Source organism: Euphorbia lathyris, chromosome 7, assembly GCF_963576675.1.
Source record: "Euphorbia lathyris chromosome 7, ddEupLath1.1, whole genome shotgun sequence".
Lineage (NCBI taxonomy): Eukaryota > Viridiplantae > Streptophyta > Magnoliopsida > Malpighiales > Euphorbiaceae > Euphorbia > Euphorbia lathyris.
Genome location: NC_088916.1, coordinates 76399484 through 76471572, shown reverse-complemented (window position 1 = coordinate 76471572; position 72089 = coordinate 76399484). Strand labels below are relative to the sequence as shown.

Sequence of the window (72089 nt, the reverse complement as noted above, 5' to 3'; positions counted from 1 at the left end):
AAGCATTGGGTCTGTTCTTTTTCTTGTTTTCCATACAAATAGCTTCTTCTTCTAAATTGGATTTCATCTTCTGAAGTTTGAAGGTAAATAGTAAAGGGTAATTTAGTCATTTCCGAAGTCATAAACGATAAAAAATCTAACAAACAGATGGAAGGACTAAACAGTTCACTGAGAAAAAGGTTAGGAATCTTACCATGTGTTTTTGAAAATATAGGGACTAAACAGTGTGTTTTATTAAAATATAGGGACTAATAAATTAATTAGTCTAACATTAATAGTGTTATAATTCAGAAGTGTCATGATTGTAATATTACATTGAAAGACTTCATCAATAACATGAGGGTTAGTCAAAGAGCAGGCAGACGTACGGTCCAGATCTTTCGGATTAAAAAATTAAGACGGAAACAAAATTATGAAAAATTTCACACAATAAATTTCCCTCTCGCCAATTTTTTCTACTCCCACTTCGAGCAATTTAGAGACAACTCAAAAAAAGGAAAGACTCCATTCTTCCCGTTCCGTTTTCCCACTCTTTCAGCGGCACAATGGCAGAGGAGGTTCTAGATAGAGAGACGGTGAAAAGAGAAACCTCCGTTGATTCGTCGGACATCGAGTCGCAGATTAAGAAAGCTATGCGCTCCCGCGTCAATCACTTCAAAGAACAAGCCGAGTTCGCTCTCTCTCCCTCTCTCCGTATTTGATTTTGTTTCGATTATTGCTTGTAATTTTAGTTAATGACCGGAATTTTCTTCGTTTTGAGTAGGATTTGGTATCTTTTTGATTTCTCATATTTTTAGAGACTGTAATCAGTGAGGTAGTGAAGGGATAATGAGTGGTTACTGAATTATGGTAGTTTTGGTTAATTTCGAATTTGCAGTTCTTTGACCTTTGAGGGGGTCAGGAGGTTGTTGGAGAAGGATTTGGGGTTGCAGAAATATGCTTTGGATGTACAGAAGAGATTTGTAAAGCAATGCCTGGTCGAGGTAAATTAACGACTCTTGGCATTTACTTGTCTTTCCTTTTTAAGTTTTATGCTTAGTGGTTAGTAGTAATAATAACATGGATTTTGTTTGTTTGTTTGTTTGTTTTCCTTGTTCTTTAGAACAGTGGTTTATTTAAATTTTAAACTGAAGCATGCATTTATTCCCCCTTAATGCCTATTTTGGGTTTAAAGCTCCCCATAACTTCAGAGCTGTTCCAATTCAAGTTATAATTGGATATTTGACATACCAAGTTTATTTATTAAAGGTTAAAGTTGAACTCAGTACTATTGAACTGATTGTATCTTTGTAAGCCTGGAAAATGCTGGTGTCCTACTGTAGGGTGCCCTTCTAACAAGTTTGGGCGAATGAACTGGTTAAGAAGTAAACAATTTGCAGTGGGGCTATCTAGCAAAAAAAATGAGGAACTTTCTAACTATGCAGAATATTTGCTATATCTGTTTGGTTGAGAGGACAAAGAAGCACTATTGCTAAAGTTGTAATCAGCGGTCATGTTGAATTAATTATGATGTCTTTTTGGTGTTTTTTGTTCATACAACATTGTATTTGTTTGTGTCGAAATTTGAATAATATTGTGAGAAGTTTGCTTAAAATTAGTTCAATTAAAATATTTCATCGTTAACCACTCAATATTAGTTGAATTGCCTTCTTCTCCTCACTTTTTGGACTACTATGCCTGAACTTTAGACACTAAACACAATTGCCAAACTTCAAAAGGTTGATCCGTATTTCTGACATTTATGTTTTGTTTGGTCACTTTCTTAATGTTAGTCCTTAGAAAGTGCCGTTGATGACAACACATCTAAGGATTCAGGAGAAATTGGTGAAAAGCATACCCGTTTAACCAAACAAGAAGCAGAGGAATTACCTGAAGAAGATGAATCAAAAGCTAACACAAAAGAACTTGGATCCGAGGATGAGGAGAAAATGGAAGACTCTCCTGTCATGGGCCTTTTGACAGGAAAAAGAAAAACAAAACCAGAAACTGAGGAAACTCCAGTCAGTAAGAAGAAAGAAGCTCCAAGTGAGAGTAGCATTAGAAAGGCCCTGTTGAAGAGAGCTTCGTATATTAAAGCCAATTCTGAGTATGTCGCTATCTTCTTTGTGATCATCTATCATCTTGTTCGCATTATCTTGGGTTTAGTTCGTCTTACCTGGTTATTGTTGATCTTCATATGATTTAAAGCAACTTCTTATTACTCATTACATTTCAGGGAAGTTACAATGGCCGGTCTTCGTCGACTTTTAGAGGGAGATATTGGACTTGATAAATTTGCACTTGATCCCTACAAGAAATATATAAGCAAGCAGATAGATGAGGTGAATAATACTTGCTTGGTCTTTGGCTGCTGGAAGTATCTTATGGAATCTTAACAGTTGTAAATACTGACTATTTATTAGGTATTACTATCTGCTGAAGTTTCCAAACCTAAAAAAGAAATTATCAAGAAAAAACCTCAAGGAAAAGCATCTAAAAAATCGAGGGCTGATGAGAGTTCAGAGTCTTCAGACAGAGAGAGCGATGAGGAGGACGAAGATGAAGTAAAACCAAAGAAGAAAATTAGTGCAAAGCAAAAGATGCAAAATTCTGAAGTATCTAAAAAGAGGAAGAGGCTTGAAAAGGAAGTCAAAGCATCAGGCAAGAAGCAAAGCAAGCCTGTGGAAGAAGCAGCGGAGGACAACAGCGATGCAGAAGGCACCGGGAATGCCTCTGATGATAGCCATTCTCAATCATCTGCTGAAAAACCTGTCAAGGTCTTAATCTTCTTTCCAAACATGTGGATGCACACAGGCACATATAGGATAATTCCTGTAACCCAAAAAGTTGGTTAGGTGAAATATTTTAATATTATCTTCTTGCAGAAAAAGGAAGTTTCAACACCAGCATATGGTAGAGACGTCGAGCATCTAAAATCTGTAATCAAATCATGCGGGATGAGGTTTTTCTCCTACTCACTATTGCAATCTGTTCATCTTCCCAGAGCATGACATAATAACATTTCTTAATTCTTATATCTCTTGCAGTGTGCCTCCGGTAATTTACAAGAAAGTCAAGCAGGTGCCTGAGAACAAACGTGAGGCCGAGCTAATCAAGGAACTGAAGGAGATACTTTCCAAAGAAGGATTGTCGTCAAACCCATCTGAAAAAGGTGATTAATACCTTTCTAGATCTGATTGTTAGTTGGAATCAACTATGGTGTTTCTTTATGGGACTGATTTTTGTTTCCTGATGATACTTTGTTACTTCTTTAAGTGCCAATTAATTAAATATTTTTTTTCTTTTATCCTGGCAATAATTTCAAGTTTCTGTGTGACCAAAGGTCACGGGTTCGAGCCTTAGGAGCTGCCTCTTGCCAAATAAATTGGCAAGGGAAGGCTTGCCCCCAGTACATCTTTGTGGTGGGACACCTCCCCGGACCCTCGCTCAGCGGGGACGCGTAGTGCACCGGGCCTCCCCCTTTATCCTGGCAATAATTTCAAGTTTCTGTTGCTAATTTCATTTTCCTGAAGCTAAATAATGTTTTTTCTAGTGGAGCATTCTTCCCTTTTCTATTCCTGGTGGGTAAAAAATGTCCTCTTATATGAGCAGAAACAGAAACAAGTAATGGGGTTATTAACTTTAAAATTGAGTAGATCGGTAACAATATTAAATTTGGAATAGAGTGAGAATAGGAAGGGTCCGAAGGGAGATTGGCTGCTCCCATTTTGCGTAGTTTGAGAATGGCAGGCCTCCTAATAAAATATCCCTATTTTAGAAACGAAACTGTTGATTGCTGGTAAAATTATCATACCTTTTGTGAAGCGCTTGTGGAGCATAGCCATGCATTTAATAATTGCTTTCAGGGGGGGAATTGAACTGTTATTTCTTTGTAGACTTCCATAAATTTTGAGGACTTGTGGTCTATGTACATTTCTATAAGAACAAAAGTTTAAACTATTGATAAATAGATGAATAATGAATGCACTTTTGTTTCTTCGAAAACTGTAACATTCTCTAGCGTTTTGCTTGTTCTGTAAGCATTGCCTATTGGAGTGCATGTGTTCTTTGAAAACTATAACCTTCTTTTGCACTTCTCCTTGTTTGGCTTGAGGATATCTAGGATTAGAAGTGTTGCAATAGGTCACATATGATTCATCTATCTGTATAAACTAGGTTCATTATTTATTGTTTTAATGAACTTTTCTGCCTTCAGAAATCAAGGAAGTTAAAAAGAGAAAGGAAAGAGCGAAAGAACTTGAGGGCATTGACATGAGTAATATTGTGTCAAGTTCACGTAGAAGGTCCACTACGAGTTATGTGCCTCCTCCAAAGCCCAAACTACCAGTTGACAGTGATGATAGTGATGCTGATGGTACCGACGAGGATGATGAGCAAGACGACGATGATGACGAGGAAGAAGAAAATGATGGAGATATTAATGCGGATGATGGCAGCCAGAGTGAAGAGGTCAATGACGGTAAGTGATACTGATTATTGCCTATCAGCTCCTTTGTTTCAAACTGGGTAATCAGCACAAGCCTCAGTATAATTGGTTGTGCTTGATCTGAGTAGTTTGTTTTGCTTTGGGTGTTCTCCTAGCACCTCAATTGCATTATAGAAATATTAGATAGGAAATGCTTATGTGCTAGCCCTCTCACAAAATGTCAGGTCTCACCACTTTATTAAGGGGAAATTGCACCATCAATAAGTTTGGGGTCTGCTTCACAAAGGTCACTTAACTTCACATTTGATTTCAATAAAGTCAATCCAGATCTATTTGTGTATAAAAGCTCAACAGAATGTTGGCATGACATAAAAGACAGTTAAGTATATGCCAACTAAGCATCACATTGGACAAAAATGGGACTTTTTAGAACTTCTTTGCGGCTTAGGATTTGCCACATGGCACATACATGTCTGCCACGTTTTTGCATGCCAGCCATAAAAGTTAGTCATATCCAGGATGACGTTTAGTTGGCATATTGTCTATTGTTTTTTTGTGCCACACCAATGTTCCAGTGAGTTTTTGTACACAAATTGGCTGGAATTACTTTATTGAAATAAAATGGGAAGTTTCGTTATTTTATTGAAAGAAAATGAAGTTCAACGACTTTTGTGAAACCGACCCTAAACTTCAATTACATTCAGTGCATTTTACCCCTTTTATTAGACCATATGAAATAGATAGCTTTACCATATATTTTACTGCAAAGCATCAACGAATATATATCAATCTTTTGCTAAGAATTTTGTTGCTAGTGTTGCTGTTTCCTCCGCGGTATTTAATCAGTTCATTAGAAAGTCATTCAACATAGTTTATAGCTGAATGATGTTGTGCCCTATGAGAAAACTATTTTTACATTATTCGATAAGTTTGCCCCGAATAAGGGGGTAAAATGGAGTTTGTTTTGCAAAAGTCATTGATCTTCATTTTCTTTCAAGAAAATCACGCAACTTCACATTTGATATCAATAAAATTTTGCGGCCAATATGTGTACAAAAACTCGCCAGAATATTGACGTGGCACGAAAAATAGTTGACTACATGCCAACTAAGCGCCATGCCAAACATGTCCAACTTTTATGAATGATGTTGCAGACAGCCGCTAGGCACATCCTAAGCCGCAGTTTTTTTTCTTCTTTTTTTTTTGAAAAAAAAAAACTTTGTCCGATGTGGCGCTTGGTTGGCATATAGTTAAATATCTTTTGTGCCACGTCAACATTTCAGTGAGTTTTTTGTATTCAAATTGCGCAAAATAGCTTTACGGAAAAAACATGTGAACACATGTTTAGTGATTTTATTGAAAGAAAATAAAAATGAGCAACCTTTGTGAATAGACCTTATACTTCCGTTGGTGTAATTTACCCCAAATAAGTTGGCATGTGGACCACATCCTCCAAGTATGTGGATTCCTTCAAGAATAAGTTTTACATTAACAATTGGCAGCACAAATGAGAGCCTGTCTTCTACTTGAAGCAAATAGACTATACTAGAGAATGGGTGGTAAAAATGCAATGTTATCTTGAAATTAATCATTAGTCAAACTAGCTGTGTGAATTTTGTTCTAGATGTTTTTAGGGGTGTCAAAATGGTTTATCGTGCCATAATTGTTATTTGATCAATATATTATATGATATATAAATGTAAGAAAAACAATCATTGTGTTAAACGGGTCTTGTTAAGCGGATTATCTCTGTAAATCATGTTCTTGCTAAGAAATTGACAGTCCTAGATATTGTGGTCTCTGTGCCATGTCATGATATTCTCTGTTTCGTATGCAGATGAAGGCGAAGACAGCGAGTGAACAGGGAAAACAATCAACGGTAAGTAGCTTGAGGTCGTGTTAAGCAGGTTATCTTTGTAAATCGTGTTCTTGCTAAGAAATTGACAGTTTTAGATATTTTGGTCTCTGTGCCATATCATGATATTCTCTGTTTCATATGCAGATGTAGGCAAAGACAGCGAGTGAACGGCGATAAGTAGCTTGAGGTTTGAAGTATATGGATGTATCATCTTATTCTAATTCATTGTTTTAGTATTTATTGCGTGTAGGAACATATAGCTTTAATGGAGAATTTGTTTGCAGAACTTGGTAGAACAACATCTGTTTTGGTGACTGAAAAAATGGGGTATCTATCTTACCCTGTTAAAGTTTAACTTAAAGTGTAAACCATAAAATTTCTTATCAAGATAAGCCCACTGTCACTATCATCAGTGACAGGTCGAGGATTCACCGACAGTGTGCATGTGGTGGTCTTTCGTGATTTTTGGGTGCTAAATTGATATTTTTAGGGGATTTATAAAAAATTAAAGCCCCATATTCTTTCATGGAATTTTTAACGTTTCCCGGTGACTGAGTAATTTTAGGGTACTCCTAGAGTAATACTCCCGACCAATCAATTCATGACATGTGTATATATATTTTTTGTTTCCACCAATCATGTCTATGTAGTGATATTCAAAACGATTTTGATTGACTGGGAGTATTACTCCCGGAGTATTGTAAAATTTCTCTCCGGTGACCATGTGTGAATTTGTAGGTGCAATGCATTAAGCCTTCTGAACTCGTCCAAAATGGATTAGCCTTTTGAATTTCAGAAGGCATAACACCCATTTATCCCCTCAACTTTACAGCCAAAATCAATTGGATCCCCATTCTTCTCAAATCAGCAAATAAGTCCTTAAACTTTACCAAACCCACCAATTAGTCACAAGTTAACAAAAGTACCAGAAACATAAAAAAATTAACGCTAAACAGGCAGAAAGTTTGGAAGAGAAACAACAGACTATACAATAGAAAACACATGGTGGTCAAGAAGCATGAAACAAAGGGATAATGTGTTTTCTCCTAGCAATCATAATCCACACCTCATTAACAAAGGAGCAATAGAAAAACAGAGATGATCCAATAATTACAATCAAAAGATACAGTAAGAAATAAAATGACCCAGTAATTACAAAAATCAGGAAGCAAATAAGTTAAGAAATATATTAGTAGTTAATTCAAATAGAAAACTTATTTTTATTTCCCTAGAATTGCTCATCAATGAAACAAAAATATGCTACTCATGCTTTTCGATTAATCCCTTAATTTCTCTAAAATTTTCAAATCTTTTCCGGAAAAAAGGCATCAACGGAAATTTGTCGCTCACGACTCCTTTTTTGAATTTTCGCTCTTTGAATTGTGCGATCCACATTAACTCCAGACTTCCGTTTTTCTTTTCCGAGTTTCTTTGTTCTACCTATCCGAAATTTCTATAAATCGTTGGATCTCCTGAAAGAAAATTGATATGGATTGTTAATCTTGCACCATTATGTCCATCTAAACATAAAGATGACATTGAGGAAGGAATTTTTAACTTTGCAATTAGAGATTTCACCGGTGTTGGGCGGAGCGGAGAAGAAAGAAGCAAATCGAATTATTATGTTTGAGGAAAGAAGGAAGATATCATTGAAGCTGAGAAATATTTACATGAAAACTCAAGAATCGATTTCAACTCTGCGCAGCATAACGTCGAGCATAAAATGGAAAAGATGAGAATTCAATCTACTGGAAGATTAGAAGAAATCTCAACGGCAATACCATTTCTATCCGTTGAAAGGTCTGACTGACACCCATAACGTTAATATCTGATGTTTCTTGACATATGCTCAAGCTCAACTCGTTTATAAATCAAGCCGAATACAATCAAACTTTTATCGAGAGGCTCAACGGGAGAACCTGTTTGATTATTATTATTTTATTTATTTTTAATGCAAAAGCAACCATATTAACCCCGACATTAATTTGTGATAATTAGTTTCTGTCAGAGATCAATATAAAATATATGATTGAACCTTAACTATCAGCTCGAATTTTTAGTTCAAACGGTTTCATGACATGGTATCAAAGCCTCTTGTACCAAACGGCGTATAAGATCTATGATAGACTTTAACTATAAACTTTAGCGGTTGGTTAAAACAGTTCCATGACAGTTTTGATTGGCAAAAAAAAAAAAAAAAAAAGCAATATCTTTTTCCAAATTAGAAAAAAGAAAGTCAATTTCAAGAATGGTAGAATGGTGCATGCTCTTTGCATCAAGATATCAGCTTTGTTTGCTCCTCGTCTGAAAGAATACGCCTCACTTCATTAGCCAGATCAATCACATGCCTGTCCTTGCATCCTATAGGGAAAAAACCCAATCAATAAAGAGCGTTACTCATTTCATCTTTCTTACCTTTTATAATTTAAAATAAAGTTTTGTACAATTTCTCTATAACCACGTTATAGGTGTAAAAAATTATTTTCGAACTATTAAAATGCAAATTTCGAACTTACATAAAATGAACAACGTTATATTAACTGAGTTTTAGGTTAAAACTTGAATAATTTTCTTTTGATCATCAGCTACTTAATATGATTATAAATAAAAGATAAGAGGATTTAATACGTTGAAATGAAAGATCAGGGGTTCAATGTACCAAAATCAGAATGATCAAAGGCGCCAAATGATTCTTGCCTTAGTAAAATAAAAAAATTCAATTAATAATGTTAGGGCTGTAAATGAGTCGAGCCGCTCATGAGTGGCTCGGTGTTCGGCTCGATTTATAAGCAAGCCGAGTTTGAGCACCGCGAAGTTCGTGAATAAGCTCGATTATAGGTTCATGAACAAGTTCATTAGCAAGCTCGATTGTAATTTTCATGAACACGCTCGTATGTAAGCTTGGTTCGATTATTTAAATAATAACATTTCTATAAAGGGAAAATGTATAACAACGTAGTTTTGTGTAAAATTTAGTCTTATAGGTTATAGAACTATATAGTTTTGTGTAAAAAAAGTTCAAATCAATATAATTAATAAGAATTATAATTAATAAGTTGTTCGCGTGCGAGTTCATGAACTGAATTAACAAGTTGATTACGAGCAAAGCTCGTGAACAAACTCGCGAACAGCTCACGGACAAAATGTTGAATTCGAACTCGTCAATTTTCTAAAGAGCCGAGCCTGAAAAGGGAAAAACTCGGCTCGGCTCGGCTCGATTACAACCCTAAACACTATTAGTCGTTGATGTGACATGTGAACTTCTATTACCGTGATATGTTGATTTTTCAAAGCGTATGATCTTGAATTATTCACTTGATATTTTGATTTAATGATGTGTTAAACGGTGTTAATCAAATTTCTTCTTTTCCTAACAATGTAAACCACATAGTTTTTTCTTTTTAAAACGAAAATACCACATTTCTTTATTTGCAATGGTACGAAATCGATAATAGATTTATTTGTACTTTTCCCAATCCGTTTTTGCAACAATGAAACTGAAAATAACTAGCAGAAAGCTTATTACCAATTTGATGAAGAGCCATGTCGAGTTGAAAAAGATACTCTCTGTTGGGTCCTGAGGGACCTTCGGCATTGACTATTTGTCTGCAATACAGAAACGGACATTTGAAACATTATTTTTAAAGCATAGTCTTCATAACAGTCTTCAAAAGAAGGCTGAAACGAATATGAATATAAACACAAAACACAGAAACGCTACTGAAAAGGAGTATCATACAACATAATTTCTAACACAAATAACGTGTGTGAAAATAAACGGGTAAAATGTACTCATAGTCTTTCAATTTTAGCATTACTAATACAATAGCTTTTGAATTCTAAAACTGGACATAAAAGTTCTTGAATTCTAACATATAAAGGGCGGTCCGGTGCACTACGCGTCTCTGCTGAGCGAGGGTCCGGGGAGGGGTCCCACCACAAGGGTGTACTGGGGCAAGCCTTCCCCTGCCAATTTATTTGGCAAGAGGCCGCTCCTAAGACTCGAACCTGTGACCTCAATATACTAATATAGATTTTAAATAACCATTGATCAGTAGAAATGCGTGGTTAAAATGTCGGTAATCATACTCCTTTGTTTAGGAACCATCGTATTAGTAACACTAAAGTTAAAGAGCGATAAAAGCATAAAGGACAGTGTAAGATGCATACTTGGCTATGTCTTCAAGAGGTGCAGGACCCAAGTAATTTTGATTATGCTTCTTGTCTGATGATCCTATATATCTGCATTCAATTTGGATTTCCACCATCAAATGTAAGGGTAAAAAGTTTCTATTGTCGTTAAAATAGACGCTTTACCAACAGCCGTAAAGTAGTTTTTGATTCAATAAAGTAGCTACATTAGCAAATTTATGTAAATAAAGTTACTCTGGCCGGATCCGACGATCTGAACAATTGAAAAGCTAACGTGGCTGCCATGCCGACAACACCTCATAAAATATCCGACACATGTCACCACATAGCAACCAATAGTTACACGTGGAAATTAATTTTTTTTATAATTTTCTAAATATTCTAACCCATAGCTTGTATCTCAAATTGATTCAGTTCATTCTTTTATTCATATTTTGAATTTATGTGGCAACATGGTAAGACATACCATGACAGTTTTTCAGTGGTCTTGATCGATGCATCCAGTCATAGTAACTTTATTAACACAAATTTACTACTTTACTGATTTTATCGGATAAAAAAATACTTTAGTGACCATCGAACACAAAATCTCTACTTTAGTGATCATAGAAACTTTTTACCCTCGAATGTAAATAAAAGAAATGTAACTGTAGTAGATTCTGAGTCTTGCTACTTACACCATTACTCCTGTAATGGCAGGAGCTGTAGCTGTGGATTCCTGAAACCAAATTTCAGAAGAGACGCTTAATTGGTTATCGTAACATGAAAAAACTGATTATCGTATCATAATTGCGTTATGTGATTATATATTTTACAGATAAAGGTTTAAATTTATCCATATGCAAATTCATTCTTAAGGTATTAAATAGTAAAACTTTACCATTAATCCAAACAAGATCAATTTTACTCCTATCTAACAGAAAATTTGAATGGACTGGTTTTACCGTTATTTGACTGTCACATCAGATATTCCAAACAAATTTATCGATAAACTGAAGTAGTTTCGTGTATTTTAAAAGGTTGTTATTAACTGTGATAATAACATAGTTAATACTTCAGGCAGTTTTTTTTTTTTTTTTTTTGCAATTAACTTATATGTAGCAGGCTAGTTTTTAGTATTTTGGCAGTGACAGTTAAATAACGGGTCAAATAACAGAAAAACAGTCTGTTCAAATTTTGTAAGGGTAAAGTTGTTCTTACTCAGAAACATTAGGTGTAAAATTTTACCATTTAGTACATTAAAAGTAATTTACACTTCTACAAAAACAACATAGACAAATTATTAGGATCTTATCCCTGTATACTATGTGATTTATATATGTTATAAATGACACAAAAATAATACCCGTGTCATATGAATTTGTCAAGTAAAATCTCTATAAATCGTGTTGTCGTGTCAGAAACTAAGATATGTAATTTATAAAACCATAACTATTTCAACAGTTGGAACTTACTGTGTAGAAATCAACATAAGCCTTCTGATCATACTGCTTTTCCCTCACTTCCAAGTACTGTAAAAATATGGTCAAAGTGGCATGGAAAGGTTCAATGAGCATATTAGAACAAGCCACAAGCACGAATATTAATTCGGGTTGACATATTATAATCGTAATCACGTTAACAAAAGAAATTTAGTATGCGTAAATAAACATCTAATTCATCTCAAAAAGTACATCTGCACTACTAATTAAGGTTGGTTTGAGTGGTTAAGAGCTTCAAGTCGCACTAGATCTCGAGTTCGAGTTCGAGTCCTAGCGTACGCAAAAAGCTTTAACGACATGCATATATAGTTGAAAACACTAACCGTTAGTGCAGTCTCTTCATCTTCTTTGTTGGAAATCTTGTATGCAACTCCCCACTATGATCTTGCAAAATTAAGACAAAAAAATAAAATAAAATTGCAATATAAGTAGGGCCGTAAATGAACCAAGCCGTTTATGAGTGGTTTGACGTTCGACACAACAAAAGCTCGACCGTGTTCGACACTATTTATTAAGGAGCTGAGTTTGAGTAGCGCGAAACTCAATTCGAAAGTGGCGAGCAGACTCGGTTATAAGTTCATGAACAAGCTCAGTTATAATATTCATGAACAAGCTCGTGAGCAAACTTGGTTGATTATTTTTTTAATAATAGTATTGATATAAAGGCGGAAATGTAAAACAACGTGGTTTTGTGTAAACTTTAGTTTTATAGATTTCAAAACTATGTGGTTTTGTATTAAAAAAATTTCAAATGAACTGTTTGTGAGTGAAATTTATGAACAGAATTAACAGCTCGTAAGCAAAACTCGTGAACAAACTCAGGGGCAACTCACGAACAAGATATTGAGCTTGATCTTGACCTTGAGCTCGTCAATTTTCTAACGAGCGAGCATAAGCAGGTCAAACCTCGACTTGACCCGACTCAATTACAACGCTACCCATAAGTTGTGTTGATATAACCAATTAAACTTCTATTGCAATCTATGGACTAGGATCATAATCCTCAAGCAGTAGGGCTGAGATCTGTTTGATTGAGTTTGGAGATTTGAAACTTTTCCAGAATTATACCAAATGAAAACTAACCTTCAGTTCGGCACAAAAGAAAAAGTTAATGGTTCGATTTAATTCATAATTTTTTTTTCTTCATCTAAGATCCATGCTCAACCCTAAATTATAAAGGAAATCTCTAAAAATTACACTTAATATAAGTCAACAATACAATACTGTTCAATCTTAAAAAAATAGCCAATGGTTCAATTCAATTTTAGATCTTTTTATTCAGATATTCAGTACATTCAGTACGTTAAACACTAAGAGCCCTAACGTTAAATTAGGAGACTCTGATACCATCTTAGACTTAGAGCCTAACTCATCTTGAAAGACACTTTAAAAAGGAAAGATTGTCTCATATTTATAAATGAAAAAGTAACTCACACAAACTTCTCCATCAGCAGGCTCTAAAGTGACAGTTCTACCAGGATATTCTGGAGTCCCTCTATGATCAGTGCTGCCTATCCACAAACAAAAAGAAAATGAAAAATGAAACCATTTCACTGATTAAAAAGAAAGAAAAAAGGAAAAAAAAGGAAAATAGCACTATAATCAAATCACTGATCAATTATACTAATCCTAAAGTGACCAGAAAAATCAGATTTATACATAAAACTCAGTCAACGAAGTCTTCAATTTAATGTTCAAAATCAGTTCTTTATATACATGATTTGACTATGAAAAAGCTGTATAATAGGCTGAATAAATAAAATAAAATCAGTCTTCAATTTTAAAACCTTATTTTGAACTTAAAAATAAAATTTAAGAGTAATGAATAATAGGCTGAATAAATACATCACTCCTAACTCTACTGATTTTGGTTAAAAAAACCAGTTTGCTCGTAAATTTTTAAGATATGTCGTTAGCTTTACTTAAATAATCTACTGACTCTGAATTCACTTACAGCAATATATTAGCACTTAACTTGCTTAAAAATGACCTAGTAGGCTACCAGGGGCGGAGATAGGGACCCCAACCGCTGGAACCACCCTTACTATGGATGGTTTCCGGTCCTCGGCTGTTGAAACTACCCCTATTATAAATGCTTTTGGTCCCTGTTTCCGACAAATTAAGGTTCGTAGTAGTTAATTAACTCATTGAGTAACTTGATTAATATATTATAGGCGACTCAATCTTACTTTTATAGTCCAAATCTAACTTAATTTTAAAAAGTTTTATATTGGTACTTAAAAACCAGTTCTGGACCACTCAAACGGATAAGTATATATACAAAAAAAGTTCAACAAGTTCAATTTAGTAAATTTGGTTTACAGATGCACGTGTAAACTTGACCCACCAATAGACCAATCCTGTATTAGCCACTATCCACCTAAACTTTGTTAAAATGATAATACCTTTAACTTGTCAAAATCTCTCTAATGCTACCATGTAAGAATATGGGGGATACCCTTAAAACTTCAGAGGCCTATCTGTTTTTAGAGCTAAGTTAGGAGCTTTTTAATTTATTCAACCTAAATATTACACACTTTTAATATCAAAGTATAAGAAATGCGTCTTCAAAAAAAAAAAAAAAAATAAGAAATGCAATTAATTTTAACTAAAAGGATTTTATTATATTGTATTAATTACATTCAATAATTAATTTTTATCTATTTCTAAAGTAGAAAGACAACTTAAACACTATATAGGATAAAAATCAATTAACATGCATGATTGAATTAGTGAGAAGGAAAGAAAAAAATTCCCTAATAAGATATCTATCATAGAAAGGAAGGAGTATTATGTTTATAACTAACTAATTCAATAAGAAAAATATCTTAAGCCGCGTTTGGTATTCTATTGGGATGGAGATAATGATATAGAGATAAATGGGTGGGATAAGGATAAAGTTATAATAGTCGAGAATATTTAAACTATGTGACATTAATTTGAGGGTTTCCATTCTATTAAAATAACAGGAGTTATCCCACCTCTTTATACCATCACCTCTTGGTTATCACTCAACTGTCTCAGTCTTCTATCTCTCAAACAAACGTGAATAACTTATATCGTATTTTTCTTTTATCTCTATCCCACCTCCTATATCCAATCTAACAAATAGCCAAGGTTAGTATAAATGGGGATCCCGGACTAGTTGAAGAATGGGGGATGGAAAATGCATTCCTCGCCCCGAACCGCCCCCATCTATATCCCTATGAATGATCAATATTTTCAAATGTTAAAAAATCAAAGTCCCAATCAATTAAGAAACCAAATTGATCAAAACCTTAAACATATTGTATTTCCCAGAAACATTTAAACAAAGGAGTGAAAGAGACAGACCTTGATGGAAGAGTCGGCGATAGCCATTGATGAAACCAACAAGTCGATCATCGTAGTTAAAACCTGCCTTCCAAATTAGAGAGCCGTACCCGAATACCCACATCACCATTTTTCGTCTCTTTCTCTCTCCTATTGCAAGTAGTGCGATATAGAGTCAGCAGCACTGTGGCGTCGTCGGCTAATGGACATTTTAGCATACAGAATTAACGGCCAACAAACAGTTGAAGTAACGGCCCAGGTGTCAATACGTTTTTGTCATTATTGGCCCAATCCCATTTTCCTAGGCCCAACAACAGTTAAAACATTTTGGAAAATTTACACAGAGATACACTTTTGAAACAATTATGTCAAATCATAATTTTGCATTAGGCCATACACTTTTGAAACAATTATGTCAAATGATTACTTTTAGAGTATTGCTATTTACCGCTTCAAATTATTTATCACCGCCTCCATTTTGATAATTTTACCCTTTTCATAAAAATTTCAAAATCGAAAAATTTGAATTTTTGAGAGAAAACGCGAAATTTGGCCTAGGCGGATGCCGGATCCGCCCGGTCAATGGCTGGGCGGATCCAGCACCCTTCCTGGACGGGTGCTGGATCCGCCTAGGCCAAACTTTGGTCTATGCAATATTGTAAAATTTTGCCAATGAGGATTGGTCCGAGTGTTAAGACGTTGAATCTCTGCTTGACAGGTTTGAGGTTCGATAGATAATCTGTAAATTCCACTGTAAATCCCCATCGAGGTCTGTGGTTTGTCCCGACCTTGGGAGTGGATAGACCTGCCTTTACCTAAACTTTTTTACCAAAAAAAAAAATATTGTAAAATTTTTAGCGACGAAAACGCTAAAGCGTTCAATTTTTTGTGACAAAAAATGCAAAATTCTCTAATTTCTTGTGACGAAAAATGCAAAATCGTCACAAAAAATATGCATTATTTTCATGATTTTTTTACTGAAAAACGTAAATTTTAATGTTTCCAACTCGTAATAATCCATTTCCGGGGTGCAGTTTGTCACATATTAATTCTTTTCATAATTTCAATTATTATTGTTCGGGTTTGTGATTCTGGAGAGAGAATTTTTAGTTTTTAATCAAAATTATGAGAAGGGCAAAAAAGTCCAAATGGGGGCAGTAACTAGTAAAAGGGGATGATATTTAGCAATCTACTATTTTTAATATGTTTTAACAATTAGAGTTTATAAATTAGGAGTTTAGAATATATTGTCTAGGGTTTAGGATTTATGAATTGAAGTTTAAATTTATTAAATTATGGTATAAAAACATACTTTATTTGTTAAATATAGAAAATAATGACAAATTCAGAATTAAGTTTGACAATCTGATTTAGTTATAATTTTATAATTAATTATGATATTTATGTAGGAAGCCTTTAACATTTTTGCAAGGCCTGGATTTTTGGGGATAAGGGTGAAAATGAAAATTACTTTTAGTGGGGGTTTAGTATTTGATGGGGATATGAATAATGATAAATGTTGGAATATGGATAATGATAAAAGATGGAGATAAGATAATTGGAAATTATTATTTCATGTTTGTTTTCTGGAATAAGGATAAGGATAAGGATAAAGTAAGGTATTTTACTATATTATCCCTACCTAAACTACATAATATTGATTTGAGAGATAAAAATGACTTTTCTATCTCATTAAAATTGTAGAAGTTTATCCAGCCCCTTTATACCATCCCTATTAGGTATAAGATTGAATGGATAAGTTATTCCCATAGTCCATCTGTAGGTGCCGCGGCCTCGCCCGGGCGGACCGAGGGGTGGACACCGTTGACGACAGATGCTGTGATTGGCGCCGAAAGCAACCAATCGCGGAATCAAGCTGCTCGGCAGGGCCGGAGCTCGGAGTATGGAAGAGTCGCCACCCACGAATGGGAAAATGAACACCGATCCCTTGCGGGAGACCGGTGTGGGTTCGGGAAATTTAGGTACGAGTCGAGAAGGCTAGCTCCTTTCCGGAGAAAGGCTACTAGGCACCCCGATATCGTCCGGTTATGAACCACCGGCCTCCTACTTATCGTGTTAGGCGATAACGGACTAATCGCATATTTCTTTAAGTTTAAAATTCATTTGAAACCTTTTCTTTCTCGCTTTGAAAACCGTTTTGAGCATGTTATTTGAAAGCCATTTTAGTAAAGAATCACCCATTTTGCATGAATTTAAAGCGTATAGGAGAGAGAGGGGGATAGAAGAAAGAATTGATTTATTTACAGTGTGATTTATGCTTCGATTTATATGTTATTTCTACGCTAATCTCATTCCCAAAAAACGAGTTTTTATTTACATGGTTCGTACCCCCATCGCCGTTGGAACGATTTAGGTACATTTCAAAACCCCGTTATGATATCCACTCGAATCGCCGTTGGAACGGTTCGAGTGTTTGAAGATGTGAAATGAAAATTTTTAACCAAAAACGTGATTAAGCATACAAGTCCATTTATTTTTTGTACAGAACCTTTTAATTGAGAAAATGATTCAAAACTCCATTATTTACAATAAAAAAATAATTTTAATTACAAGGTTCGCTTAATCCGTCGTTGAACGAATTAAGGTTTTAAAACATGACATTTGAGGAGTCGTTTGAAAATGATAAAGAATTAGAAAGAAACTTTTTAATTACATTAGGAAACTCTAGAAACTATTAGCTTGAATAATTAAATTGAAATCTCTTTCTGTGGTTTATTTTTCCCTTTTTCACTCAATTTACTCCTCACTTAAACATAATCACAACAATGAACCCATTAAACCAAAATTCACCAAGTAAAACCCATTTAAAATATATACCCATAAATGTCAAAAGAATAAGAAAAAGAATATATACATATATATATACATTTTTAACTAAAAATAATGATATATCTATAGATTTAAAGAAAAACAAATAAAAGATACTATATTACATTATTAAGTATATGTATAATAATGAAAATAGGAAATACTAAATATAATACCTTTTTTATCCTAGTTAAAGCTATGTAAAAATAATGGGCAAAACTCCAAAATAAGAGAATATCATTTATCCCAAAATGGTTTCACCTAATAATAGCTAATATAACCCAAATAACCCAAAAACTATATATATATATATATATATATATATATATATATATATATATATATATATATAATTAAATTTCAACATGAAATAAATAGCTATATAATACATAATTAATAGTTATAGGACCCAAAAATAATTTTCATAAATATATTACATAATTATATACTTATATATACAAGGATCAAATGCCAAAAAGTTGAGAAAATGGGTTTAAAAGGATAATTTCGGATTCCAGCAGATTACCGACGGAAACTCCTTCGCTAATCTGCTGTTAGTGACAGAAAAGGCAGAATATCAACAGCAGTCCCTATACTTTCCAGATTTATTCAAACACTTTAGATTAGATCTATTCTATCGTTTTGGACTTCCGAACTACCCAAATTGGATCATAGTCTATAACGGAGACTCCTAAAACGATGTTTTATTTCAAAACGTTATTTGGAAATATTTTTAAAATTTATAATTACAACGTTTTGATCCCGAACTACCCTCAAATCGGGTCACGGTTCGTGTTGGGATGTCAAAACGAGGGTTTTTTATTCAAAACAAAAACATTTGTTTAATACGAGATGGGAATTAAATAAACACGGAAAAGTAAATAAACGTGATAAATAAATAACTAAATAAACAAATAAAACTATATCCTAAAAATAAATAAATGAATAGAATAAATAAAATAAATAAAAACGAGTCTAGTCCTCGGATAATACCTCAAGATCGGTATTGACAGCTGGTGCCGGTTGATTCCACGAATTATGAATTTTCGGTGTTTTGGTAAAATATTTAACTTTTAGGAAATTCGGATTTTTTAGGGAAAAAAAATATTTTTCCCAAAAAAATTACTTTCTCTCTCTAAAAAATGTTTTAGAGTGAGAGAGTCCAAAAAAATCCTTCTGGTATGCATGGGGATCCGTGCCTTTTATAGGCACGGATCCCAAGAAGATTTGGGCGTCGCCCGACGGGAATTGGGCGACGCCCAAATCATGTTGGGCGGACGCCTAAACTAGTTGGGCGAACGCCCAACTTTGGTTGGGCGAACGCCCAACTGCTGTTGGGCGCGTGCCCAACAGCCGTTGGGCGTTCGCCCGACGTTGTTGGGCGTTCGCCCGACGTTGTTGGGCGTTCGCCCGACGCCGTGGGGCGTCCGCCCATCGAACATCGGGCGACGCCGACGTGCCTCAGGCTGCGCCCAACGTTCGACGAGCGACGCCCCTCGTCCAACGGGCGACTTTCGACACCCTGCCCGTCGAGCGGGCATTCGACGTGTCGCGCGCCGTTATTTACGGAACGACGATTATCGTCGGGAGCGACATTGGTCATTCATCGGCCAATGCCCGACTTTCGGGGCCTTCTCCTACATCGATACGACGATGAACATGTCCGACCTTACTCAGGAGACGCTGAATTTGTTAGCGGGGCTATCACATGCCGGCTCTCCGAGTTTCCCCTTGATTTTTAAATTTCCTAATTAATGGAATCAACCGCTTTAGCCGTTTGTCGTGGGTTTTCGTCATAGGTCCTCTGACTCGGTGTCTACACCATCTCTAAAACAAACATATGATAAATGAACTTGAGATTTGTTATCCCTATCTCACCCCCATTTATCTCTCATACCAAATACTCTTTTAAAGGATAACGAGTTAATGTTTTCAATTTGAAGTAAGTTTGGGTACATGAATTAGTTTTTGACCAAGTAACAAAATTCATAAAATGAAGCTCTTATTTGATCGAGAAGTGGAGGCAGAGGCATGGGAATACCGGTATAACCTTGACTTGGCTGCGGTTAGACCGATTTTTAGACTTCGAAGAATTTTCTTTTCCGAACGCTATCACGGACTTCCACAGTGACATTTATAAATTTTTCATTATTTGAACCTTAGCTCTAGTGTCTACAAATTCACAGTGGGATCTCTAATCTATTGTATTCTTTGAGTGACAGCTACTTGAAACAACAAGGCATTGGCTCCTTCAAGATGCGTGAAAAGAGGGGAGCTTGTGTCTGTGACCTTTGGGATCCGAATGTCAATTCCAACATCTATCATACCACTTTTCAAACTCCGATTTACTTCCTCATTAACGAGGCTGTATATATCTTCCTTCTTCATTGATACTTGGGAGCTTGCACGATTTTTGGAAGGCGTCTTCTTACAAGGGGAAATTCAACCTCTAAGAGATCTTGGATCGAAAGATTTTCCTCACCGATCTCGAGGAGATTTGGGTTCGACAAAGTTTCTGTCACACCCGACCCTAGACGACCTCAATCGGCATCGGGCGTGAAATAAAAAGATCATAATCAATACTTAAGAGTCTCCAAATTATCCAACGCCATTATATTACAATTGAACTACCAAAGTTCTAACCATAATTCTAACAATAAGCAACCAACTTCCAAACCTCGCCTAAACGGTCGGTAACCTTCTTTATATCCTGTACTTTCTCACCTAAAAACATTAAAACATGAATTTAAAAGGAACAGGAAAGAAAAGAAAAAGGAAAAGGAAGATCACGACTTTTCTGGAAGAAATTGAATATATATCCAAATTTGATATATATCAAGTTTGATCCTCCATCTTTCTATAATCTTTTAAAATTATTCTAAACTTTTAATTTACAAATAAAATCATCAAATTAATTCCAAACTTTTCCTATAACACCAAATAAAAATCACACACCTAATAATTATAATATATATTATTATCAAGGTATAAATTCTAAGAATTTAGACACGGACGTGATAGTTTCTTTAGTGTGAACATCGATCTCAAGGAGATTAGGCTCGACGAAGTGCACGTTTCACTAGGATGGAGTGTACTTCCTTTGGTGATTCCTTCTAGCTGCTTTCATAAGGATGTATCGTTTTTTAGATCTCTTTCCCGAGTCTGTATGTTTGGATATATGCGAGACTTCGTTTCACCTCAAGTAGTTTCAGAAGATGTGATGTCTAGTAGAAGAGGATACAAAGCTTTTTCTTTTTTTATTAGAACAATTGATTGTTGCTTCAGCCGCTCGAAGCTGGATTTGAAGGCCTTCATCTCGATAAAGTTGTCTTGTCTCATCTCGTTCATGCTTTCCTGGACCATATCTACTTCTTAGTGGGAGCATCGTTGAACTTCCTCCCTTCTAGATCATCAGAGTGCCGGTGCACCATCGATCGTCAAGGGACCACCATTTATAGGGGTGGCTTCACTTTGTTGCACCCATATATCCTCATTTGTATGATACTACTTACCTTCAACAGATGAAGGGATGTTCATTTTTTCCTTTTCTATGACGTTTTAGCTTGAGGTGAAGCAAATTTATCTTAAACCAACCTATATGTAGGCTGGCTTTATTTTTTACATCCAAAGCAGTCAAATGTTGACTTTGTTACTGTCTAAGCTAAAATTGCTCCATGTTGAAAATATTGATGATAAAATTTCACCATATCTCACGTAGAGGTATATCTTCATTCGCAAGAACGTTAAAGATAATTTTAGACTCCCTACTTTTAATATTAGGAGAAAATTTGAATTTTACCTCTCCAACCTACATAATAGGTCAATGAGGCCTTAAGGTTATCAAATAATGTCACTTATATCAATGAGACAATGAATATTATCGATACTTTTGAAGCTATATAATTACTTATAATCCTTAAATTCTCTTCAAATTGTTGTAAATTTTGGCTGTTACAATGTTGTTAATGTCGTTAGAACCTGATTTAACATTAAATTAAATTTATAGTTGGGTCATGAGTCAGTCGGGGTTCAATTAAATAATTCTGGTTGATCGGGCTGAATGACATAATAAATAAATAATATGTATATAGTTAATTTAAAATTGTAAACAGGCTATATATCACTTGAAAACTAAAATTGTTTTTTTTTCAATTATAACTTAATAAACTTAATAACATGCATCAAACTATTAATATTTTAAAGTTAAACATTTTATTATTTAGATTGAAAGAAAAAAATCAGTGAATTATGAAAGTAATGCGATTCAAGGTCCAAAATTATCCAAAACTAATGATTTTTATTTTATTATTTTTTTAATTATTAAAAAACCGGAGTCATCCCAGATCTCGGGTTGACTCGATTCTTTCCCAGTTGACCCCGATTCTTTCCGGATTGTTGAAGATTAACGAATCCATCATTACTTAGATCGGAAACCTAACCAGTTTCTAATCCGAGAAGAGTTGAGGAATAAAACATGTGTATCCTTGTACTTAGCTGGACCAAAACTCAGTTAAGATTCTGATTATGGTGCTGCCTGTTATTCTTGTCTACATGTGTACTAATATTAGCAGGCATACATGAATAAATGATTCTGATACCCATTAATACACAAAAGGAACAAAGCATCCTCAGAGTCTCAAACTTTGCACGTGTTGAACTTTCAATTTAACATATTTAATCTCCCAATTTTTTATGATCGAATACACGGTTAACTAATGTTGATTCGTGCATAAATACCCGTTAATCAGGAACGGAGGTAAGGCCCCTGGAGGGGTCAGAACTACCCCTATCATGGATGGTTTCCGGCCCCCGGTCATTGGAACTATTCATATTATGGATAGTTTCGGTCCCTCCATTTCATATTACATGTCTTTGTAGAGAGTTGCACATAAATTAAAAATATTAGAAAAAAGACTTTGCTACTCCTTATTTATTGATTCCACTCTTTATTTATTATATAATAAGTTAATTTCTAATTACTTTCTATCCACCCACGTCTTACGGTAAAAAGAAGACTTAGGCCCTGTTTGGTAAAAAGTTTTTTTTTTTGGGTAAAATTAGACGTTTGAGCCAATTTAGAGTTTTTTACTAGTCAAACTTCTAATAGTGGTGTTTGGTGAAGAGAGATTTGAAAGAGCTTATTGCGTCCAATAAGCTAATTTTGAAAAAACTCATTTTAGGAGTTTTTTCAATTAGCTTATTGTTCAATCTCTTTTAAAGGATATTTTTACCCCTCATTATTACATTTTTACCCCAAATAAATGCTTTATAATGTTTTTATTTGTCATTTACCCAAACAACTATTAGCACTCAACTAAGTTTTACCAAACAAATTTACACAATCAATTAGTCAAATAAGCTAATAAAAAAAGTAATAAGCTAAAAACTAATGCAATCAGCTATCAGCTATTTGTCAAACAGGGTCTTAATATGTATTGATTATATAAAAAAGATAAAAGTATCATTAGACCCCTGATCTTTCATTTTTTGGTTCATTAAACCATTGATATTTTATTTAGATACATTAAGCCCCTGATCATATATTTTTTTTATCTCGTTAAGCCCTTGATGGCCATAAAAAGTAAATTTGAACATAAAATTTGGTTAACAGACTGTTATTCATTGTACCTCCATTCGAAATTTATATTTTTTCACTGTTTGAAAGCAGTTTTGGATATGTCATGTGGCTATAGAAAAACTGTAAAAATCTTAATTCAAACTGTAAAAAATATTTTTTTTAATAATTCCAAATACAGATGAAGTCAATAACGTATTTTTAACAGAATTAGATGTTCATAACTTACTGATTTGGTCATCAAGGGCTTAATGAGACCAAAAATAAATGATCAGAGGCTTAATGTATCCAAATAAAAGATCAAGTGCTTAATAAACCAAAAAATGAAAGATCAGGGCCTAATAATTCTTTTTGCCTATAAAAAAGACATGTATTATGAAACAAAACAAAAAAAAAATCTCTAGAAAGATATGTAATATGAAAATGAGGGAGTATATGATAGGATTCAAAACGACTCAATCTTACTTTTGTAGTCCAAATCTAGCTTAATTTTGAGAAATTTTACATTGGTATGTAAAAATTGGCTTTGGATCACTCAGATGATAACATGTGTATATACGGAAAAATTTGAACAAGTTCGATTTAACAATTCTTTTTAAGCACGCACGTGTAATTTTGTCCCTTCTAACGAACCAATTCTGTATTCGCCACTGCCGTTAATCAATTTTCAAAATTCAGAGAATTCTAATAAAGGGGCTTAATGTGTAAAATCTAAAAAGTTGAGGGGCCTCAAATTTTTTGATTCCTACCTATAAATATGGTATAAGATTCAGATTCTTGTTAGTATAGCCAAAGGGCTTAAGTTGTGCTACAATCTTCACAACTAGCTGACTCTACTGTAAGCATATTGAACCAACAGTGGAAGCTAGTTATCTAGCGAATTGATCGGTTTGAGACTCTTCAGACACTTTCAAAACCGATCCTGAAATTTGGTATGTCTATATAAAAGTTAAGTAAAATGTCCAATTAATAAAATGAAAAATATAATATTTTAAAATTTAATTACGGAAAATAAATTAAAAATATTTATTGCATATTTTGAAGCAAAATCAGTAATTAGATTTTTATAATCAACATGTTCATGCAAAGCAAATTACGTTTAATAGATAAAAAAACTAATCCATTTAATTTTTATGGTGACATTGTTGATCGTAAATTTGATTTAAATAACCATAATTTTGAAAAACTCGTTTCCGCATGTACAAATAATATTCTATAAACAATAAATATATTTTAAAAAAATCAAACCGTTTCAAATAAATCAATATCTCATAGCATTTTTTTTTGTCTCTTTTGGTAAAATAGTTCGTAATTTTTTTTAACTCTTAAAATAAATCTTGACTACCGATATCACAAGAATCATAATTATGCTGCTAATGTTTGGAGGCTATATATGTCACACTTCTTACACCACCCTACCTTTTAACTGATTACTCTTCTAATTAAAGTCTATTGCGTATACAGTTAAAAAAAACAAGGCCGCTTGGATTTTCTAGACGCTCAAAACCGAGAATTCGCCATGATTTTCTATAATTAGTCCATCTGGATGTTTTTTTGATTCATAGATGATTTTTATCTGACTGAGCTCCATTTAGACTGTTTGGACACAATCTAAACAACAATGAACAAAATCGTTTTTATTGTGAATTATTCTTGCTTTATTATAATTGACTTTTGAATTATTTCAATGATATTGTTATGGAATTGTTGATATTTGTATATTTTTAAAGATATATAGTACAAATTTACATGTTTTCTATATCAAATAATTTTATATTATTATTTTTAGATAATATAATACATATTTTAATTAAATTATATAACAAGCTGTTGTTTAATAAATAAAAAAAATAAAAAAATATAATTCCGATTAATCCCTGATTAATCCTTGAAATCCCTGTTCGCCCAACCAGCGCCTAATATCTTTTACAACCTTGACTGGCATACCGAAACTCAAACTAGAGAGCTGATTTGAGGTTGTTAACCACTCCGAACTTATTTCAAAAGACAATGCACTATTACTTTCTTTGAAGAATCTGAGTATCTCATCAATGTGTTTACTTTTAGCTTCCCCAAATGCCCATGTTACAAGAGAACTTGGTTCTTCTTAGAGCTCCACTTTGTAAATTTCAACTTAGTTGTTCATTTCAAGCCATCTTGGAGGATGATTTGATTTGATGTTAAATTCTCATAACCAAAAGTGAATATTCAATTGCTGGCAATCTTAAGACGAGACATAAATCTACCATTCTCTTCTGCTACCATATCATTTCAACATTGGCATCAATTCTCTCAATTATGATTCTAGCAGGAACAATATATGTGTATCTAGATATACAAACTATGTAAGGAAAGGATTTGGTATATAAATATAGGGTAAGTATTAAAAAAAAAAAAAGTTAATTAAAAAAACGTTGTGGTTTCGCTAGTTTGCAAATGGGTTACTCTAGTTTTGTTTGTTTAGGACTAAAGTTTTTTCCATTTACAAATCAAGGACTTTAAATTGGCAATTTTAACTTAAAAGTCATTGATTTTTAACACACACAAAAAAAAAGGTTTTGCTATTTACCCCATAAATTACTTATCACCGCTCCCATTTGGGACAAGTTTGCCATTTGCATAAATTTTTTGCAAAAGTGGAAAAAAAAATTGAGATAAAATTTCAAAATTTGGCCTAAACGGATTCGGCATCCGTCCGAACCATGGCGGGAACGGATGGCGCATCCGCCCCCACCATGGGCCGGGCGGATGCCGCATTCGCCTCAACCATGGTGGGGGCGGATGCGCCATCCGTTCCCGCCATGGTTCGGGCGGATGCCGCATCCGTTTAGGCCAAATTTTAGAAAATGCAAAATTCTCCAATTTTTAGTGACGAAAAAACTAAATCATTCAATTTTTTGTGATGAAAAATGCAAAATCATCATGAAAATATGTATTATCTTCATGAGTTCTTTGATAAAAAAATATAAATTTTAATGTTTCCAACTCGTAATCATCTATTTTCGGGGTTCGGGTTGTCACACATCAATTATTTTCATAATTTCAATTATTGTTGTTCGGCTTTATGATTTTGGAGAAAGAATTTTCAGTTTTTGATCAAAATTATGAGAAGGGCAAAAAAGTCCAATCGGGACGGTGATAAGTAATTTGAGAGCGGTATTTAGCAGCTCACAAAAAAAGGCTCAATATTAGTGAACCTACATGTTTTTTTCTTTAAATTAATGCAAAAAAACCCCATGTGGTTTCGTGCAGTGGAGGCTCCAGTATTTTAGAGACATTAGACAAAGAACGAAGCATTTAACAACTATATGTTATTATGAGATAAGGTACAAATTTAGCCTATGGTTATTGAAGAAGAACAAATTTGATCTCTATGTGTAAAATATTGCAATTTTAAATCTAATATTTACCAAACGGTGCAATTTCAAATCTCATTAACGAAAGACGATGTGTAATTTCACGTTCTAGTTATCCTCCAACCTCTTTTCATGTGAAATTGTACATCTGTGTTAATACAAAAAAAAACTCATATTCTGTTAATTATGCTTGAAATTGCACCGTCTCATAAAAGTTTGGCTTAATATTGTAATGTTTGAAATTTCACTCTTCCCAAGTAACCATATGACTAAATTTGTAATTTATCCCGATTATTGTTAAGAAAGAAGTTATGGAATAAAGTTGGAGACCCCTTTGTGCTATTGTAGCTGAGGGACTATGATAAAAAAGAGAGACAATGTGTGCTATTGTTGTCGACTTTCAATTTCATTTTATTACACGCTGTTCTTATTTTGTTTTATTTACGATTATTATTAAATTCAGATACGAGATAATAATTATTTATATGAATAATTTTTAACATTGAAATAAGTTTTACATTTTATAGAAAAAATTGAATCGGAGAAAAGTTCTACCATGGTCTCAATCTAGTGGACTTTAACAATGAAAATATGACAATTGTATTTTTTTATTGTTTAAACCAATCATTTGCCAAAAGGTGGCATATATCTCATTTTTCATTGATAGAATCCATTCAAGTAGTCCACCGTATTCCCTCGGATTAGAGACTCTCTTAAATGGAAGACCTTAGACTAGAGCCGCCCATGGGTTCGTGCAGATGTTCTAATAGTTTAAAAATACGTAAATATGTACATGCCTTCATTTTCAAAGATGGCTTGTTTGGTTTATGAATAATGTACCAAAATAGCCTCAAATTTTTTAAGGAAGTAACAAATTGGTCCTAACGCATAAAATATCACTATTTTAGCAATAAATTTCTAAAATGATGCAATCATAGATCCGTGTTAACAGTTTTATATGTTTATATTATTGTGTCAAGTTCCGTTAACACATGCTTGTAATTTCACCATTTCATAAACGTTGATGCTAAAATGATATTATTTTATACGTTGAGGCCAAATTGACACTTCCCCAAAAATATTGATTGCTATTTTGATATCTTATTCGTTTGGTTTATCCATTATTGTTTACCATTTGTTATTGCTATTAGAGGTTTGCTGATTTTTCTTTCAAAATAACTATCGATAGTTGTTTCTTAATTTTAATAAAATAATATGATACGCATGTAGAGTGTGTAGAGTATAATTGTAATTAAAAATAAAATTGATCCAACTTGACAACGTTAAAGTTATAATTATATCATTTATAACATTAAAAATAAAAATACTTTTGATTTCAATATTGGAGATATTTTTATACGTTATCTATGTTGGAGATAATTATTGTTAATTATCTTTTTGTCTATCATCAGGTACTAACAGATAACTCTAAATAGTTATTTGTTAGTATCTGATGATAGACAAAGAGATAATTAACAACAATTATCTCCAACACTCTTCCTCAAGCCGATAGCCAGAGCGAACCAAAAGGCGAGACAAAGCATAACGAACTGAGCTCTTGCAAACGGCTTGATTACATATCTGCAACTTGATTAGTCGGAATGAAGCGAATGCTGTGGTCAAGTCATGGACAGGCTGAAACCTTCTATCAATGAATTGAAGAAGAATACAATAATTATCTCCAACAATCCCTTTACTTTATTATTATTATTTCTGCTTTAAAAAGTTTTTATATATACATTACGATGGGTACAATGATATAAAAAATTATTGAATTTTTTTACCATGTAGGTAAATTTAGATGGCACGGTGAAAATGTTAGTCTTTGGGTATAGAAAAAAAACTCATTAGGCGTGTTTTTGAACTTTTAAACCACGAAAACGATTCTCATATATGTAAAAACTACGAGATCTATTTTTATAATTCATCTATATATTATAATATTGATGACCAAAAACTGAAATTACATTTAGGAAAGTGACAAGGACCATATACATAAATAGTCCAAACTTTTGATTCTAAACCTTTGCTACTACAACATTAATTAATTGATCCCATAATTAATGTTAATTAGACATTATTATTAGCAAACCTAACTGATGATTTAGCAGCAATCTCAGTGATTTGCAGTTGATCTTGGCTTCCATTTTTTTCATTTGTTGCTTCTGAGTTGTTAAAATCTTTGCTTTTACCCCACACAACACTGTAAAGCCCAATCACTATGAAAACTGCTCCAATTATACTGTAAAAAATTAAGTTACTGCGTCAGTTAAAAGAAAAAGGAAAGTAACAAATAATAGGTTAATTACACTCATAGTCCTTAAAAGAAAAATGTTATAAACCTTAAATTCTAACAAGAAAGTCCTCATTGTTTAACTTTAATTTCATTATCCTTTTTGTTTGGAAACCAATAAACACATTCACACGAGATGCCACTTGGATGACATGTCATCAAAATATCGCCACATGAAAAATGAAAAAAATAAGAATAATTTTTTTCTACATGACAAAATTTTGATGACATGTCATCTCGAGCGAATATGTTTGTTGGTATCTAGATAAAAAAAAAATCACGGTAAAATCAAAGTTAAGCATCAATGACTTTTTCATTAAGTATTTAAAACTGGTAAAAAAAAACATCGCGAGGTCCATAATCTTTTCTTTTTTTAAGTCCTTAATCTTTTATTTCGGATACATTAAGTTCCGATCTTTTATTTTTTTTTGTCAGAGTAAGTCCTTATTTATCAAATTAGTTAGTTGTTAACATCTAGTTTAGTTAAGAAAATCATTATTAATTTTATGTGTTTGAAATTATATTTTTTACCGTTCGAAACTGACTTTTTCGGCCATTGAGGGCTTAATCTAAATAAAAATAAAAGATTAGGGACCTCATGATGCTTTTTGCCTTTATAGTTTATGGTAATTTTTGCGATTTTCAATAGTTGAAGGACCAAAAATGTAATTAATTCAAGAAATAAAATAATTATTGAAATATAAATTTACCTGCCAAGGTGAAGTTGTTCAGATAGAATAATGGTCCCTAAAGCAGCAGTGATGACCATACATAGAGGACTAAAAGAGGTCACAAAAACTGGGCCTCTTTCCTTAATCACCATGGCTTGTATATAATATGCAATTCCAGAGCAAACCACCCCCTGTTTACCATGTTTAATTATTGTTAATTACATACACTAATATACACTTAATACGTATCCCGTCCCCCCCGACTTACATCCAACTGTCTAATGTTGTCTTAAACTTTCAAAACCAACTTATCCTCTCAACTTGCATAAACGGTTATGGCTAACCCCTTCCATGGCGGTAATATCATAGTATGCACCACTAGAAGTTTAAGTAAATGTGATTTTAAGCAAGTTGAGGTGTTGGAAAAGTCGTTTTAAACAAGTTGAGGCGTAGAAAAGTCGTTTCAAGTAAGCAGTGGCGGATCTGAAAATTTATGAGACGGGGCCGAGATTCTTACTATTTTTTTTTTTACAAAGTCATTTTAACAAAATTCAGAGAAAAATATATTACTATAAGTAAATTATCATTTTAACAAAATTCAGAGGACAATATATTACTATAAGTAAATTTAGAGAATAATATGTTACTTTAAATAAATTCAGGTGATCAATATATCACTTTAAACAGGTTCGAGAACTAACGAAACACCTAATAAGAGAGGGGCGAGCGAATGCCCTTTTAACAGTGACGGAACCACGAGGTAGGACGACAGGGGGACTGCCCCTGCCACCCCTCTAGATCCGCCACTGCGAACAAGTTGAGATGTCATATTAGATATTAGTTGTTTTGAAAGTTCGGAGAATCATTAGGAGTTTGAGTGCAAATAGAAGGAATTTGGTCCCTAAACTTGGTATGCCTAATCAAATTGGTCCGAAATGAACTCCTTTCAATCTACAATGTGGAATTTTTAATTAAACTGCCCAAAAATGATACATGTCAAAATATAATTCAATGTTTTTTTGAGAACATGTCGGTTTTTGTTTGGGATTCAGTTTAACTAATTTAACTAAAAATGCCAAGATGATACGTGGGAGCGCATTTGAACCTACAAGCTGGCAGGGGCGGATCTAGGGGCCAGGGGAACTTGAGAGCCTACAAGTCGCTAGAAAAACTTCATTGAACCTATGTACACGGAGCTCTAATTTTTTAGAGTAAAAGCACCCAAAAAGTTTCAATTAAGTAGCCGTAAGCACTAGTGAATCCTAGATCCGTCGTTGCATTACAGTGAATGATTTTTTATTTAAAAAAAAAAGCAACTCACAGTGTATACAGCTGCAAGAAGTCTAGAATCAAAGCCAATTTTCCAGGCGGACATGTCTCTTTCCATAACAAGTGAAACTGCTGCTCCTTCCACCATACCCATCAAGCATATCCATGCTGTCAAAGATAGCTCTGCTGGGTATTTCTTCAGAGTAAATGACTGTTCCAAAAATTAATTAATTAATTAATGTTAATCATCGTATAATTAACTAGTGATATATTAGACCTATAATTAAGCACCGGGTACTTGAAGTATCCCTCAGGAAACAACACATGTCGTTTTTCTGATAAAAACAACACCTGTTATTTCTTTTACGGGATACTTGTTTTGTTAGGACCGGATGCTTATAATAATTTCCCGATCAAAGAGCCGATACTAACTTGCAAAATGAAAAAGCCAGCCCAGCCACAACAACTGCCAAGAAGCATCAAAGTCCCTGTGACCCAATGTTGAGCAGTGGCACCACCAGTGGTTCCATTATGGCTCGAACCATGTGACTTAACAAACTCAATTATTGGACCTTTGTACAAAGTCATAACCATGGCTCCTGCTACTGTTATTCCTGTCCCAATTACTTTTGCCACATCATATATCCTCTTCATATTCACCCTTTCCAACCTGTCATCACATTTTCAAATTAGTCCTCCAAAAAATAATAATATTAGAATCATTTTTTCGAGCCCAATCGAACTTCTTAACTCAAAACAAAACACACCGAGTTACGAAAAGGGATAATATATGTCAGCAATTTTGACTTTTAGAGAGGTCAAATTGCTGACGTGATGCATTGACCGGTTATAATTACCGACTGTATACCAAATTGTGAAATGTCGCATTTACCCTTTATTCTCCTAATCATAAGAGAGTGATTGGACATGAGAATAAAAAATAAACCTGAAAATAATAGCCATAATAAAGGTAATGGCAGGAAGGACATTGACTGAAGCTGATGCAAAAGTTGCTGATGTGTATTGCATTCCCACATAGTATAAATTCTGATCTAGCACTGGCCTGCAGTTTTTTTTTTTTTTAAATAACTTTTATTAAATACATAGTGGTAATTTATTCTATTAAAATAAAGAATATAATATAATATAATATAAGCAGATTCACATTTTTTTTTGTGGGGGTAGAATCTGTTAATTAATAAGAAATAAATATTCTGTATAAAGATTATTATAAAATTATAGTTAATTAAACCAAAAGAATTAATAATATAATTCAATTTTTTATTTTGGGAAAATATTAATATGAGAATCTAGGAAAGAACATACTCTAGAAATCCAAGTGCCACTATCCTTAGGAACACAGCAAGAGTCATCTTTGGCCTGATTTTCCTGTAATAATATTAATTTATTAGGACATGCATGCATATTTAGTGGAACAAATAAAATAAAAAATTATATAAATTTCAAGTAATTATTTAGTAAAATAAAAATAAAAGAAAAGTATAAAAATCCCAATTGCAAAAAAAGTTTTTGGTAGTTTAAAAGTTTGCAAATAGAGATTATGTGTTTTATGCAGTTTACAAAACTCAGCCACCGATAAAAATTGTTGTCGTGACTACTTACTTTAAAAGGAAGTAATTTGAAGCAATTAAAAAGATCGACTTTACAAATTACCCAAAATACAAGGTATGACTTTGTAATTTAACTAAATCATAAATATTATTGGATTGAAATATTGACTCGCATATTTTTTAACTGCAAATTTCACAAAACACAAAACTTTTGTTTGCGAACTTTTAAACCATGAAATTTTTTTTTTTTTTTTTGTAAATCGGCCAAACAATTTTTATAATTTTTTTTTTCAAAAAAACAATTGATTCAAAAGTTTTTGGTATTAAATTTACTCGAAACAGTAGGTGTAAATTGTTTGATTGGAATTGAGAAACACTCTTTATAATTATTTTGGAAGAAAAGTCAGCTAATTCAAATCCACTAGTAACAATAAATAGTTAACACAGCTAAACTAAACAAACTCTTATAGTCGGTATATTTTAGATATCCATATCAACTGTTTGACTACTGTTAGTTATTTATCGTTTACTATAATTACTAGTTGGTGGAAGTTAGTTAATTTTCCTTCTAAAATAGCCAATGGTGGATCCAGAAATTTCTAAGAGATTTTACAAAGTGTCTTAAAAAAATATATCATTTTAACTAAGTTAAGAAGGACAATAGATTACTATAAGCAAGTTTAGTTGATCAACATGACATTTTAAACAAATTCAGATGATCAATATATTACTTTAAACAAGTTCGAGAGTTAACGAAACACCCGACAAGATAGTGCGAAGTTCTAGTTTAATAGTGGCGGGATCACGGGAACATCGCAGCAAGAGGGGCCGACTACCTCCCCTGCCCCTCTAAAGCCGCCACTCGAAATAGCTATCAACAACTATTTCTCAATCTTAACCACAACACTTCTATAAAGCAAAACGAAGCTACGAAAAGAAGAACCATATAAACGTTTAATCTAAAAGTTTAAGCTGATAAATGACGCTCGTAACATCCAAAGAAGGAGAGAGAGAGAATTGCTCCACTTGTCTTTCTCCCTCTAGACCCCACTAGAAATAGCCATCAACAACTATTTCTCAATCTTAATCGAAACACTATCCTATTACCTGTAGTACAATAACCAAAACGGAACTATGAAATTAAAGAAGAACTATATCAACGCTTAATCTAAAAGTTTAAGCTGATAAATAACGTTGGTAACAACCGACTCACCTTTCAAGAACAAAGGCAAAAGGAGCAATAACAAGAGTAGCAACAACATGGCGATAAACACCAAGAATGTAATGACTCATTCCATGCTTCAAAGTAACCATTGTTATAATATACATTCCTGCATATCCAAATTGAAGAGACACCATTGCCAAGAATGGTTTTGCTTTTATTATTTTCTCACTTACTTTTCTACATATTGAATTTTGGTCCCCCATCTTTCTCTTTCTCTCTCTACAATCCCACTTTTCTCAATTGATTGATCTCTCAATGCTAGCTTGTCAATACTAGAATGAGAAATTAATCACCCTTATATAGACCAAAAAAGCACCAAAAAGATAGTATGTATTTATTCCATATATGTATATACACTTATATTATACTCTATAATTAGTTCTCATTTTTCTTCCAAGATTCCTTTATTTATCAATTAAATATTGTAGATAGAATCTCACTTTTTTGTATAATAGAATCCTTTAAAGAAAGAAGAATCAATAATATAATAGAAAACCACCAAACACGTGGTTCGAGTGTCAGGGTATTAGATCAGCTTAATCATGGTTTACATTAGATGCGAGTAAAGTAGACTAAGAGGGTGTTTGGTTGCTAATTTTCACGATCATTTTTACCTTATTACTTCAAAATAAAGAGTTTTAGGTGTTTGGTCAGGAGCCTCATGTTTACCTTTTACACCTGAAAAGTAATTTTTTACAAAAACATGAATTTCTGCTTTTTGGAAAAACAGTTTTTTCTAATAGCAAACAGTAGGTAAAACAAACGGGTCCATTAATCAAACACCTAAAACTCACTTTTGAAGTGAAAATGCAAACATGAGCATGAAAAAGAGCAACAAAACACCCCTTAATAATAAATAGCCGAACCAAAACCGAACTGGAATTATAGTTTGAATCAATTATTTATTTAGTTCAGTGCGATTCGGTTTTGAAAATGAGATATTTGGTTATCGGTTATTGATTCGGTTATTTTAAAAAATCGGTATAACAGAAGACCGAACTAAGAATATTTTTTAAATGTGTCTTTTTTATTATTTATTTTATATTTTTATGATTTTATTTAGTTATTTAATATATTTACTACTTGTTTGTCTAGGAGTGCCAACCAAATTCGGATGTCCGGCTTCTTATTCTGTTTCTCAATTACCAAACCTTACTAAATTGATAAAATTCAATTCGGTTATGTTCGGTTTTTGAGCTTATTCAGTTTTAATTTTAAGGAAAAATTAGTTCGATTAGTAATAGAACTGATGCTCACTCCTAGTTCGAATTATTTAAATGAAAATACAACTGTGATTAAAATATTTAGCGAGAGCACTTTATTTTCCCCAAGAGAGAATTACTCGATTTGGATTAGTTTGTGTTATTGGTCTCAAAATAATGGATATTTTAGAAAAAAAAAGATAATAATAAAGAGAAAACGATAGTAGTTCTTTTGGAACTCTTTATTTGTTTTGTTTTTATTTGTTTAGTGGTCTTATATTATTATTATTATTATTATAGTAATTTGAAAAGTGGTCACACCATTACCAAAAAGATGACACCATTTCTAAAAGATGTTTGACTCAAACCCTCAATCTATACTTATTGGTTTGATTTTCATTGTTGTATATTTGCGGTTTTCTTTATGTTCAATCATGATTTTGATCTTATACTTATACTAAAACATATCTTAGTGACATTATAAGTATTTTCATATGCTTCATTATCCAACGCCCAATACAACAAGTTTACAGGAGTATTGTTTACTCATTTTTCTCCTTCTGTCATCTTAAAGCGAATCGGTTTAGGTATTTAGTTAGAGACCAACTGCTTGTCTTTTATACATGAAAAGCAGCTTTTAACAAAAGCATGAAATATCTGCTTTTTGGAAAAACAGTTTTTTCTAATAGCAAACAGTAAACAATAACAACAAACAAACAACAGGTAAACCAAACGGACCTTAAACATGAGCAATACAGCAGAAGTTAACATGGTTGATGCTATTTGTATACATTTAATTTTTAATGTTAATCAATTCTTATGAATAGGGTTGCAAATGGGGTGTGTGGAGAGGAAGACTACTCCTCTATCTTCGTTGATAAAATGGAGAAAAAAAATATCCCTGTCCCCATACCCATGGGGATTCGGTCCCCGTGGAAATCTAATTCCTCTTTCTTTTGCAGTTGTGTTAAACAATAAGCAACCCTCCTCTATCTCTGTGTTGTAAGTATAGATGACAAAACAATTATCACAGATGAAGGGGGATTCAAAGCAATTCGAATTCATCAAATCCTTTATGAAATAAGAATAAATGAATGTAAGTATCCGGTGATCGGGAGAGTTACACCCGCCAAAGGGGATTCACCATGGAAGCACGACGATCTCAAATTAAAGCTAAATACGATCTAGAGCCATAATATGGATTGGAAGCTTATCTCGTCATCATCCACACAACATTTTTTTTACTTACACTGAACAATTCTACTAGTTCTTTGAATGTGGGGTTTTTTTTTCCATCATCCATCTCCTCAGGCGTGGGAGGATATCACTTGCTCCAATTAGATAGAATTTGCATGGCGCCGTCCATATCTCGAGCATCCAAACATGTACAAAAGTTCAAATCAATTAAAATATATGTTGATACAAATCTAAATTCAACAATATATATGACTCATACCTGGAATGTGTGTGCTAACCCAATTAGTTGATATGGCATAATGCTATCGATCTTCCCTTTACTGAAATTCTCAAACTTTTCTTTTATCGAAGAACCAATTATACCCTTCTTATGGTTCTATAATAGTCTCCTCCCAAGCAACTACTCATCATGAAAACTCATCAAAAATCTTTGGAAAGTCAGTGAGGTTGATGATATTGTTATCGATCGAATGAGATGGACCAATAGTGAAGAAGATGTGATGTATAACATACAACATCGCCATGAATACTGTATCACCGTGACAATTTGTGTCATCGAAAGGTTTTTTATGACTGCAAAACTATCGAGTTGCTGAAATAAGATGATTTCTAACACATTCAATTACGTAAATACATTCCAAATAAACATGCTATTAAACATAACTCTAGCCCTAATAAGCCATTAAATCATACGAAAAACTAAACCCTAACAAACCCCAAACCCCAAACATGTTGCGATTTCTTTATTTTATGCAAGGAGATTGAAACTTATATCTTTTTCCGACCTTTGCCATTGAATTTGATACGAAAATCCATTGAAAATTGCATCCAAAATCGCAGAAAAAATCGCACAAATAACGCTCCGCATTTGCCTCGCACAAAATATAGTTCCGCACACAATGAGTTGGTGTTACCTGATAATATATATACTAAGAGTATTTCGAAAAAGTTAAAATGAAATTTTCTAGTCTGCTAGTAAGTGTTGTAATAGGTCTAAATATGTATATAAATAAAGATTATTATACATATATGGAATATTAATATTTTAATGGCAAAAAGTATAATTAAGCCCTTGAATTTTACCTGTTTTAAGGATCAAACCCCGATCAATTATTTTTCGACATTGAATCTTTGATCATTAATTTTGTTATGGATTTGGTCCTTATTTAACTTTTCTGTCGATTTTGGGAGAGGAGAAGATCGATTTGGCGATTTTAAGGCTGGAAATCACAAAATGAGAGAGGAGAAGACCGAGTTTGGAAGAATATACTGGAAATTAATTTCCGTAATTTCTTATTACTTTTTACTCTCTATCTATCCTAGTCAATAAACTCTTATTTTTATTTGTCCACATCAATAAGCCAAATCGCCCTAATGATGCATGTTGGCCAAAACTTGACGAAAAAGTTAAAGGGCGAAATCCATAATATAATCAATGATTAGGGTTTAATATGGATTGGGGGCTTGATCCTTAAAGTTCACAGGAATAATTATTACTTCTTGTTTTTTTAATTAGTAAAGGAATTGTTTTGCAAGAAGTAACAAGATTTTTTTTTTTTTTAAGTTTTTAGGCTTAATACATCATTTTCTCTCTGAACTTGTCTAAAAAATTTGATTGGCTCCCTGAACTTTCAAAGTATCTTGATAGCCCCCTCAACTTGCATAAAATGTTTAGTTAGCATATTGAACTTGCGTAAAATGTAATCAATTGATCACTTAGTTGCAAAAAAAGTAAGTTAATTACAGAAGATGTATTCCGCGCTTCTTAGAATATTATTACATAATTCAAAAATAGATTAAAAATGAAGTTATTACTTGCTCATCTATAAAATTTATCTTCTCTAATATTAGAACTGCATACCCCCGATCTTGGTCGTTTTACTTTTTTTTAGACACGTATAATACATCTTCCGCATTTAACTTACTTTTTTTTTTGCAACCGAGTGATCAATTGATTACATTTTGTGCAAGTTTAGGAGGTTAGCTGAACATTTTATGCAAGTTGAGTGAACTATCAAGACACTTTGAAAGTTCAGGTTACAATCAAGTTTTTTTGGAGATGATGTATTAAGCTTAGTTTTTATTCTTAAAACAAGAAATGACAGTTGAATTCGAACTAACATTCCTTCAACAACATGGTTATCCTGATCAATTTTTATTTTTTTTATTTTATTTTTTGATAATTGGTTATCCTGATCATTAATATCTAAATTAGGTACATATAACTTTTTTACTTAATTAATCAAAGATGTGGAAAACCACAGATGTATGTAATTCAATCTCCCATTACTTTCCAAATTAATTAATTCTAATGTTAGTTTCTAAATATATATTCTTATTCCCAATGTCATATATTCTCCATCTTATTATTTAGTCTTTTCATATATATTCTTCTTTCTAAATAGCATAATTTTATTACTATTATTATAGATAATTCAATTAATTAATCTTATAATTTATCCATCCACATTAAAAAATTTAAATTAACTAATTATAGTTGGATTTGCTATTATAAATACATAATATGTTAATTAGAATAAAATTGTTTTGAAATAAAATTAGAATAAAAGTTTAGGATAATTGTAATTTCTTTAATTGAAATTAAAATAAAAAGTATAATATTCTTATACGTATTTAAGTAATTCGAACAATCACTTAAATATATTAATTATAAGTACATTTATTCTTTTTTTATGGTATAATAAACTTTTTCTTAAATCTTTAACAAATAACAACTATACTGCCATTATGTAATTAGTTTATATCCTTATTTTAAAAGGAAATGGATAATAATTTTGGAAAAAAAATGAAGAAAACTAATTGAAATAATATATTTAGGCAGAAAGGAATAAAAACAAAAACAAAAAAACACATTTAAAGATAATAAAGTTTGTGCTTTCGTATTTGGATTCCAATGAGGAAAATAGGTTGGTGGAATACCACAATCTCAAATGTTAAGCATTTTAATTAAAGATATAATTAATATATGTGGCTATGGATCCATTTTAATCTCTTCATCATATCTTCACTAATTTCATTCAATTGACAAGTTAATTACAATTAATCCACTACTCATGGTAAATTAATTATTACTTTATAGATTGATTGGATTATAATGAATATAATATCAATTAACTAGGTTCTCGGGTTACATCTTGAAGCGCAAAAACTTATTGTGAAGATTGTAGCGGAATAATGAAAACTACGATCGTGTATTACCGACCATAAATCGATTATGTCGAGGTTAATCGGAGGAATATACGGTCATCCATGGACTAAGAACGAACAGTTAAGAAGAAGAGAGGGGGTGACATCCACGTGAGGATGAGCAACTTTTGTTTCTCTCACTATAATGTTTTGTTAGGGTTAGATCTTACTTGTGTTGCTTGCATGTATTAGGGTTAGGATATAACTATGCTTATATTGCTAGGTTAGTTAGGGTTAACTTAATAACCTGTTAGCCCATCCTAACTGCATCTAGCCCATTTCTATTACGGGCTAATTATTGACTCATGTCAAATATTCCTGCATCTCTCACTCGCACGTAACATAATATATTCCTCCTTCTCCTGTCTCCTGTTTTCATTCATACTCACAAATAGTTTGTGTGGCCGACATACATTCAAGAGTTCTAGTGTTATACACTCATTCGAGTATAATGTCTCCAACCGACGTGAGACATGTGGTGGGACACGTCAGTCAATCATATTGCGCCCATCAATGGCACATGTGGGTCACACGTCGCCTTCTTGACATTTTCTGGGTTTGAATTTCTTTTCCAGTCTAGGGTTAGTGTGGTCTCCAGTCATTTTAGTATGGTCAATTTATCCATAACAGTGAATAAAAGTTCAGGTTTGTGAAACATATAGGGTACTGTTATATACCGCATCCAAATTTCTTATCACCGCACCCATTGGACCATTTTGCCTTGGCATAAATTTTTTGTTACAATTGGGGGAAATTTTTGTTGAGAGAAAATTCAAAATTTAGCCTAAACGGATGCGGCATACCATTCCAGCCATGGTGGGAACGGATGCGGCGAACGGATGCCGCATCCGTTTAGGCTAAATTTTGAAATATGCAAAATCGTAAAAATTTTAGTGACGAAAAATACTAAATTATTCAATTTTTTATGACGAAAAATTAAAAATTCTCTTATTTTTTGTGACGAAAAATGTAAAATCGTCATGAAAAATGTATTATTTTCATGAATTCTTTGATAAAAAGATGTAAATCTTAATGTTTCCGACTCGTAATCATCCATTTTCGGGGTTCGGATTATCAAACATCAATTATTTTCATAATTTCAATTATTGTTGTTCGGGTTTATGATTTTGGAGAGAGAATTTTCAGTTTTTGATCAAAATTATGAGAAGGGCAAAAAAGTCCAAAAGTGGCGGTGAAAAGGAATTTTATGGCGGTATTTAACAGCTCACAACATATACCCTCTGGAAAGGCTAAAATCGTAGAATATATATATATATATATATATATATATATATATATATATATATATATATATATATATAGTCCGAAATGCAAAATACATTGTATTCACGCGATTTCAATGTCGTTTTCTAAAACAGTCCCAAAACAAATCCTAAAACACATTTTATGCACATAAAAATAAAATTGACATATTTACAACTTTTCATGCATAAAAAACACACTTTAGTCTCAAACACAGATCAAAATAGATAGAATTCGCAATCTATGGTTGTGATACCAATGACGAGATTATAACAAATATAATACCGAATAGAATCGAGTTCTTGTGTTACCTGTTCAAGCGCAAAAACCTGTTGTAATGATTGCAGTGGACGAACAAAAACCAAGATCGCGTATTATCAGTCACAAATCAACTACACTAAGCTTAATTGGGAGAAGATACGATGATTCACGAACTAAGATAAAACATTTGAGACCGAGTGAGAGGGATGCAGCGATCGAAGCAGGGAAAGGATATGATAGGAGCAACTTTTTCTTTTCTCACTATAATATTCTATTAGGGGTTAGATCTCACTTATATTGTGTATATTAGGGTTATAATATATTATGTTTGTATAGTTAGGCCTTTTTAGGATTAACTTAATAACTCATTAACCCATTTCAACTATATCCGGTCCATTCTATTACGAGCGAATTACTTTAGCATGCCCCCCCCACCCCACACACACACACATATATATATACCAATTGGGCTCAAATACTACCAGTAGCCGCTCAGCGATACAAAAGTAAAATAAAGTCTTTACTTATAATCTATAACATTGAATACAAGAGGCTACTTTTCGAAAGGAGAGGGACTTTTAGGATATCATAATCTTTTAAGGAATCCGTACAATTTACAAGGTATGTCTTAAAAGATGTATTTTGCATTACGTGTTGCAAAATGTATGAGGTTCTCAAAGGTCCGATATCCCTAACATTTTCCTATAAAAGAGAAATTATTTTTTTAATAGAAACATGAACGAAGCATTTATCCGATAACGAGCATTCCAATTAGATTGACACCCCAATCCTAGAAGAAGTGACAAAATTTATTATTCTTACTTATGTTCTCTTTTTATTTTCTTTTTCTACACTCCATATCCACTAGTAGCTAATTTTATCATAAGAGTTTGTATTATCAATTGATTTTCCAATTGAAAAGATATATGATTTTGAATTTTCTTTTTATCCTCATACATACAATATAATTTAAAGATGCCTATTCCCTCTTCCTTTTCCATGACATGAACTATAAGTTCTAATATCTAACAAAATTTGAAAAAAAAAATCTGATTTAAATCAAATTTAAGTAATTGATTTTGATTAGATGAAATTGGCTACTATAGTCTATATACAAAATACATGTATATATTCTTAGGACACAAGATGAGGTTAAGGTGAGGTCCCCTTGAAATGTTAAATCAAATCAGGGTTGACATTTATGCATATGTTTATGCTTTCCCCTATGGAAGCTCATGATGAAACTTCCCAAATAAAAAAGTGGTTCGGTGTGCTACATGTCCCCGTTAAACGAGAGTCTAAGGAAGGGTCACACCATAAGCGTGTATTGGAGCAAGCATTCTCTTGCCAATTTTTTGCCAAGTAGTTGAAGGTTCGAATCCTGTCGATTCCATTTATTGATTAAATGTTAACACATGATTGGATGGTTTTATTTTGTTCACGTTCTATTTTTTCAAGCCTAGAAAGCATTCATGTGAGGAGTGTGTCCGATATAATAATAAAAATTATTTATTGACATTAACTATCAGCTTAAATTTTTTGATTAGATTAGTTCTTTCATAAGAGAAAGGTGTTCAGTAACTACTAGCTACCATCTGCACACTGATATTTAAGTCAAATACGATCTAGAGCGAGTAGTAGAGATTGTTCTTAAACTTCGACTAGAATACTTAATACACCATCTTTCATGTATAAGGCTAGACATTTAGAGCGTGAAGTTTGCAGAATTGGACATCTCAAAGGATCCAAAATTGGCCTAGAAGACTCTGCATTTGTAGCAGCCTGACCTAATACTATATAAATATTTTTCTGTTTTGGTCCAAGTAACATTACTTGGACCTCACAACTTTAAAATGCATGTACATATATTGGAAATACAGCTTACTAAAATAGTTCACTCACTTATTCATCATTTTTCGATGTGAGATTTAACTCATTCTTGCCCGATCGTCATCCTTTACTGATATTCATTGCTCAATGCTTCCACCCTGGTGCCACTCCATCAGGACTAGGTCATTATAGGCCCACTAACATCAATATTGTTTTGTCCAACACATTGTAAATTTAATTTGTGCTCTCATACCCATTATAACAATCTGTCCAAAAATCGTGTAGTTATTGTCCGCCTTGGTCTAAGTCTCATTTTTTGGGTTCAAAGCTTTAAAACGTGTTTGGAAACACATTGTACCAATACAGTCTAGTCACTCCCTCTCATTTCAGATTTGGGGTTCAATTTATTCCTACCTCAATCACCATCCTTTAAGGACACTCTTTACTTAGACCTTCTAACTTGGCGCCACCCTCAGGACCAGTCGTTACACTACTCCTATCTTAAACTTGAATGTAATTACTTTCAAGGGGGATGATTGACTCACACTTAAGATACTCGGTTAAATTACATTTATGTCAAAGTCAATCAACTTTATTTTTACTATAACATTATGATCTCTTATGAAAGTAAACAACATCGAAATAACTATTGATGACCTTAAAATGGGAAAATCCAAAAATTACAGTTTTTTAGAATCATATTTTTTATTCTTCAAATCACAATTTTCAGAGTTTTTTCTCTCTAAATAATCACGTTCTCTTTTCTAACGATACAATACCTAAATGACATTAAAATAAAAAAAATAAGAATTAAAGTTATCTATTATTATAGTAGTGAAACATTCATGAACCATAATGTTAGTAAAAATAAAATTAAGTGATTTTTTTATGTTAAATTTAATTATAATGCTAGTAAAAGAAAAACTAAGTGGCTATGAATGTAATTTACCCAATAGATGTGATAAATAAGATTTCAAGATACTATAAATGATATCCTTATTATAGTAGGATTCTTATTCCCGAATAGGTGTAATAGGAATAAATATTATTTGGCTTTGGAATTTTTTTTGGTTGCCCAACCAACAACTGATTTGTCTTGCCAAACTTATTCTATATGTACTCAATCACTAGTACTCACATGGACGTCAATGATCAAATGAATTTGGTTATTTATCGTTAGATTTAGGTTGATTAATTTAGGGTGGAGATTCAAAACATTTTAAGGCTTAAATTTAATCAACCTAGATCTAACAGGTCATCAGAGTTCATATGAGCATTACTGCCTACTCAAATTAAGAAGTACAACCAAATGAGTGTTTACTGTTTATTAACTTAATTGATTAGTTGTATATCTAAATAATTATTTAGTACATCAAATTTTAATACTAGACTAATTAAAAGGAGAAATTTTATTATATACCGAGTGTAACACGAATTTATATGCTAAGTCAATAATTTAATGTCACATCATATTAATAATCGAGTATATGAACTTGCTATTGAGTGCCTAAAGCTCCTTTCGAGTCTTCCGATGTTTCACCTGTAAAACAGAACAAGTGGTTAGAAAGAGGCTGGAGTCTGTTGAACCCGCTCTGATGGCTAAGTTAGTAGGTGTTGGAAGAGTTTGAGGAGTAAGGACTGGTCGGGTGATAGTAGTGTTAACGTAACCTTTGGTGTGACCACACCTGTCTATTTATAAGGATGTACCAAACCCTTCTTCTTCTAGGAGTCTCCCTTGTATTAGGTTTCCTTCTTCTATTAGGAGTCTGGCTTCGGTAGAAGTCATCCACGATACATGTGTCTCTGACCTAAGTACATGAGGGTTCCCCTTAATGGGAACCGTTCCATGAAAGTCTTTGGCAAAATTGAAAGTCTGTGTGGGGTGTTTTGGTGGCAAAGGGATTTGAATTTGATTCTATTTAAAGGTCCCAAAAGTATACACGACACGAAATCGATACACAATTTTGGAGTTTGGATTTAACTTAGGTAATATGTCATTTTTTGGTTGACACGACATATAAATTTTTGGATTGAGTTAGAGTTGACATGCTAATTCGAAAATGACATGAATATTTAAAATTGTTGTTAGATCCTTCTCTCTAAATAAAGAACTTGTTTTTTTTTTTCACAAGACATCATGTACTATACAAAATTAGCGAATTTTTTTAACTAACATCATTTGTCAAATCATCAGCATTCTTCACCATCAAAAGTGAATATTTCATTATGTCATGTTTGAAAAGTCAGCAAGTCAATGTGTTACGGTATTGAAGACTAACACCATTAAAAAAAATAAAATTCTAACTACTTAAAACACTTTTTTTTTTACAAAAAGAACAACATTTATCTACTTATAAATAGATATATTCATGGATTAGATGGACTAGGCTCGGGTCAAACTCAACAGGCTTTTGCTTAAAAATATTTAGCCTAACCCTAGTAAGTCCAGCCCATTGTTTATATAGACGGGCTAGGTTTGGGTATAAAAATCAAATCTCAAATTCAATCTAAATAAGTGCACTTAAAAAAGAATATATATTTTTTAAAATAAATATTTAATATATAAAAAATATAAATATAAATATAATTAATATTAATAAGGTCTACCGGATCTGACCGGTTTGCCCTATTTTTATACATCTCACATTAGTCATAAAAATAAGTGACTTTTGGCAGGTTTGGATGGGGCTGAACCTGATACCAATTTGGGAAAATTACACAGAAATTCATGTTTTAATAACTATTTACAACTATGTCAAGTCATAATTTTGGATTATATCAAACTAGTAAAATCAACACTTTTAATATATTTTAAGGATTATAATTTATAAATTAGAAGTCTAGAATATATTTTACAGGGTTTATGATTTATGAATTGGAGTCTAGAATTTTTAAATTAGGATATAAAATCATAAAATATAGAAAATAATGACATATTAAGAATTAAGTTTAATGATATGACTTAGTTGTAATTTTGTATTTCATTATGATATTCATGTATTTGACCCTATCAATTCAAGCCCAACCCATTGGACACGAGTGTCAACATACCGATAGATACCTAAACCCGTGAATATATTTATTAATAAATTGATAATCACAATTTCTTTTCTCCTAAATTGAATCAAACTGAAAATAATTAACTTTAATTCTTACCCATTATTAACTAATTGTGTCCAGAACTAGCAAGAACTGCCACCTTTTATTGACATTTTGTTAACCAAAAAATGCACATTTTTTAAATAATAATAATAATAATAATAATAATAATAATAATAATAACAGTTTGCTTTTAAATAATATGAGTGCCCTGTGAACTAAACCTTTAATTTGGCAAATATAATAGCAAAATAATTTTATTTGAGCCCTGCACTTTTTAAGGCCACTAATGCACAATTATGTTAAAATCATTAGTCATTACCAAATTATTGAATGAAAATAACATATTTAAGCCTCAATTATGTTAAAATCATTGTTGGTCGAACCCTAATCTTTCAATTTTACACATTGAAACCTCAATTAATTGTAATAGTACATATTAAATTTTTGCTCACTAAATCAGTTAGCCGTTAACATATAATTCAGTGAATCATACTCCATTTATTTTATCTGCGTCTGGAATTATATTTTTTACAATTCGAAATAAATTTTTTATAATTTCTTTAAAGCGAAATCAAGCATAAAAAAAACCACTTTCAGATTGTTAAAAATATAAAATTGGAAGTTTAAATGAATAATATTTTATAATCGAGTTTTATATTCAAAATTAATTTTTCTAATTACCAAAGGCTCAATTAGATATGTTCACGGGTCTGGCTATCCGTCTGGCCGTGTAGACCCAGCCCGTCTCTTTTTTGGACGGGCTTGAGATTTATAAAAATAGTTAGGTCCGGACCGTCTATTAATATGAACTAATAAATTTATATATTTATATATTAGTATTTATTTTTAAGTATAAATTTAATTTATTATTATTAAAAATTAGACATATATTTAGGTGGACTTATATGGACTGTACTTGAGATTTGATTTTTGGGCCCAAGCCCGCCTAAATTAACATCGAACTGGCTGGACTTGGGTTCAACATTTTTAGACAAAAGCCCACTGGACCCGGTCAGAGCCCGACCCATGAACATGTCTAGGCTCAATGTGTGCAATTATTATTGATCCAGGTAGGGTTGTAAATGATCCGAGCCGCTTATAAGCGAATCAGTGTTTAGCTCGATAAAAACTCGATCATGGCCGACTTGATTTATAGACGAACCGAGTTTGAGCACAACGAAAGTCGGGTCGAAAACTCGCTAGCCGGCTCGATGATCGGTTCATGAACAAGCTTGATTATGATATTCATGAACATGCTCGTGAGCAAACTTAAAAGCAGCTCACGAATAAGATGTTGAGCTCAAGCTCAAACTCAAGCTCGTCAATGTTATGACGAGCAAGCATGAGTAGATCAAAACTCGACTCGGCTCAATTACAGTCATAAAAATCGAGGGCGCACTATGTGAAATTAAAATTAAAAAGGCAGTATTTATATAGGAAATAGAACTCAAAATATAGATTGCAAAAAAGGGTAGACATACATTCCATAATGAGTCAATTAATTAACAGTTAATTAATTACTTTCCATCACTGCTAATTCCAGAGTTAATTAATTTATTAGCATTAGTTGTTGTAATTGGTAATTCCTGAGCTGCTTCCTTTTCATTAATGCCTGAATCTTCCCCTGAATAATCTTTTCCTTTTCCCCACACAACAGCATATAGCCCAACTGCTATTATACACCCTCCAATCACACTGCAAAATCAATTCGGTTAAGTTAGAGATATCGAGTTCAAGTCCCAACAAACTTTAATTGAGAAATGAGGAGTTATATCCATGTTCGTCTAAGAAATAGAGCAAAAATATCGCGGATGGTCATTGGGTTTGAAAACCAACAAGTATGTTTGCTGAAGATGTCACGTCGATAACATGTCATCAAAATCTCGCCATGTGGATTATATATAACATAGAAGTTTTTTGATGTTCTGTTATCCATGTGGCATCTCTGACAAATGTGTTTGCTGATATCCGGACAAAAGGATCATAAATGAAACCAAAGTTGCTCGTCTGCTCTATTTTTTTTTATAGTTGGAGGATCATAAGTATAATTAATCCAAAGATGAGTCGCTTAAAAAGTGTTTGACAAGTTTCCAATCAGTGGCGGAGGAGAGAGGTGCAGGGGGAATCCATTGCACTCCCAAACACCTGAATCCAACTTGGGAAAGGTGGTTCCACACAACCCTCCACCTGGAAAAAGGGTTTGGAGGGTTCTGCAATTCCACCCAGACCCTCTTTCTAGGCTCTACCACTGTCTCAGGGGTGTGTCTTAACCCCTCCGTTCACTGGAATCACTCCTATCAGGAATGGTTTCTGATACAATTCCACCCGAGATCCTCTTTCTAGGCTCTACCACTGTATGGAGGCGCGTTAGCCCCTCCGTTCGCTGGAATCACTCCTATCAGGGATGGTTTCAGACTCCCTATTATCGGAAGATTGGGGTCCAAGGTGTAACCTATTGTGATTTTATATATATATATTTATGTGTAAAATTGCTCCGCTATGGAGGTGCCTTAGCCCCTCCATTCACTGGAATCACTCCTATCAGGGATGGTTGCAACCTCCTATAATCGAAAGATTGGGGTTCGGGGTGTAAGATAGTGTGATTTTTTTATATATATATTCATGTGTAAAATTGCTCCGCTATGGAGGTGCCTTAGGCCCTGTTCTTTATCACTTAATTTCAGTAACAATCAGTTCAGTTCAGTTCAATTCAATTCAGTTCAGTTCAGTTCAATTCAGTTCAGTTCAGTTCAGCATTCAGTTTCAGCATTCAGTTTCAGTATTCAGTAATTTATCATTATTTATTATATTATAATTATTTATATATAATTTATTATTATTATTATTATTTATCTATAATTTATCATTATTTTTATTATTATTATTTATAGTTTATCATTATCTATAAATTAGATAAAAGTCAAGAAATGATAGTTTATTAAAGTATATATGGTTTAATAAAAAAAATAAAACTAAAGTATGCATCCATATTTAAAAATTAGGAATTGCATCCATATTATGAATTATTTCTCAAATTTATCCAATTTATCAATGTTAGGGATAAAATTCCACAATTTTAGACGTTAGAGGTAAAATTACTTCTGACCCAAAACGTTATTTTTGCACTTTAACCCTTAATTAAAATAAGAAGTTAAGAGTTTGTATTCATATGAAGATTTGTATTTAATTTCATAGGCTTTAAATTATATATAAATTTGTGTTTGTATGTAATTTGTATTTTTAATTTAAATTAGACTTATTTTTATTTAATTTCATAGGCGTTTATCGAGCTAAGATTTTATCATCCCGGGCTTTTATTTGATATTCAATTTAGTTTTATCTTTAATAATATATTTATTTATTATTGATATTATTAAATTTATTAGAACCATTATTATTATTATAAGTTCATTAATGTCCAATATTTATTTATTATTGATATTATTAAATTTATTAGAACCATTATTATTATTATAAGTTCATTAATGTCCATTATTGTTAAGTTCGGTTAAGTTCGGTAGCATTCAGTTAAGTTCAGTAGCATTCAGTTAAGTTCAGTATTCAGTAGTATTCAGTTAAATTCAGTTCAGTATTCAGCAGTATTCAGTTCAGTTCAGTTCAGTTCAGTTCAATTCAGTTCAGTTCAGTTCAGTTTTTTTCAGCGATAAAGAACAGAGCCTTAGTCCCTCTGTTCACTGTAATCACTCCTATCAGGGGTGGTTTCGGCCTCCCTATTATGGGAAGATTGGGGTCCAGGGTGTAAGATAGTGTCAATTTTTTATATATATATATTCATCTGTAAAACTGCTCCGCTATGGAAGGGTCTTAGCCCCTTTTACTGGAATCACTCCTATCAAGGGTGGTTTAGCCTCCCTATTATCGAAAGATTGGGGTGTGGGATGCAAGATAGCATGAATTTTTTTATATATTCATGTGTAAAATTGCTCCGCTAGAATAACAGTCTTGTATTCGTCACTGACTGTTTCCAACCGATGAATCGATTTCACTAATTAAAATAATTCAAATAATTAAAATGGTTAATTATAATTAAAATTAATTACCTTCCAAGATAAATCTTCTCAGCCAAAATAATGGAGCCAAGAATAGCAACAATGATCATACACAGAGGATTAAAAGCTGTCACAAAAACTGGACCTCTTGATTTCATCACTATGCTTTGCACATAATAAGTTATTCCAGAAGTAACAACACCCTGAAATATAAAAAAAAAAAAAAAATTAGCCAACTAATCATTATTTATTAATTTAATTAACAATAATTAATACTTAATTAATTAATTAATTAATCTTACAGTGTAAACAGGAGCAAGAAGCCTAGAATCCCAGCCAACAGCCCAAGCACTTGGGTGGTGGACAACCGCCAGCGCCACCGCGGAACTCTGAATTGTGCCGGACAAACATATCAACGTGGAGAGGGAGAGCTCCGCCGGATACTTCTTCAACGTTATTGACTGCATTATTCACATAGACAATATCATTTTTATTGTATTTATATTAGTGGCGGAACAAGGGGTGCACTGGAGTCCGTTGCACCCCCAACCACTGGAATTTAACCCTGAAACGGGTGGTTCCAGACGGGCTTTAGGGTTTGGGGGTGTTGCAAATGAGCCCCCCAGACCCGCTTTTTTAAGTCAAATTGGAGAAGTATTTATTTACCTGTAGTACATAAAAGGCGGACCAGGCGACACAACCCAGGAGGATTAGGAGAGTGCCGGAAACATAATGTTTAGCGGCAGAATCGGCAGCATTTTCGTGTTGAGAAGCGGCTGATTTAAACAAATTAAGGAGAGGGCCTTTGTATAGTGCCATTAGAAGTGCTCCTCCAAATGTTACCATTGTTCCAACTACTTTCGCTATGCTTCTTATCTCTTTAATCCTTATGTGTTCCAACCTGTTCGTTTTAAAAAAACCGCATAAATTTTAAATATATATCGCGATTTGAAACTATGTATCAAAAATAAATATCTGAGATATTAAAAATATGTATTTTTTTAGTAAAATAATGGATATGAAAATATGTTTTACTCGAAAAAGTAGATATAAAGTATTTGCTTAGAAAGTAATTATTTATAACTATTTTTTTTAACGAAAATCAAAATACGATAAAAAAATAAAAAATTTAAATTTAAATTTGGGTTTCTTAAAATAATAATTAGCGACGGAAAGGTACGAAGTCTTACCGAAGAATGACTGCGATTACAAAGGTGACGGAAGGAACGGCATTCATGATGGCAGAAGTATACGCGGTTGTCGTGTATTGCATCCCCAAGTAACTAAAACCTTGGTCCAAAACTGGCCTATTTTTTCAAGTAATATTTATAATATAATTAATAGAATATTAAAAAAAATAAATTAAATATTTCATAATATTAATTTAAAATTAATGACTATTATATAAATGGATAATTCTTACTCTAGAAAACCAAGTGCCATTATTTGAAAGAAAATTGGCAATGTTATCTTTGGCCTTGTTTTCCTGCAATAGAAGAAAAAAATAATCAAATTTCTATTTCTATAAATTAATCCACAAAAAATAAAATCCCCGACAAATTATTGTTGTGTCGCCTAACAACAAAACTCGACAATTCCTTATCTACGGCTACAATAGCATTACGAGGTTTAACAAATATTGTCGCTGAAAACTATTAATTGCGGAGGTAAAACCTATCGTAAATTGGCTGGTGATTAGATTCTATACATAATCATCAAGTAGCGGCAAAGCTAGGGAAGAAGGTTTGTGAGTGTAACTGGAACTCCTACAACCGCTCTTTCGTCGATTGGAACCAACCCTTTTAAAGAGGATTCTGATGAGTGAAGATGCAATGGACCAGTCGTGCACCCCTTCCCTCCACCAAGGGGAGGGGTGCCTATGGAATAATAGCATTATAAGGGTTTGCAAACACTTGTCGCTAGAAGTGCTCTTTTCGTAACAAGTAAACATTTGTCGCTAAAGCTACTCGTAACCGAAATATCTACTAACTATACATGGTGTAATTTAATAAAGAATAAATATATAATATATATAGTGTATGGATAAGACCAAAACCTTTCGAATATTAAAGCGAAAGGAGCAAGAACAAGCGCAGCTATCCCATTGCGGTAGACAATCAGGACATAGCGATTCATGCCGTGGTTGAGAGTTACCATACTTATTATGTAATTTCCGGCCGACCCGAATTGCAAGCAAATCATAAGTAGATAAGGTCTCATCTTGTAGAAGACATCACTTAGCTTTGATGCTTGGTTTTCCATATTTTCTCTCTAAATGTATATTATTTGAAGGAGAAAATAATGCTAAGTGAATGAGATACTAAGAAGCAAAAATGTCCTTCTTATAAGCATCAAAATCTTGAAATTTTTATGTAAAAAAAAAAAAAATTAATTAAAAACCCACTCAGGAATATTTTTATATTTTAGAGACTAATGCTTGCTTATTTGGTTATCATTTACAAAATATTACTATTACTAGATTTTATATATATTAATTAATTAATATTTTTTATATTTTAGAGATTCAAAAAATTGTTTTTTTGTGGTGGTTAATCAATGATCAAAATTGAGTAATTACTAATTAATCCTTAATTATTTGAATTAATTAATTAATTATATCATTTCCACATGTTTTATTTATTTAATTTGGAAAATTATTCTAATTCCTAAAAGCTCATTGCTTTTTTTGCTTTCACACAACACAAATATTTTACAGTATCAATCAATACATAGTTCTCTCTTCCAAAAAAATCAATATATAGTTCTTAATTTCAAAGAACATTTATTTATTTGATCCATTTTTGTAATTAATTAATAGTACGAGGATCTCTCTTTCTATAGCTATTATGATATATAAAATAAAAAATTGACTTGTATTATATTAAATTATAAGGTTTATGAAAAATTATGAAGAAGCTTAGAGATGAAGAATCTTTTCTTATAAAAAAATTTAGCATTAATTTTTTTTATATGTGTGTAAAATTTTTTTTATGCTAAATCGAATTTATTCAAAAAAATTTGTATATATACGTGTTATAATCTGAGTGGTTCCAAAAAATTTAGAAATTTCGAATTAGAATTTTGAATTTAGAAGCAAAAAAAAAATGTTAGAGATGACCTAACAGGACCTGAACCAATTTTGGTATGTTAATTCAGCACCAAATATATTTTTTTTTTTGTAAACAGAGGGCCGGAACCACCACGGTTTCAAATTTTGTGGAAATAGAAGGCCGAAACTACTCGTGGTAATGGTGGTTCTGGCGGCCGGAGAGGCCCGAGCCCCCTCGGGCCCCTCCCGGTATCCGCCCCTGCCATCTGATTTCCTAACTAAAAATTCCCGCTCATTATACAACACTAGACACGTGTACAACAAGTTGTAACTAGCGACTAAATAATTACATTGTTATACACTTGACAGAAAATTTTAGGGTACTTTCAGAGTAATATTCCTGACTAATTACTTCATGACAGACTAATTAATTCATGGTACATATATATTTATTTTTTCTTTACACCAATCATGCACATGTAGTGATATTCAAAACGATTTTCATTAGTCGGATGTATTATTCCCGGAGTGCTGTAAAATTTCTCACTTGACTTGTAAAATTAATTATCAATTTTAGGATAAAATTGTGAAATGAATGAAAATGAAAGCATAATTAGGATTTTATTCGAGAATAATATATAAAAGTATATTAATTTGTTGGTGCTTTCGTAATTGGATTCCAATAAATGGTGGAATCCACACCATATATCTACAAAAATGGGATTCATATTCATAATATGGCAAACATAAAACCAAACCCATCTCATTGGAACATATTTAATTAATGTCTTTTTTTATTCTTTTTCTTTCCTTCATTATCATGCCAATTATGAGATGCTTATCAATTTACTTTTTTTATAGGAAAAAGAAAACACATATTGAATCTCATCATACTTTCAATTTTTATGCATTGAGGTCTTATTTTTTAATTTATCACTATTGAACTCGTATACCAAATGTCACGGGACCAGGTCTGAGCAGGTCAAAGCCTCGTGTGGTGCTGAGATTTCCCCGAGTCTCGGCCAGCCAACTCCTATTGAAGGGATCTATCCCCCTTTAAACATCAAGAACCCCATCAATTCATCCGCCGGTAATTCATTCTGGAGAGACTCCCTGTAGTTAAACCTCGCCTCACAAAGGACCCGCACTATAGGCTAACTCGAGAGCCCAAAGTGTTCGTAGGAATTCCATGCCTTTCTTCCCAAATACCGGATGCCCGACTCTCTTAGTCCTTAGTGGACTAGAGTGGATCGCTTAAACCAGTTCTGACAACTGGCCCAAGGATTAGCGGAGATCCAATGTCAGATGAACCATGTCCCCCTATAGTGTTTCTTACGCCGACTTGAAGCACACAATCAATGAACATTGATATGTCTTATTCACCACTCGTGGCTAATCGAGCCCTATCCTCCTCGAAGCCTTGCCACCGCCCTTGCCTACGCTTGGCCTGACACTTGGGATGACCTTGCCTATGCCTGGGGTCATCGTACACATTAAACTTCATGCTAAATTAGTTAGATGTGTGTGAACATATAACGAGCACTATTCATTTCATCTGTATTTAAAATTGTATTTTTTATAATTTAGAATAAAGTGTTTACAATTGCTCTATCAAACATAAAAACAAACTGATTTCAATCTATTAAAAATATAAAAAAAGTTTTATGTTTAAAGTAGACTTTCTTAGTCACCAGAGATTTAATTTATACAATTATAATTGATGACTCGATATTTTCAATCATTATCATGTTTCCAAAATTTCTCCCTTTTTTCAAAGATACGTTCGTTATCGTTTCTCTTCTCTTCAATTAGGTGAAAAATGTTTTGTATCATGCCATATTCTTCAAGAAAACTCGACCTCAAGTTTCTTTTCTTTCTTCAGCTAAAGCTCGTACCCTCATAATAATAATAAGTCAAACTTACAATTCTCCTTCCATTCATCACCAACGTCAAATGAAGTCAGCACGTACCAACCACTCCTTCTTATCTTTACAATAATACTTTTGATGCCCCACCTCCACGTTTGCGTTTACCTTAACCAAATAACTAAAACTCCACTCTTAAACTCGCTTTCTCCATCTCGAACCCAATCTCACTTTTCACAAGCTATTACTCCCTTTACGCGTAAACTCATCAGTCACACCACGTCCTTCTAACTCTTGTTTGTTGTTTTTTCTCTAAACCTATAGATTCCTTCTCATCATTGTACTTTACAAAACATAGTAAATGCTCTAAAGGAGTAGGTTTAAACTTCCCTTTACATCCATTAAAGTGGTCCATTCCAACTTAAATTTCTCTTCGTAGCTCACATTGATTATTCATTGTTTCAAGTCCTTCTACCTATTTAACGTTCTCTTCCCTAACAAATTTTATCCTCCAACATCTCTCACATCACCATAACTTTCCACATCTACGTATTTTGTTCTTTTCACGATGACAAAGATCAAATCTAGTTTCACGCTTCCCTCCCTCAAGATCTATATGTATATCCTCTTTAAGCATACTAGTGAAATTAGTTATAATAGTATTTTGTCAAACATAGGTGGCATTATTTCCAACATAGGTTTCTCTAATCTCACCGCGTACAAAATCAATGCAACCCATTTCTCCGTAAATTAGAATTCCTTCTCCTTATTCATAAAAACATGCAACTCATCACTAAGAATTTCATTACCAATAACTTCAAAATGAAATTTTAAGAGTTAGGGTTTACAAGCTTTGAGACATATTTGAGAAAAAATTGGCGATGTATCTCTTAGTTTAACAAATTAATAGGTCTTTTTGGCACGATGAAATAATCCCCTTGGCCCATTTCTTGGAACTCTCTTCTCATATCTTCCGTAGAAGTTTCCATCTCTGTGTCTTTACGGATTAACGTTCATTTATTATCTCTTATTTCAAAGCTTTAATTCTTTCTGATGGCTCCATTGTTTAGTTGATCATTCAGTTAATTGAGGCATCATTATAAATTTTAGTATACTCTTAAAAATAGTACATTTGAGTAATGAAAATCATTTTGCATACAATATATAATTACATGAAAGATAACTTATATAAAAATAAATAAATGTATAGATGTGACATTAATTGATTCATCGGGTTTATTATTTCCGGAATATCCTAAGAATTTCCTACAATATGTGTAGTTTTTGGGTTGAGTTGTAAAAATTTATACTCATGAAACGTGAGTCACATGTTTGTGATATGAAATGTGATGCACCAAACTAATCTAATATATTCTCTTCATAGCTTTGATTTGAAGTAGTGTGTATAAGATGCTGCCCGACCGGTAAACAATTTCTTTAAGCAAAATCCAAATAGAATAATAAATAAAATGGTTAATTTCAAATAAATGGTATATGGTTTCACGTTTTTGTAGATCGGTATTCGTAATTGTTTTGTTACAAACCGAATTTTGTGGTTTGCAGAAATTTCATTTTTTTGTTGACTTTGCCAAATTTACGATAACGACCTCGAATAAAAAACTTCAAGAATTAAATGATAATTTAAATAACTTTAATTCTTCAACTTTTTAGGTTTGAGATCATTTAAATGTTTTTTTATGAGAGAAAAAGTTAATGTTTAAAGAGGGAAAACTCCAAAAATGATGATTTTGAAAAATAAAAATGTGATTCCATAGTAAATATGATATTAAACAACTTTAATTCGCGAAAATTTTATGATTTGAAAAAATGAATGATAATGTTAATTTATTGACTTTGCCAAATTTGGCTCATAACAATCTCAAAATGAAAATTTTCAAGAATTAAAGTTGTTTAATGTCATATTTACTATGGAACCACATTTTTTTATTTTTCAAAATCATCATTTTGAGAATTTTTTCTCTCTCTAAATATTAAATTTCCCTCTCATAAAAAAACAAACTACTAAATAATCTCAAACCTAAAAGGTTAAGGAATTAAAGTTGCTTAAAATATAATTTAATTTTTGAAAATTTTCATTTTGAAGTCGTTATCGACCAAATTTGAAAAAATAAAAATTTTGCCAACCAAATACCGATCCGGAAAAAAAAATGTGAAACCAAAAAGAACCAATATATAATTTCTCAATTTAAAAAGTAATTTTAATTCAGTATTGGATCTGTATTTACCAATTGAATCTTTTGAAGGAGAGATCTAGAGAATCATTATGATGAACGCATTTCAGCCACTTAATCCCAAATTATTTTATGTGGTTTCTAATTAAAACTGCATATTATATTTGCAATTTTGTCGGAAAAAATATATCACTGTTTTTATGACAGATTTTTTTTACTGGAGATTGATATGGATATGGATATGGAAAATATATCCTAAGGCCCTTGAGTTTTTCAATTATTTTTATTTATTAAACTTATCATCTTTCAATTTGTCAAATAAAACTCTCAATCAATTATAATTTGGGTAAAATCTCAAAATGAACTTGTTTAAACTGATATATATTTTAATTCGTCAAAATTGTGTCTTACTATGCTAAGTAGATTAGGAGTTATTGATATCACTTTAAACAAGTTTACAGAGCTAACGAAATATTCTATAAGTTTATAGGGTCAATTGTTTTCTTGGTACAAATTGAAGGGGTCCTAATGTAATAAACCATAAAAAAAATTGGATAAGTATTGATAGCTCCCAAAAGTGCATGCTGAGATTAGTCCACGTACGAATGGCCAAGTGAGGAATGCAATTTCTATTGGGTGTCAAAGTGGATTTTGGTTTGCCATCTTTGTCGCCAAAAAACAAAAACTATTAAATAAATTTCACATGAAGAAAACCATTTTAATTGAAAACATGATTTTACAGTAAAGAAAAATAAATAAATAAGTGTATTCTCATGTCTTAATAAAAAAAAAATCATTTAGTATTCTCATGTTTTTATTTTCTTATTCCAAACAGTAGATGTTGAGTTTGGTCCAATTTCTCGATGTTTGACTTCTCTTGAGAATGTTGATCTGTATTGGGATGAGTCCCGATGTAAACTTTGATATTAAAGTCAATATGGTGTGGATATAAAAGGAAACTCTATGATGAGCTCATAATGAAGAGTGAGAGAGAGTTATCTCTTTTTTTTATAGGTGTGAGTGATTGTGAAAGTACCATTCTGTCAGGGGTTTGGCGATGAAGTGACTTTAAATGTTTGAGTCTTGGCCATGCTTTCCTAATGGGCCTTTTTGGAGCGAATCGATATAAGGGGTAAAATGAGTCCGAAACAGATGTCCTCCCCCCCTCCCCCCCAATTGCTTAGCCCCAATCATTTAGTGTGATGGGACATCACTGCGGTCATCTTTTGCACTTATCTCGCAAACTGACTATTGTCTGTTGGGAAGTTAGGGCTTGTCGTTTGGTAAGGATAACTGTTACTTGGAAGTGGAAAGGTATATAGACTTAGACTGAATGGCAAAACCTTTTCATCTTCGGTGAAACTCGATATAAAGAGGAAAAAGGTATTCAGGTTCTTCATCTTATCCTAGAAATGAAAAGGTCTTTTATGTTCAGGTTAGTCTTCTTTCAGACTCATTTTCATATTTGTTTTGTCTTCTTTGTCTCGCTAGTGTGTGAATTCTCACACATCTTTCCTTATAAAACTCGGAATTGCCCTCTGAGATCATTAGTTGTTAAAGGCCGAAAATTTCCCCCTTTTTAAAAGTTTCCTGGATGAGCGATTCTAGCGAGTTAAGTAAAGATTTTCGTATGATAAATTGAAGAAGCTTAAGGTTGTTACAAGCTACAATAGTGTCTTCTTCCCCACCATAGCATGGTATACCAAGGATTTTTTTATGTTCTCTAATGTTCAAAGAGGCCAACAAAGATCTCCCCGACATGTATCAAGAGGCGAAGGCCAAAATATGGCATGACAAGAGCCCCTAGAATGGTTTGGGAACTCGATTCAACCACTGTGAGTGCCCCACTCCACGTGAGAAATGTTACCTTATATGCGAGGTTGGGAGAATACTTACCCCGATGACGTGGCCTTAATAGCCATCGTATATCGGGTGGGAGGAGCCTTCACACTTGAGGCTTCAAGACTTGATGTCTGAACCAATATCAAAATGGAGGATAACGCCTTCATATTATATAAGGCCCAATTAGATTATAGCTTCTGAGTTCTTTTCTTCCTTTTTTCAAGAGGTTTTGCACAATTTGAACTTCACTCTGAGCCAAATTACCCATATTTCTTGGTCTCAACTGGTGGCCATGTATCAATTTTTCCACCAAGGAGGGTAAAGACTTACTATGACTTTAGTGAGGCAACTTCACATCCCTTCTCAAGATGTAAGACCTTGCCATGTCAGTTGGAAGATGCAGAGCTTCCCACATATCGACAATGATAAAAAAACAAGATTTTCGAGTGGCGGAACAAGCTCATCATCATGAGGAAATGGAGCCCTTTCTCATTCATTACCAACTAGAACCTTTCCCCTAAGAACAGAGATACCCAAATGCTTGGAAAGGCGACTCATAAGGTTGATCAAGAAATATAGCAATAGCTTATGGGGACTACAAGGCAACCTCACCCTCTGACCCATTGTGTAGATGTGATGCTGGCATAATTTTTAAACAAATGCCATTCGATCTAAATGGGGTGAAGGATCTCGAGGATTCCTGGTTTGGATCACGATCATATGAGGAATGTGCTCGGAGAGCATGGTTTTACTCTCAAGAAAGTAAAGCTTGTTGAGAGAACTAAGATCGAGAACAATAGATATTCTCTTGAGTAGTGGAGTGGGTGTACTCACTATATTTCTTATGTATATGTTTTTAGCTTTGTCATTTTTCTTACATCATTTCTTTTATTCCTTGTCAGTGCAATGATTTAGTAAAATAAGGAGGGTTGGTTCTTGGATTTTGACTTGATGGAGGTCGACCTGGCCTTTCTTGACAAGGAGGATGGAATTAGCACCCATGTGTTTAGGAGTAGACTGAGGAACTTTGTTGGTGTTATCGACTTGACCATGCCTTTTGTGCCAATTGTCTAATAGGTGGGGATTTCCATCTATCCTCCGCTTACTTTACCTTGTTCTCTTATCGGGATTCTATGTAGGGTTTTTTCTTTTTTTGCCTTTACATAATCAGCTAGCAGTTTGCTATCATCATATCGAATAAAGCTTTGGCTCATGGCCATTAGATCCGTGAAGGTTCAAATTGGGGCAATGTAGCATTTATGTCTCAGTACCTCATAAGTAGTTCCTTTGGCTAAAACATCGATGGCGACTTCTAGATTCAAGGATTTGACAAAGGAGGACATTTTGTGAAATCGTGTGAGGTAGTTATGGAGTGGATCTATGGTTTGTTGTCGAACATCATGCAAGTCAATGTTGATTCTTCTGGCTTTAACTGCTCCAAAAAATCAAACCATAAAGAGATCATTAAGGTGCCTGAAGGAGTTTATGGATCCTGTGACAAGTTCTTTGTACCACTCTTGTGCTACTCCCTACAGGATGGTGGGAAAAAGTTTGCACATCATCCCATTATCCTCGTTATAAAGATCCATCATACATATAAATAGAATGCAATGCTTGTTTGGGTCTTCTACCATTGCGTAGTGGGGTAGACATGGGTTTTTTCAATTTGTTGAAAAAGGAGGATCGAGGATTCTCGGTGAGAGGGGAGTGTGTGTGAAGATATTTGATAACTTATCAACCCATCGAGCACCCTTTAATCTAGTAGGCATCAGAATAGGGCTTCCTACGGATCCTCGGTGGGAGGATTTTATAGGCTGTCATGCGGGTTGAGAAGTCAATATTGTTGAAACACCTTTCCACAAGATGTTGATTTGACAAAATCATCCATGATTAAGAGACAATTAAATTTAAGTGCTTTGATTTAATTGTACTAATCCGTTTGTTCAATGTTGAGTACAAATATAAATGAAATAAAAATAAGACAGGACAAAGACACAGCGTAAGCTGAGTAAAGAGCAACTCAGCATCATTAAAGATAAGTCATCGTCACAACAACAGGCTAAGAATGAAGATGATCTGAGAAGCTGAGTAAAACAGAACTCAGCATAAAAGAAGAAATGTCTGCTTCAGAACGAAGTCTTACAGAACGAAGCTGACATTGGAAGTTGAGTAAGGGAGAACTCAGTATGAAATCTGGCAAACAATCAAAGGCAGTGGATAACGAAGCCAAGCTGAGTTATCTTCAGGACAGCATGAAAAGTCCGTTGGCTAGAAGACAAAGACTGCCAACCCTCTGCGCCAATAATAGAAATCTCGGGATTACGCAAAAGCCAAATTCCAAGATGAATGGGTCAACTGTCCCTGGCTAAAAGACGAACTGCCACAAAAAGACAAACTCTGCAGGAAGAAGACAAGCCCGACGTCTGAAGAATTCAGGATTCAGGATTGGCCTGCATATCTGAAGCTGACCAGAGATTTGTCCCCTAAAAGAGCCGTTTTGGACTCAACGGACAAATCAAATTTCAAATGATTTGTTTCCTACATTTCAACTATAAAAGGGACAAAGGTTTCATTTGGAAGATTGTCGATTTACAGAAAATCATAAGTGAGAAAGATACAAATCCAAAGCACTCAAAAACAAGAAAAAGATCTTACACCAAACTTCCATTCTTTGTGTAAATGCTAGATTGATTGATTGTAATCATCTAAAGTGTTCTTTGTTTGAAAGGGAACAAGTTCTTATCAATTGTAATATTGAGAGTGTATGCTGAGTGCTCGGTGTTGAGTACTTAGTGGTAGAGAAAATCTGGGTGTTCGGTTATAGCATTCAGTAGGAGTTGAGTAGACGAATAGAGGAAGGTACTCTTGCATATTCAACTGCCTTGTAAACGGTTTGTGCTCTACCTTTAAAGAGCTCAGTATTGGATTCTAAAAGCCCGGAGGACTCTGGGGACTGGACGTAGGCAGAGAGGCCGAACCAGGATAAGTGATACTGAGTAATCTCTAACTCTCTCTATATATATATATCTGTATGTGTTGTATGGTAAACTTAGTCAGCATCTAAACTGATTAAGCTGACTCTGAGTAAATTAGAGTGCTAAGTTGAAAGTTGACCTCTTTGAGTGTCAATTCTCAACTTACAAGTAAAACAGTTCTAATCAATATCTGACTAAAGCTGTCTTACGCTAACTTCGGCCAAGCTAACCAAAGCTGAATTGACAAACTTACCAAAATTGTTAAGTCAGCATAAATAATTAAAGAAAAAGTTATATTAGTTCCTAACCCCCCCCCTTGGAACTAATCACACGGGACCAATAAGTGGTATCAGAGCCTAAGCTCACTACTCTAAGATATAACTATCTTGAGCTGATTGATAGCACGACGCCTAGTGTGAGCTTTTCTTACGACGATTAAATGTGTATTGCGGTGAATGCGCTATGAATGTGATCTTTTAAATGTTCTTAACTCTACTAGACGCTACGACTACTTAGGGGCAAGTGTACCCCGTCGTATCAAGTAATAATCCGGTTAAGACCGGGTATCGAATCCACGGGATTTATAACTGCAAGTATTAGACGACTCGGTTTTATACGTTATCTAAGCGGTGAATACTTTGAATTGGTGTGAGACACAACTACAAACTACTCCTAACCTATTGGTGACACAGATTTATGTAATGGAAAACTCCACGGAGTGATATGGGTGACGATAAGTTATAAATATAATATGCAATAACTCCGAATATATTCGGTTGACGAGTTACTCTTGCAAAGACGACTACGTGTAGTTCGACTGACCCGTGAAGTACTTAGACTACGTGGTTCCTAGTCAAGGCGTGTCTAATGCTGGGGATTAGAAACTAGGGCCTGTAAGTTCCGTGGCTTGTAAATTCCTACGGTTTCTGGATCGTCACTTCTGGTAAGGCAACACCTATATGACTCCCTAAAGATAGCCCGAATGGCGTCGGAAATCGCGTTCCCCTACACAATAGTCAATTAAGAGTATTCAAAACAAGCAATAAACATCAACATGTATATAGAACGGAAATTGCAAATCATATATTATAAATATGGAAAGCATAAATGAGGAATATAACCAAGCCTAGTACATAGGAAGAGTGCAAGATAATTAGCAAGCGAAGAGGGAAGAATCGACCCTCGGAACTAGCCAACCGGACTCAAGGCCGTCTCTTAGGACTTGGAGGTGGAACTCTCGAGCTTGGTGATGAATGATGGAGCGGAACGTTGATGGAACGCCGGAATAACCGAACAAGCTCTCGAGGTGGGAGAGTTTTATTACATAAACTGAATCTAAAACCAAAACTATACAACAACTATCTAGAAGAAGCAAAATGTAGCTATGTACAAGGTTTCAAGAGATCAAGAGGTGTAGAAGTAGAAGGTAGAGGGTAGAAGTAGAAGGTAGAGGGTAGAAGGTAGAGGCTAGAAGGTGAGATGTGAGGTCTCTAAATGAGTGCTAGTCACTCTTATTTATACATCAAGCTAGGGGTAGAATTGTAACTTCACAAGGTACAAGTATGGAGCAACATTATTTGGTGCAGAAATCCCATGATACGCCCCGCGTAAGGTGATATACGCCCCGCGTAAGTGCCCATTCCGTCAGAAATCTCCTGCATGTGGACCAATTCTATGTCTAATTGTCTCAAATACGCCCTGCGTAGCTGAAGTACGCCCCGCGTAAATGAGTCTCTGATCTTTTTACGTTGAAGAACTACCTTTTACACCCCGCGTATGGAGAGTTGACTCCGGGAGACAATGCAGTCTGACTTTCAGGATTAGGCCAATCATTTCCGACATGTGTCATACGCCCCGCGTAAGGTGTCATACGCCCTGCGTATGCTGAGTCATTTCCACATGGTGCCTGTGGATAAGGAAATTATTTCTGACACCATGTTTTACGCCCCGCGTAAATGACGATACGCCCCGCGTAAATAATGATACGCCCCGCGTATTTGAGTAGATTTTCACTCCTTCCTCGTACCTGAAATACAAATCTTGAGAGCCGAGTTAGCTTGACGTTTTATTTTCTAATATTAATCAAAAATAAGGAAAATTAACCGAAAGTAAGGAATTTATTTTTATTTTGTTATTTTATTAAAACACTCTATTTTTGTAATTAAACTTATTTATTTCTTCTAAAATTAAACCGTAAATCACGCTAAAAGATAGGGACGAAACGCCCCTATCAAACCTCCTCGGACTTTAAAGTTTTACTTGTCCTCAAGTAAAAGAAATCGAAAGACAAGGGATTGAGATAATTGAGAAACAAACCGAAGGTTGGTTTTACCAAGTGCGTGATTTCAAAGTTACGGTTTTATGTAAAGGTTTCGGTAAGTACCTACGCAAGCAATTGAGTACAAAAACTTATTTGAGACCTCCATGATTAAGTTTAATAGGCGATATTAACGGGAGCCGATCATTTTTTGAGAACTCGGTAGTACCTCACCAAGAAATTTCACTCTTACGCTCAATTTTTGGTGGGTCGGTGTTTTCGCACTCTTCCTTGCACTTACTCAAGATCATGTTGAATTTGCATTTTCATCCGGGTTTTTCCTCCTATAGCATGGTTTGGCAACATTAAAAATGAACCCGGAGGGGGGTTGTAATGTGGGTGGCTTTTTAGTGGTTAGTTTAAAGAGACTCAAGTTCCAAAATACCGACTTATGATCGCACCATATTTTGCTTCGGTCTTAGCGAATTTTACAAGATATACTTCAAAATTGCTCGGGTGGAGCTTGAGAATGCCTTTCTACTTTTATTGTATCCTTTGTTTTGATAGAGGCACAAAATCAATATTTTGAAAGCTTATGGTGCTCATTTGCTAAGGCCGTGACTTATTTCGGGTAATTCGGGTGCAAATTGATTTTGTCGGTATTTGAACAAGAGGAAAAAGGGTTAAATGTTAAAAGGGTATTAACAAAAAAGTTGGTTAATAGGCTCGAAGGGGTTTCCTAATATTTAATGAAAATGAGAAAAATAAATTAAGAAAAATTAGCCTAAATAGGTTCAGTTTATCATCTATTGCCTTTTTACCAAAAATAAGTGTACTTAACCCGGAATTGGATGCAAATTCTATGAGTCGAGTGAAGTCAAAGCTCTCGAAAAATTGTGAAAGAATTAGAGTTCTCGTACGAACTCTTTTAGGCTCAAAAATACCTCACAAAGATTCGGGTTTAAATTGTGTACTATCAAGTCTTCGCTAAATTCTCAACTATCCCATTTTTATTGCCTTTTTAAAGTTCATTATGGAGATGACATGTGAGTTAGGACTCAATGCTTTTGTTTAGTACTAGCCTAGGCTTTTCATAAATTCCCTAACTTCAAAACCAAGACTAAAATTTCTCAATTAAACCATCCTTTGTGTTCCGATGTTTTTATTTTTAACGACAAATAACGGAACTTTAATTAATTTCCGAGGGAGGTGTAGCGTGTCGGAAGAATTTCAAGAGTTAATAAATTTGTTTAATTATTTTGTTTAATTATTTGATTTTTATTTTTGTTTTTGTTAGTGTAAACCAAACTAAAAGTGCGGGGTTGCACGTCCCTCCGCGTTATTAAAATGACGCCTATTCCAAGGGCGTCGCAAAAAGAAAACAAAACAAAAACAAAAATAAAGAATGAGCTGAAAAAGGGACCCTTAAGGTTAGATCCTACGCGAGGCGTATCCCTGGGGGTGCCCCGCGTAGAAGAGGCTTTTTAAGTGCACCGGGGCCAGAGACTCAGATACGCGGGGCGCACATAGAGGGACGCCCCGCGTGTTCCGAGCTCTAAGCCATCTTATTATGGAAAAGGTGGAGCACGCGGGGCGTAACAGGGATACGCCCCGTGTGAATGTTATTAACTCACGCAAAAACAAAAATAACAAGCACGGTGCGCGGGGTGTATAGGTGTGTACGCCCCGCGTGGCTTATTCTCCTTTGGATAAAGTGTGATTTTTTTTTTATTTTTTTTAAAAAGAAATGACATGCGGAAAATAAAAGTTGGGAAAGAAAACTCCTTTATTCGAGCTTGGGTTGCCTCCCAAGAAGCGCTACGTTATAGTCGGTGAGCTCGACTTAGCATTTCCTCCTAGGTGTATGCTTCCATTCGCGTTAGAAATGCAAATTCTTGAATAAACAATCCGTACCTACAAAACGGATTGTTAGCTTCAAAAGAATTTAACAAAAACCAAAAACTATATTTACAAAAATTATTGAAGAGTTTCGTTTGCTCCCTTTTTGACTCCTTTGGTAGTTCAAAAAGAGTGAAATATTCCGAGGTAGAAGGAACCTCAAACTCTTCTAGCTTTGGATTTATTTCCATGGGCCCGCACACAACCGGCTTATCGATTAGGATTTCCGGCTCCTCGCAGTTGAGACATCCTACATGACTTGGGCACTCCTCTTGAGAGGGCTCAATTAACTCGACCCCTACAACTTGACCACCCGGATTGGCGTCTCGAATTGATTCGTCCGCGGTTGAATCAATACGAGACGTCAATCTAGTGATTTGATTTCCCAAATCCCTGCAATATGCCTCATTGTTAGATAATCTCACTTGAATATCTTTAAGGATAGAGATTACCACATCAAATTGCGAGGGAGATTGTTGGTGCGAACATTCGTCATCCATGAGGTCGTCCCACAGATGACAATTATAAGACATCATACCATGGAAAGAAAATTATTAGTAACATCAAGAAACAAAATAAATTATTCACAAAAAGAAAATGATATTTACAAATGCTTAGACTAACAATAAAACGTTTTTGTCTAATATTTCAAGAAATTATAAATCCCCGGAAACGGCGCCAAAAACTTGATAGCGCGGCGCCTAGTGTGATTTTTTCTTACGACGATTAAATGTGTATTGCGGTGAATGCGCTATGAATGTGATCTTTTAAATGTTCTTAACTCTACTAGACGCTACGACTACTTAGGGGCAAGTGTACCCCGTCGTATCAAGTAATAATCCGGTTAAGACCGGGTATCGAATCCACGGGATTTATAACTGCAAGTATTAGACGACTCGGTTTTATACGTTATCTAAGCGGTGAATACTTTGAATTGGTGTGAGACACAACTACAAACTACTCCTAACCTATTGGTGGCACAGATTTATGTAATGGAAAACTCCATGGAGTGATATGGGTGACGATAAGTTATAAATATAATATGTAATAACTCCGAATATATTCGGTTGACGAGTTACTCTTGCAAAGACGACTACGTGTAGTTCGACCGACCCGTGAAGTACTTAGACTACGTGGTTCCTAGTCAAGGCGTGTCTAATGCTGGGGATCAGAAACTAGGGCCTGTAAGTTCCGTGGCTTGTCAATTCCTACGGTTTCCGGAGCGTCACTTCCGATAAGGCAACACCTATATGACTCCCTAAAGATAGCCCGAATGGCGTCGGAAATCGCGTTCCCCTACACAATAGTCAATTAAGAGTATTCAAAACAAGCAATAAACATCAACACGTATACAGAACGGAAATTGCAAATCATATATTATAAATATGGAAAGCATAAATGAGGAATATAACCAAGCCTAGTACATAGGAAGAGTGCAAGCTAATTAGCAAGCGAAGAGGGAAGAATCGACCCTCGGAACTAGCCAACCGGACTCAAGGCCGTCTCTTAGGACTTGGAGGTGGAACTCTCGAGCTTGGTGATGAATGATGGAGCGGAACGTTGATGGAACGCCGGAATAACCGAACAAGCTCTCGAGGTGGGAGAGTTTTATTACATAAACTGAATCTAAAACCAAAACTATACAACAACTATCTAGAAGAAGCAAAATGTAGCTATGTACAAGGTTTCAAGAGATCAAGAGGTGTAGAAGTAGAAGGTAGAGGGTAGAAGGTAGAGGCTAGAAGGTGAGATGTGAGGTCTCTAAATGAGTGCTAGTCACTCTTATTTATACATCAAGCTAGGGGTAGAATTGTAACTTCACAAGGTACAAGTATGGAGCAACATTATTTGGTGCAGAAATCCCATGATACGCCCCGCGTAAGGTGATATACGCCCCGCGTAAGTGCCCATTCCGTCAGAAATCTCCTGCATGTGGACTAATTCTATGTCTAATTGTCTCAAATACGCCCTGCGTAGCTGAAGTACGCCCCGCGTAAATGAGTCTTTGATCTTTTTACGTTGAAGAACTACCTTTTACGCCCCGCATAAATGGTGATACGCCCCGCGTATGGAGAGTTGACTCTGGGAGACAATGCAGTCTGACTTTCAGGATTAGGCCAATCATTTCCGACATGTGGCATACGCCCCGCGTATGCTGAGTCATTTCCACATGGTGCCTACGGATAAGGCAATTATTTCTGACACCATGTTTTACGCCCCGCGTAAATGACGATACGCCCCGTGTAAATAATGATACACCCCGCGTATTTGAGTAGATTTTCACTCCCTCGTACCTGAAATACAAATCTTGAGAGCCGAGTTAGCTTGACGTTTTATTTTCTAATATTAATCAAAAATAAGGAAAATTAACCGAAAGTAAGGAATTTATTTTTATTTTGTTATTTTATTAAAACACTCTATTTTTGTAATTAAACTTATTTATTTCTTCTAAAATTAAACCGTAAATCACGCTAAAAGATAGGGACGAAACGCCCCTATCACGGATCCCCATAAATGGCTGAGAACAGCACTCGTTTCCTCCCAGGAAACCAAACAACACATATACTCCCTGAGGGATTATAAATTACTAGGCCTCCCCTATTCTTTGGGTCTAATTACACATTCTGGAAGAATAGGATGAAAAACTTCATTCAAGCCACAAACATGAGTGCATGGCTTGCAATTGTTCAAGGTCCACATGTGCCGTATAAAACTGTTGATAACGAGAAAGTTATTAAGAGCGAAGCTGAGTGGATAGAGGATGACCTTAAAAAATTACAAAATAATGCTTCGTCTATAAATATGCTTCACTGTGCTTTAGATGTTGCAGAATACAATAAGATTTCAAGTTGTGAGTCAGCACAGGAGATTTGGAAGAAGCTGGAAGTGACTTATGAAGGCACAAGTAAGGTTAAGGAATCCAAGGTCAATCAGCATATGAGACTCTACGAGCCGTTCGAGATGAATGAGAATGAAGACATCTCGGAAATGAACTCAAGATTCACAAACATCATAAATGAGCTCAAAAGACTCGGAAAGAACTTCACTGAAGAGGAACAGGTGAAGAAAATCCTGAGAAGTCTACCTAAGAGCTGGCAAGCAAAGAAAACAGCTGTAGAAGAAGCTCAGGACTTGACTACCTACAAATATAATGAGCTGATCGGATCCTTGCTGACCCATGAAATCTCCATGAAAAACTTTGAAGCTAAAGAAAAGTCCGAAGATAAGAAACAGAAATCACTAGTGATGAAAGCTTACTCCACAGAAGCTGAGTCAACTGATGATGAGGAAATGGCTATGTTCACTAGAAAGATGAAGAAGCTGTTAAGAAGAAATGACAGAAACAGCAAACGGCCATACAAGAGAGGTGATAGGTACAAAGCTGAGTCCAGTGACAAATATAAGAAGGACAGCTCCAAGTCTATCACATGTTTTGAGTGCCACCAAACTGGGCACATCAAGTCAAGCTGCCCAAACCTAAAAAGGGATAAGAACGGAAACAAGAAAGCAATGGTAGCAACATGGAGTGACAGTGATGAGTCAACATCATCCGAAGCTGATGCAAATGAAACGGCAAACATATGCTTCATGGCCGATGATGCTGATCACTCTCAATCTAAGCAAGCTGACCTCTCTGATGAAACTGACCAAGAGGAACACAGCAATGAGGTAACATCCTTACTTTTACTTAGAAATGAAATGGTAAATGCCCTGGGTGATTTATATACACTAACTAAGAAGTGTAACAAGAAAATCAAATCACTCAGCAGGCGGTGTGACGAGATTGAAGAGGTCAAGTTGAGTGACCTCAGATATCTCCTCTAAGACAATGCAGATTTACATAGCAACATTCAAATAATGCATAAGTTTGTCACGGAGGTTCAATCTGAGTCAAAGATGTTGAAACATCTTTCCACATGATTTTGATTTGACAAAATTATTTAAGTAAATTTAAATATATTCTAAACACACTAAGTTTAAATGCTTTGATTTATTACACTAATGTGTTTGTTCAATGTTGAGTTAAATTGTTTATAAGACATAAAGACTAAAAGGCTTAAAGCCCAATACAGAAGTCAAAGCCCAAGTCAAACAGATCAAGATCACTCAGCCCATGTGTGCAAAACGCTGCCGTTATGTACAAAACGCAGCTTAGCGAAAGAAGGATCGAGAATACCTTCGTTGGACAACTTCGGAACGAAGCTGCTGAGTTGTATCGACAAAGTGTACAAGACAGCAGCTGAGCAAGAACAACTTTCAGACAAAGTATTTCTAGTTTGGGTAAAGTTCAGAAGACACAGAAAGCTGTCTAGTTGACCTTACCCTAAATGGAGAGACATTTTGCTGGACTGACTAAAAGCTGCCCAGCACTGACCGAAGACAGAAGATACTTGAATCTGATTGGCCAAGAGCTCTGAGCAGGACTGAGTGACAACGACAGGAAGCCGTTTCCCTCCAACGGTTATTTCGAAATTCGAAATGACTGATGCCTCAGACGTCTCTATAAATAGGGCCCTTCAGTTGCTTCATTCAATGCAGATCTTCAACTAGCCATTACGCTGACCAAATTTACACTTGAAGTTCTGTGAGAAAAAGCAAAGCAAATACTTACACCAAATTCTATATCTTTTGTGTAAAAGTCTAGAGTGATTATTCAATCATCTAAGGTGTTTTAGCAATTGTTGTTTAGGACAAATCTTTATCATTTCTAGAGATTAGAAATGAGAGGCTGAGTACTCGGTTATAGTACTCAGCGAGAGATTAGGAGTGAGTAGAGGTATAGAGGAAGGTACTCTTGTTATACTCAGCTTCTGAATTATAAAAGGTTTGATGCTCTACCGTTAAAGAGCTCAGTAGAGAATTCGAAAGCTCGGAACGTGTTCCGGGGACAGGACGTAGGGTTGGAGGCCGAACCTGGATAAATCTGCTGAGTAACATCTTTCTAACCTTAAGCTCCTTAATATATATATTTCTTGCTTAAACAAAACTGACCAAGTAAAGAGGTCACGCTGAGTTGGGTGTATGGAGTATCTGAGTTCAGGAATAGACTCAAGTGTTATCTCCTGACTCAAAGAAAGAAGCTGACTTAGTCACAGTTGACTAAGCTAGTGTCTTAATTTACTCAGTGCGCTGTGTAATCCTTTTTCAAAGAAAAAGAAGCCAGCCTTAACGTACTAAAATTTTAAATAGTTCCTACCCCCCCCCCCCCCCCTTGGAACTAACTTGTTACGTTATAAGGGACCAACAAGTGGTATCAGAGCCTAAAAGCTCACTGTATAAGGTTTAACTACCTTGAGCTGATCCCCACTATGGCTGAAAACAGCACTCGGTTTCTCCCAGGAAATCTGACAACTCAGATTCTACCTGAGGGTCTGTCCATAACTCGGCCTCCCTTATTCTTCGGGTCTAACTATACCTTCTGGAAGAATAGGATGAAAAATTTCATTCAGGCTACAAATATGAGTGCATGGCTATCTATAGCCCAAGGCCCGTTTGTTCCTGTTGAAACTGTTGATGGCCAAACGGTTGTTAAAGCTGAGTCCAAATGGTTAAAAGATTATCTCAAGAAGCTACAAAATCATGCTTCGGCTATAAACATGCTTCACTGTGCGCTCGATGCTGCAGAATACAACAAGATTTCAGATTGTGAGTCAGCGCAGGAGATCTGGAAGAAGCTGGAGGTCACCTACGAAGGAACCAACAAGGTGAAAGAATCCAAGGTGAACCAGCATATGAGATTGTATGAGCTGTTCGAAATGAACGATGATGAAGGGATCTCAGACATGAATGCAAGATTCACAAACATCATCAACGAGCTCAAGAGACTTGGGAAGATCTTCACTGAGGAAGAACAAGTCAAGAAGATTCTTAGGAGTCTTCCTAAAAGCTGGCAAGCAAAGAAGACTGCTGTTGAGGAAGC

General features: G+C 34.1%; 4 protein-coding genes across 5 annotated transcripts; 1 reads left to right on the top strand and 3 right to left on the bottom strand.

Annotated features, from left to right (window-relative positions):
- Positions 1-451: 451 nt before the first annotated feature.
- Positions 452-6721, top strand: LOC136235402 (uncharacterized). Of its 2 annotated transcripts, none has more exons than XM_066025055.1 (10): positions 452-670; positions 878-983; positions 1773-2086; positions 2216-2321; positions 2403-2756; positions 2865-2941; positions 3027-3151; positions 4196-4459; positions 6264-6333; positions 6429-6721. In XM_066025055.1, the coding sequence occupies exons 1-9, from the start codon at positions 546-548 to the stop codon at positions 6284-6286; spliced, it is 1494 nt and encodes a 497-aa protein (XP_065881127.1). In that variant the 5' UTR covers positions 452-545; the 3' UTR covers positions 6287-6333; positions 6429-6721. The 2 variants fall into 2 exon arrangements, with proteins under 2 accessions (XP_065881127.1, XP_065881126.1); XM_066025054.1 differs by having other exon boundaries at positions 453-670; positions 6264-6305.
- A 1580-nt stretch (positions 6722-8301) lies between these two features.
- On the bottom strand, positions 8302-15421 carry LOC136235401 (gamma-glutamylcyclotransferase 2-3). The gene is made up of 8 exons (XM_066025052.1): positions 15251-15421; positions 13352-13428; positions 12241-12294; positions 11891-11947; positions 11114-11154; positions 10455-10526; positions 9811-9890; positions 8302-8645 (listed from the first exon to the last, which is right to left on the bottom strand). The coding sequence occupies exons 1-8, from the start codon at positions 15357-15359 to the stop codon at positions 8560-8562; spliced, it is 576 nt and encodes a 191-aa protein (XP_065881124.1). The 5' UTR covers positions 15360-15421; the 3' UTR covers positions 8302-8559.
- A 13482-nt stretch (positions 15422-28903) lies between these two features.
- On the bottom strand, positions 28904-34271 carry LOC136234781 (WAT1-related protein At1g21890-like). The gene is made up of 7 exons (XM_066024253.1): positions 34007-34271; positions 32549-32611; positions 32169-32285; positions 31655-31892; positions 31275-31433; positions 29993-30144; positions 28904-29231 (listed from the first exon to the last, which is right to left on the bottom strand). Exons 1-7 carry the CDS (start codon positions 34219-34221, stop codon positions 29060-29062), a joined length of 1116 nt encoding a protein of 371 aa, XP_065880325.1. The 5' UTR covers positions 34222-34271; the 3' UTR covers positions 28904-29059.
- Positions 34272-47521: 13250 nt separating this feature from the next.
- LOC136235854 (WAT1-related protein At4g08290) lies at positions 47522-52396 on the bottom strand. The gene is made up of 7 exons (XM_066025923.1): positions 52147-52396; positions 51514-51576; positions 51281-51397; positions 50757-50991; positions 50393-50551; positions 50142-50293; positions 47522-47775 (listed from the first exon to the last, which is right to left on the bottom strand). Exons 1-7 carry the CDS (start codon positions 52350-52352, stop codon positions 47598-47600), a joined length of 1110 nt encoding a protein of 369 aa, XP_065881995.1. The 5' UTR covers positions 52353-52396; the 3' UTR covers positions 47522-47597.
- Positions 52397-72089: the final 19693 nt, after the last annotated feature.

Coding starts and splice junctions, on each gene's coding strand:
- LOC136235402 (XM_066025055.1), top strand. CDS start 546: ATGGCAGAGGAGGTTCTAGATAGAGAGACGGTGAAAAGAGAAACCTCC. Junction 984..1,772: donor TAAAGCAATGCCTGGTCGAG/GTAAATTAACGA, acceptor TCTTAATGTTAG/TCCTTAGAAAGTGCCGTTGA. Junction 2,087..2,215: donor TATATTAAAGCCAATTCTGA/GTATGTCGCTAT, acceptor ATTACATTTCAG/GGAAGTTACAATGGCCGGTC.
- LOC136235401 (XM_066025052.1), bottom strand. CDS start 15,359: ATGGTGATGTGGGTATTCGGGTACGGCTCTCTAATTTGGAAGGCAGGT. Junction 10,527..11,113: donor GCCATTACAGGAGTAATGGT/GTAAGTAGCAAG, acceptor AATTGAATGCAG/ATATATAGGATCATCAGACA. Junction 8,646..9,810: donor CATGGCTCTTCATCAAATTG/GTAATAAGCTTT, acceptor TTTTCCCTATAG/GATGCAAGGACAGGCATGTG.
- LOC136234781 (XM_066024253.1), bottom strand. CDS start 34,221: ATGGGGGACCAAAATTCAATATGTAGAAAAGTAAGTGAGAAAATAATA. Junction 32,286..32,548: donor GTGGCACTTGGATTTCTAGA/GTATGTTCTTTC, acceptor AAAAAACTGCAG/GCCAGTGCTAGATCAGAATT. Junction 31,434..31,654: donor CTGGCTTTTTCATTTTGCAA/GTTAGTATCGGC, acceptor TTTTTGGAACAG/TCATTTACTCTGAAGAAATA.
- LOC136235854 (XM_066025923.1), bottom strand. CDS start 52,352: ATGGAAAACCAAGCATCAAAGCTAAGTGATGTCTTCTACAAGATGAGA. Junction 51,398..51,513: donor ATGGCACTTGGTTTTCTAGA/GTAAGAATTATC, acceptor TTGAAAAAATAG/GCCAGTTTTGGACCAAGGTT. Junction 50,552..50,756: donor CCGCCTTTTATGTACTACAG/GTAAATAAATAC, acceptor TGAATAATGCAG/TCAATAACGTTGAAGAAGTA.